The sequence below is a fragment of the Prionailurus viverrinus genome, chromosome B3, assembly GCF_022837055.1.
Source record: "Prionailurus viverrinus isolate Anna chromosome B3, UM_Priviv_1.0, whole genome shotgun sequence".
Lineage (NCBI taxonomy): Eukaryota > Metazoa > Chordata > Mammalia > Carnivora > Felidae > Prionailurus > Prionailurus viverrinus.
In genome coordinates, this window is record NC_062566.1 from 73025053 (window position 1) to 73097141 (window position 72089).

The window sequence follows — 72089 nt, forward strand, 5'->3', positions numbered from 1 at the left end:
GATCCCTATTCACTGCTATCAACTATGTAGTTATATTAATTTCACATTCTGGGATTATATTTACTCAGACTCAACCATATATTTTTTTTGAAAAAAACTTGTGCAAACATTATTTGTTTGTGTGTGTGTTTATTTATATTTTAGAAAGAGATAGCATGAGTGGGGAGAAGGGCTGAGGGAGGGAGGGAGAGAGAGAGAACCATAAGCAGTCTCCATGCTGAGGGTGGAGCCAGACAAGGGGCTCAATCCCATGACCCTGGGATCATGACCTGAGCTGAAATCAAGAGTTGGATGCTCAACCGACTGATCCCCCAGGCACCCCCAAATGTAAAATCATTTAAAAGGTGTTGAGTCACTTAAAAATATCTATGTAAGTCCTTCCTACGTATGAGGAACCATGAAGGAATAGAAAAATAAATATAGGGTATATTCAGTTAAACACAAGACAGAGAGGCCCTTTAGGAATTCTGCCATATTCTTAGTCCACCTCTCCCTACCAGAATGTTTCATCACCTGCAGTATGAAATATGCCTTATTTGAGGCCCTATTAGTAATAAGCAGCAGAAGAGGGGGTTGTGGATGCTGGTTTAAGTCTCAAAACTATTCTTAAAAAAATCATTTTATCTGTTATTTGCTTTGTGGACTTTTCTACTACCTTTTTTTTTTTAATCATTTAAAATCTTCAAGGTTTAAAAATATGTGAACCCATTTTGTGCACTTCAGCATTACTCCCGTTCTGAAGCTTTTAGTCATGTCATGTTGTCCATGAAATATTTGATAGATTTGCTCTTTCCTTGAGCATCATATTTGCTTCTACAAACATTCCTCAAAGTGTGAGGAATCTGTAATTTTCATCATAACTGACAGGACTGGCAGACACACTTCTCTCAATTGACTTGGTGCATATTTTTGATATACATAAATTATGAAAGCAGCATTTATTTGTTTACAATTTGAAGTTCTCAGAGCAGCAAAATGGATTATAACATAGACTTGCTCAAAATTAAATGAAAATGATATTCAAATTATTTTAGGATAAAATACTCTAATTTATTGTAGAACATTGAAGGTATTTGAAACAACAAAAATGACACAGTTAGAAGAATGCAAAACAGGGATTCCTGGGTGGCTCATTCAGTTAAGCGTCCGACTTCGGCTCAGATCATGATCTTGTGGTTCATGAGTTCAAGCCCCACATTGGGCTCTGGGCTGACAGCTCAGAGCCTGGAGCCTGTTTAAGATTCTGTGTCTCCCTCCCCCACTCATGCTCTGTCTTTCAAAAATGAATAAGTGTTAGAAAAAAAATTGTAAATAAAAAAGAAGAAAGCAAAACTGATAAACACTGTCAAACACTTTGGGCTAATGGTGTACATACTGCTTTAAATACACATTGCTAAGCTGCCTTAACATCAAAGAGCATTCTGCTTTGTAAGTTCAAGGTAGTATATTGCTTCATGTTTCAAGTTTCAGCTTGGTGAAAATTGAATCAGCTGAGTTGCAAAATCAAATTTATCATAAAAGTGGTAACTGACCATTAACTACTATGTAATGCTGTAAACATGACCCTATCACGAAACTACAAGACCGCCTCTTCTAGAACATGACAAACAGTTAGGAGGAACAGGAAAAGTCAGTGTATTTGTCACTAAGAACAAGAAAGATAAAAGGAACATGATCTTGTGCTGTTTTATTGTTTTCTTCACAATTTTAAGACACGCACTGTGCTCTTAATGGCAAATGCCTAGAGGAACGGTGCCTTCATTTTAAATTACAGCTATGTATGTTTAAGACATCGTATCGGCATTTTCAAGGAGTTACTTTTCTATACTAGATATTTTGTTTTAAGTGCAGCAAAAGGCCAAGCTCAAATTCATTCCTAATGAGCCATGTGTTAATGTCAAAGTCTCTGCTGTCCACTCAAATGCCAAAGAACACATCTGACTTTATAATGAGCCAAACAGTTGTCTCTTCATAATCTCTGTTAGCCTTCTGCTAGATAGCTGCATCCAAAATTTATAACACAGTGATGGAGGTTGTTGCTGTAATGGCTGAAATCCAATCAAAGATGTAAAACTTCCCATGTTGTGTCAATATTGTTACCAAGTCTTTACTGTTCTATCTCCACATTGAATAAACTGGTGCAACCAAATCCAAATGGAATCTTGCCTGATTTTAGTCTACTCTGTACACTAATGGGGGAGAGATCAAAACCAGATGACAGGCATCAAGGCAATCAGCCAGTGGCAGGGTGGTTGGAATATAGGCAAAAGTCTGAAATGGTACTGCTCCCCCCCCCCCCCCGCCAACCTCCCCCAGAGAATACCCATTTCAACTAACCACCTAATTTCTTATAGTTTTAGGTTCTAAATTTGTTTGGTTCCTGATCTGACATTCACTGTCACTCAAAAAGTTTAACATTTCTCTTCTTTGATTCTCTAGATAATATGTCATATCTGCTTAACATGAAAATGAATGTCTTGACATAGTCATGGATAATGGATGGGATATCTAAAAATATGGGGGTTTGGGGATTTTTTGGGTGAAGTGCCATACATATACATGACATGACAACTGTGAGTTGAGATTAGATGTATAATTCAGGCAAATCTGTAAAATTGAGGGATGTTTCTATTTTTGTTTCCTTTCCTAGTGAATCAGTCTATATTCCTAGATAGATTTTTAAAGTATTTACCCTTAAGTTCAATAGGTAAATTAGCATATTCATACATGAGTTGGAAACATTTTTTACTTTGGTAGTGATAGAACTATGTAGAAATACCTCAGAAGAAAAACAAGAAATAAGTAGAAAATCTCACATTGGAAACAAATGCAGTTAAGTGTTACTGTCTTTGATGGATGAGAATATAAGAATTTACCTACTTGTATTTTGTGAATTGTCTGTAATGAGACTGCAGTTTTTAAGTTTCATTTGAAGTAGATGAATATCCAGCTTCTGCCACCACACAAATCAAGCCTGATACTGGGTTCTACTCAATGAAAGAAGGGGGTCAAGCATAATAAAATGATGTCCCTGCCTGAATACCTTTGCTGCATGCTTCAGGATCTTTTTGTTTTTTTAACAACTTTTTTTTAATAATATTTATTTTTGAGGAAGAGAGAGAGAGAACATGAGCAGGGGAGGGTCAGAGAGAGAGGAAGACACAGAATCTGAAGCAGGCCCCAGGCTCTGAGCTCTCAGCATGGAACCCAATGCAGGATTCGGACTCAGGAACCAGGAGATTATGACCTGGACAGAAGTCGGACACTTGACTGACCGAGGCACCCAGGTGCCCCTAACAAATTTTCTTAAACATGTTTTAGTAAAGGACTATAGCAACTAAAATGATAGTTTATATATACACTCTTTCCATGTATATGTTTATAAAATATGTAATTTTAATATCAAATATAGCAAATACCTAAGAATACTTTTAAAATGTGTAAAACTTGTACAGTAAATTTGTAGAAGGACAAGCTAATTCTAAAATGGGCATGAAATTGCAAAGGAGCAAAATAGCAGAGGTGGTTTTGAAAAGGGCAAAAACTGGAGGGCTTACACTGTCAGATGTCAAACTAATTACCAAACTATTGTGATTATGGCAGTGTTGGCAAAGAAGAGAATGTAATTGTTGAAAAGATCAACGTAATTCAAAGCTAAACGTGGAAATTGGTGTAAGATGCACCTCCAGCTGAGGAATAAGGGAGAAGGAAGAGTGAGAGAGACTGATTCTCAAATTTGTATCTTTGGCTCTGATTTCTCCCTTGAATTACAGGTTCATATATCCAGCTATATACTAGACCATATCGTTTTGTTGTCTCATATTCACCTCAAGTTTAGCATGTTCTAAAGAGAACTGTTGACTTACTCTTTTCATGTCTATATCTCTCTTAGAAAATGTTATAGTCCCACTCAAACAAAAATGTGGTCATGATCCTTATTTCCTTTGTTTTCCTAATTCCATCCAGTTTATATTTCTTTCTTCTCTACCTCTGCTATTTAGTCAAAAGTACATTTGTCGTGGGGCACCTGGGTGGCTTAGACAGTTGAGCATCTGACTTTGCCTCAGGTCAAGATCTCACTGTTTGTGAGTTCTAGAGAGTCCGGGGTTAGATTTTGTGCTGACAATTCAGAGCCTGGAGCCTGCTTCGGATTCTGTCTCTCTCTGTCTCTCTGCCCCTTCCCCATTCACGCTCTGTGCCTCTCTCTCAAAAATAAATAAACATGAGGTCCTGTGGGTAGCTCAGTTGGTTAAGCGTCCAACTTCAGCTCAGGTCATGATCTCACGGTTTGTGAGTTCGAGCCCCGCGTCAGGCTTTGTGCTGACAGCTTGCTCAGAGCCTGGAGCCTGCTCTGGATTCTGTCTCTTTCTCTCTGCCTCTGCCCTGCTCACACTCTGTCTCTGTCTCTCTCAAAAATAAATAACCATTAAAATTTTTTTTAATAAACATTAAAAAATTAAAAGAAAAAATATTTTAAAACCCTACATTTATCTTTTGCATAAAGCAAAGCAATTGTTTCCTACTTGATTTCCTGATTCCCCTCTTGCCCACCTCTTTACAATTTGTTCTCAGCACAACAGACTTACATTTAAAAAACAACAATCGCACTTCTGTACAAAATAAATATAATAATAAATATAATCCTAAGAGAATAATTGGCACCTTTTCAATCTGTGCACACTCTTTCTCTTACCTATACTGTACCACTATACACAGATTCAATGTGATTTTTATTCCTCCTTTTCTAATTTCATGAACATACATAGTTTCCATCTTAAATTCCTTTGAACAAGCTGTACTCTTTACCTGCAAAATCCTTTACTTTGATCCTTATTGGCTGCATCCTTACTGTTGTGACCATAGCTATCATGTTATTTCCTCTACCTGGTCAATTTAAAATAAAATCCTGATACACAGGCTATTTAATATTCAATATAATGTTTACAATAATCTGATATTACTGATTTACACAACACCCAATTTCATGTAAACTTATAAACCAGGACCCTGTTTTTAGCTGTATCCCTGGCACCTAAAATATTGTTTACCATGTGTAAGGGTTTTTTTAAGTGTGAAATGTTGAATGACTGACAGATTGCAATGAAGGGCATACTTTGACAAGACCAATGATTGAATTAGGACTGGAATGCTAGTCCTAAAGAAAGTAGGAAAAAGACTGAAACCAAGATAAAATATTTGAATAGGCACACTGAGAATCTATTTTCTCTCTAAAGGCAGATACCAAAGTGGAAAATTTATTCATAATATTCTTCTTCTCGAAATTTGTCTGAGACTAGAATATAATAATTACAAGTTTTTCACATATTTTGAGTAGCTGTATTGGCATAGAACCTTTACATCTATACTTGCTATTATCATACTAACCCATGTTGCTTGTATTAGATTATTGCATTGTCCTTTTGCCTTTTGTTCAAATCTGAACAGGTGTAATGAGTATTTACTCTTTTTTCTAAGTGGAAGTTAGATAGTTAGGAACTATGATGTGGGTTATCATCCAAATAATTTAATGAAACTCCTTTGCACCTGTAGTAATGAAAAACAGTACATAGCAAACACTACTTACTTTTTTTTTCTTCATTAGGAAAACTACAGCCTATTCAAATAATGTAGCTTTATTTACAGTTTATAATGCCACCATTTAATTTATTCTAAGAATTGCTAATAAACCAATAGTAAAACAATAGAAGAATAAATGTTTTAGGATAAGCAGCATTCTAACTATGATTCAAAATTATAATTCAATGCTCATAAACTGGTTCCCTCCAGGGGAAAAAAAAGGTTTGTGTTGTGTTATGATATTGCAATGTAGATCATATTAAATCTGTGGTTTAGATTTATGGTCTAATGAATAACTTGTGATAGAAGACAATCAAACAATTCAAGAAAATGCTTATCACCAGTTATAAAAGTGTAGTAAATATGAATAATTATCAAATACATCAAATGAATGTGATATTTTATCTAGGACTACCTCTGAATACATGGTAGTGCTATTAATCCTAATGAGAAAGTTGTAAATTACTATGTTTGATTTTCTTTTTTTCTCTTTTTTACTTTTTGCTAGCAGTTGTTTCTGTGTTCCCATTCTCTTCATTCTGCATATGGAGATAATCCAATATGAATTGCCTTTCTCATATGAAGATACAAATATTTAAAATAAGGAACGAGATCTTACCAGCTCTTGTGTCCTCCCTATATAGATATATGCATATGGATTTATTTATTTACCATAAGCATTTATGTGTTTACCACATACCTTAAATCAAGATTCATAGACATTTTCCAAATATCAGTAGATTTAATAAATATTTTCTCTTTAAGAGCATTTAGGATAGCATATTACTATTAAATATACTCTAATGCAATAATCATTTATTAAGATCAGCTGAGCAATATAAATGATATTTAGTAAGTTTTTTTAAATTTTATGCTGTTTAAAATTTTAATACACTGTCCTTTTAATAAATATAGTAAAGCTCCTATTTTAACTTGTAACTACTTGATGGTATAGCTCACACTGTACATTTATAAAGCATTAAAGTTCAGTATAACTACTTTATGGGATGAATCAGTCATTTAAGAACTATGTTACTGATTATCATCCAAATACTCTCCCTCCTTAGAACCAAAGGATCAGCCTTGGCAAAAAGTTCAGTTTTAAATCCTATGCAGCACTTAAAGATATGGTATGTATGTATGGTATGGTATGGTAAATGTGTGATTGCCATATATACTTAAAAGATTCTAGCAGATTGAGTAAAACTCTCAACCCAGATCTCAATTAATGTACCTAGAGTAACAACTGTAGAAGGATAGAAGAATCCATTTACATCTATGCCGTGTTACTGAACTCTTTCTTAGCTAATACCCAATCTATTCCCTGAACTATCCTGGTTGAAAGTTAAAACCCTGAGTTAGACTTTACGGGTTCAAATCTCCAGTCTGCCGCTTAACAACTGTTTGACCTTTGGTAATTTACTTAATTTCTCTGCATTTCAACTTTCCTATTTATAAGGAGGAGATAACAATGGTATCTGGCTGTTATAGTTTGAATGTTTGTGTCTCCCTCAAAATTCTTATATTGAAATATTAACCCCAAAAGATAATGGTCTTAGGAGGTGGAGGCTTTGGAAAGTGCTTAGATTATGAGGACAGACAGGTTCTTCCATTATATTGTTGGAAATTTAATATGATAAAACCTCACAAAGAGAAGATTTCAAAAAGGATGAAATAATGCAGCTGGTGTACCCTGTAATTTTTTCTCCATAGAGAGCTGTTTCTTACATACAGAAAGGGAAGATATCATAGGACTGGGAAATTATCATTTGTAAACTCTTAAGAAAGTTTATACAGTTGAGAGTTAGATCTAGATACATTATTATTCCTATAATATTTCTTGAGCCATATGTCATTCAACTTTTCTAACACTGTCAGCAAAAAAAAAAATCCATCTTTATTTTATTCTTCTGATCATGGTAAGTGTACTCTTTAGTCCCCATCACCTATTTCACCTATCCCTCCGTCCACCTCCCCTTTGGTAACCATCAGTTTGTTCTCTAGAGTTAAGAGTCTGTCTCTTGGCTTGTCCCTTTTTCCCCCTCTCTCTCTTCCTCGCCTTTGCTTGTTTTGTTTCGTAAATTCCATATGAGTGATTGTCTTTCTCTGACTGACTTACTCTGTAGCTCTATCCATGTTGTTGCAAATGGGAAGATTTCATTCATTTTTGTGGAGGAGTTATACTCCATTGTATTTACATGCTACATCTTCTTTTTCCATTCATCATTTGATGGAAACTTGGGCTGCTTCCATAGTTTTGCTAATATAAAGAATGCTGCAATAAACATAGGGAATTACTATTTTTATAATTTTGGGGTAAATACCCAGTAGTGTAATTACCAGATCATAGGATAGTTATTTTTCTCAATTTTTTGAGGAATCTCCATACTATTTTCTGCAGTGGCTGCACCAGTTTGCATTCTCACCAACAATGCACCAGAATTCCTTTTTCTTCACATCCTTGCCAACAATTGTTGCTTCTTGTGTTTTTGATTTTAGCCATTCTGACAGGTATAAAGTGATATCTCATTGCAGTTTTTTTTAAGTTTATTTATTTTGAGAGAGAGAGTGCACATGCACACACAAACAGGGGAGGGGCAGAGTGAGAGGGAGAGAGAGAATCCATGCTCAGTGTGGAGCCCAATGTGAGGCTCTATCTCATGACCATGAGATCATGACCTGAGCTAAAATCAAGACTCAGATGCTCAACTAACTGAGACACTCAGGCACCCTATCTCATTGTAGTTTTGATTTGCATTTCCCTGATGATGAGTTATATTGAGCATCTTTTCATGTGCCTGTTGGCAAGCTGGTCTTCTTTGAAGAAATGTCTATTCATGTCTTCTTCCCATTTTTAATTGGATTGTTTTGGGGGTGTTGAGTTGTATCATTTCTTTATATATTTTGGATACTAACCCTGTATCTGATATGTCATTTGCAAATATCTTCTCCTATCCCATAGGTTGCCTTTCAGTTTTGTTGATTGTTTCCTTTGCTGTGCAGAAGCTTTTTATTTTCATTTAATCCCAATACTTTATTTTTGCTTATTTCCCTTGTCTCAGGAGACATATCTAGAAAAAATATTGCTACTGACAGTGTCAGAGAAATTGGTACCTGTGCTTTCTTCAAGGATTTTAATGTTTCTAGGTCTCACATTTAAGTTTTTAATCCATTTGGAATTTACTTTTGTGTATGGTGAATGAAAGTGGTCCATTTTAATTCCTGTGCATGTTGCTGTCTAATTTTTCCAGCACCACTTGCTGAAGAGACTTTTTCCCCACTGTGTGTCCATTACTCCATTGTCAAAGATTAATTGGCCATAGAATTGTGAATTTATGTTTTTTCTATTCTAGTTCATTGATTTATGTGTCTGTTCTTATGGTAATACCATACTATTTTAATTACTACTGCTTTGTAATATAACTTGAAGTCTAGAACTGTGAATTTTGTTTTTTTTTTTAATTCTGGCTTAGTTTATATTATGCTAGGACCTTAGGATCTACATTTTGGGAGCAGTAAGGCATTAATATTCAAGGCATCAAACTCATTGATTTTTTTTTCTGCTCATTTATTTTTTAGGTATGCATAGCAATTAGGAGATACCAAGCTGCATAGAAAATTACTTACAACACAAAACGACAAAGTTCAAGTTAATAATGTACCTTGTGAGGACACATTCATATAAAGAAGCAATATGGTTATTTACTCACCACACTTATTCATTTATTCAACAATTAGGTTTTGAGCATCAATTATGTCTCAGGCACTATTAAGCACATTGCAGAAACATCTGAAAGCAACAGCAATCAAAACAAGCTCCCTGTATTGGAAGAGAGAGATAAGTGTGTAAGCGGATGCATAAATTAGATTGTTTTAGAGTGTGAGGAGTGGTATGAAAGATTTTGGAGAGGGTGACTGGAAAGAGAGAGAAGGAAAGGAGAGTCATCTTTAGTTAGCTCAGACTTCTTTGAAGAGATGGCATTCAAACTGGAAACTGATTAATGAGCTAAGTCTAGTTGTGTGCAGATCTGGACAAGAGTGCTTCAGGCAAAGGGAACAGTTAGTCATGCTAGTGAAATAAAAATGATCTTATCTCCATAAGGAGCATGAAGAAGCTCTTTGTTTGCTGTAGCTGGAACAAAATGGTGGAAGAAAGTGTTAACAAGAGATGAAATTAGCAGAGTAGGAGGAATGGTATTTTTAAGTCTCCTTTGATAAGGAGACTTAAACTTTAGGAGTTTAGGATAAGAAGTTTAAACTTTAGGAGTCTCTTAAAGTCAGAGACTTTAAGTCTCCTGTGATAAGGCCTTTGGATTTATTTCTAATCATAAGAAGATCTTAATTCTCTGGAACCTCATAGATACATACAGATGATAGATACATGATAGATAGGTAGATAGATAGATATATAATCATGGAACAAAACTCCTTTAAAAAAAACTTTTCACAGCCATTAATCTTGACATTAGCAATGGCCAGTGAACTGTGGCTCCTTCATATCTTTAAAATTTACCATGTATTTTGGCAATTATTTCTCTACCTTGCCAAATTCAGCACCAAATGCTTCACTGTCTTTCTAACATATTAATAAAATAAAACATGTGACAACTTTTTCTCTTAGATTCTTGGCTCTAGTGTTATTCAGTATTGAATAGTATTGACTAAAAAGGATATAACCTGAAAATCTATAGTAGGAGCCAACAATACCCAACACCGTGCTCATAAATGGTTAGTGTATTCAAATACTTTATACTAAAAATCCTGGCTCCCTCCCTGCCCAAATGAAGGTATATGGTTTTCATAACAGTTATTGGTATTACAGTTATTTTTTTTCTTATTCATTAAACATTTATTATAGCCAAACATATCTAATACACTACAACCTTTAGAGCTTTGAAGAAAACAAAAATGATAATTTGCATAAAAAGGTATTACAAATTTAGCTTAAGTAGAAAAGTATGTGACAAATTATATAATGAATATATCTGCAAATTCTTTGGGAACATAGAATAAATATCTCCAGTATTGAAAAAAATTAGAGTCTAACCTCAGGAATCCAGAAAAGTTGGATTTATTTGTTTATATCTCAGTCCCGTTTTCCAATAAGGATGTTGGACCCCGTTTAGAAATACACATACTCTCCTCCCTCCGTCCTCCTCCCTCCCACCCCCACAGTAGGAGCTAAAACAGTAGACTGGGCCACTGGACAAAGAGAACCAAACCTAGTCTTAGTTTGGAATTTGTAAAACTTTAAACAGATCAAACTAGAAAAGTATAGTCATGGTTTTTGTTGATAGTGTGTTTGTTTTTTAAAGCTGTATTTCAGCAGGTAATTCCATAACAAGCAAGGACTAAAACTCAAACATTTACATAATAGTAGTATATATAAAGTGTCTTTCATAGAATGCTTGCTCAGTAAATACTTGAATAAATAAGGAAATATATTCTGGTTGTTGTCCTGCTAACACCTTGCCTGCCTTTTGTAATGCCAAATTATACCATTGGTTGTATTGATCAGTTCTTGTTCATTGTAGTTCTTGCTTAACTGCAGAGTCCTCACCTGCATTTTTGGATGTCTTCTTGACACTGACTTCTATTTGAGATTATTCACATTCACTTTTAATGTGCTGGTTTAACTGGCAATTCAGATTTCGGAGACATGCTCCTATTTCATACCCTTTTTCTAAGGCCTACAGGCAACAAACACAGGTCTAGTGAACAGATTTTATAATGTGTTTCCTATTTGGTTACTCGATGTTTTTGGCTTCATTCTATTTTTGCTAGATTCTTGCCATGCTAAGGTTAATTTACAGTGCCATGCAAATAACCTTAAAGTAAAAAGTGTATGTAGGTCCTTTTACCCAAAATGAACACTTGAAAACCATTGTGATTTTGATGCTGCTGTTAATTACAATATTTCCTTCAAGCCATTGTTAATTAAACTACCTTTAGATTTATTCTTTTCTGTCAAAAATTTTGATGGGCGCCTGGGTGGCGCAGTCGGTTGGGCGTCCGACTTCAGCCAGGTCACGATCTCGCGGTCCGTGAGTTCGAGCCCCGCGTCAGGCTCTGGGCTGATGACTCAGAGCCTGGAGCCTGTTTCCGATTCTGTGTCTCCCTCTCTCTCTGCCCCTCCCCCGTTCATGTTCTGTCTCTCTCTGTCCCCAAAATAAATAAACGTTGAAAAAAAAATTTAAATAAAAAAAAATTTTGTTGAGTTTTGTAGTATTTGTAACTCTAGTAGAAAGTAAAGAGTTTAATTCTATAATTATTATTTCCTCTGCCATTTTAGTGAAAATGTTTCACCTGGGTACTTATATTTATGGCAATCCTAATTATAGCACTTAACCATTATTGTAAGTAGTCTGCTGTATATTAATATTCACTCATAGATTGTGAGCATCTTAATGGTCCTCATCATTTGTCCATTCTAGTTGTGCCAATGCAGAGCATTATGTTTTTCTGGAACATAAAATGTACTAAGTAAATGTTATTGAAGACATGGATGAATGAGAAAACCATATGAAAACTTATACCAACATTAAGAGCAAAGTTACATGGCATTCTGTTTTTTAAAAAGTGAATTTAAAATATAATTATTTTTTTCAGAACTTCAAGGGCAATAACTTTAATCCTTTCTACAGACAAAGTGATATATTGCTTTCTAATCTTTAATAAATACCAATATTTTCAACTTTGTCAAGACAAAGACATTTTTTCTATGACTTTGTCCATGACTTCACATTTTAATTCTCTTAGGATGTTCTGATAAATGCAATCTGGTCCTCTTGATTTACTCTAATTTCTCATCTGGCTTCATAATTTACTCCTTTGAGAGTTTTGACTTTGCCAATTACATATTCAGATTTTTCTTAAAATACACCTTTAGCATAATGATTTCTCTTTGTCATATTACCCTAATATAAAAGGTATGTATGCAATAAATTCATTCTGTACTCTTAATTCTCATCATTTTTCTTTGATGCATTAGGGCATAAATAAAATAACACATTATATTTTTCTTCCAGTATATGGTTATTTTTTTTATGTAATGCTGTTAAAATTCTTTCTGAGCATTTAATTTTCTTTCTTTCTTTCTTTTTTCTTTCTTTCTTTCTTTCTTTCTTCTTTCTTCTTTCTTTCTTTCTTTCTTTCTTTCTTTCTTTCTTTCTTTTTTGTTTTTTTTTGCTTCTTGATATGTATTTTTCTTCGTTTTTTTCCCCAAGCTTTTATTTAAATTCCAGTTAGGAAACATAAAGTGTAATATTAGTTTCAGGTGTATAATTTAGTGATTCAGCACTTCCATATAACACCCTGTGCTTATAACAAGTGTTTTCTTTAATCCCCATCACCTATTTCACCCAGCCCCCAGCCCACCCTCCCTCTGGTAACCATCAGTTCTCTATAGTTAAGAGTCTGTTTCTTGGTTTTCCTTTCGTCATTCCCCTGTGTTCATTTGTGTCCTAAATTTCACAGAGGAGTGAAATCATATGGTATTTTAGCATAACATTCTCTAGTTCTATCCATGTCATTGAAAATGGCAAGATTTCTTTCTTTTTTTTTATGGCTAATATTCCATTGTTTTACACACACACACACACACACACACACACCACATCTTCTTTATCCATTCATCAGTCGATGGACATTTAGGGTCTTTCCATAATTTGCTGTTGTGGATAATGCTGCTATAAATATCGGGGTGCATGTATCCCTCCAAATTAGTATTTTTGTTATCTTTTGGGAAAATACCTATGAGTGCAATTGCCAGACCTAGGGTAGTCCTATTTTTAACTTTTTGAGGAAATTGCATACTGTTTTCCACAGTGGTTGCACCAGTTTGCATTCTCACCAACAGTGCAAGAAGGTTCCCCTTTCTCCTCCTTGCGAGCACCTGTTATTTCTTATATTGTTGATTTTAGCCATTCTGACAGGTGTGAGGTGATATCTCATTGTAGTTTTGATTTGTATTTCCCTGATGATGAGTGATTAGCATTTTTTCATATGTTGGTTGGCCATCTGGATGTCTTCTTTGGAAAAATGTCTATTCATCTCTTCTGTCCATTTTTTACTTGGATTATTTTTTTGAGTGTTGAGTTTGATAAGTTCTTTTGTAGAGTTTGGATACTAACCCTTTATCCAATATGTCATTTGTAAATATCTTCTTCCATTCCATAGGTTGCCTTTTAGTTTTGTTGACTGTTTCCTTTGCTCTGCAAAAGCCTTTTTATTTTGATGAAATCCCAATAGTTTATTTTTGCTTTTGTTTCCTTTGCCTCAGGAGACCTATTTAGTAAGAAGTTACTATAGCCAAAGTCAAAAGATGTTACTGCCTGTGTTCTACTCTAGGATTCTAATGGTTTCAAGTCTCACATTTAGGTCTTTAGTACATTTTGAATGCATTTTTGTGTCTAGTGTAACAAAATGGTCCAGTTTCATTCTTTTGCATGTTCCTGTCCAGATTTCCAAACATCATTTGTTGAAGAGAGTCTTTTTTCCATTGGATATTCTTTCCTGCTTTGTTGAAGATTAATTGACCAAACAGGTGTGGGTTCATTTCTCGGTCTGCTATTCTGTTTTTTCCTTCTATACTTCTATTTTTGTGCCAGTACTATACTGTCTTGATAACTACAACTTTGTAATATATCCTGAAATCTGGAATTGTGATGCCTCCAGCTTTGCTTTTCTTTGTCAAGTTTTCTTTGGCTATTTGGGGTCTTTCGTTTTTCCATACAAATTTTAGGATTGTTTATTCTAGCTCTGCGAAAAATGTTGTTGGTATTTTGATAGGGATTGCATTAAATGTGCAGATTGCTTTGGGTAATGTAGACATTTTAACAATGTTCGTTCTTCCAGTCCATAAGCATGGAATATTTTCCCCTTTTTTGTGTGTCATCTTCAATGTCTTTCAACAGCATTTTATAGTTTTCAGAGTACAGATCTTTTACCTCTTTGGTTAGGATTATTCCTAGACATATTATGATTTTAGGTGCAATTGTAAATGGAACTGATTATTTGATTTCTCTTTCTGCTGCTTCATTTTTGGTGTATAGAAATGCAACAGACTTTTGTACATTGACTTTGTATCCTGAAACTTTACTGAATTTGTGTATCAGTTCTATCAATATTTTTTGGTACAGTTTATTTTGGTTTTCTAAATAGGGTATCACATCATCTGCAGAGTGAATATTTTACTTCTTCCTTGCTAATTTGGATGTCTTCTATTTCTTTTTGTTGTCTGATTGCTGTGGCTGGGACTTCGAGTACTACGTGAAATAACAGTGTGAGAGTGGACATCCCTGTCCTGTTCCTTCCCTAATTAATTTTGAATTTTATTCTATATTTTGTGCTTTTACTCTTTCTGTTTTCTTGATTTCCAAATGTCATAAACATGTATTTGTATGTATATTTGGGTGTTGTAATTCAGTGTGCTTCAGGTTGTTTTTATTACTTTTATATGGGAACAAGATTTACACCTTTGCAGATGATATAATTTTGAACACTTACGTGTCATGCAGTACCTCTCTCTTTCTTACTCGACCCCTCTTGGTTTTCTTTAAAAAAACAAACAAACAAAAAGAGCAAAGAAACAGAAATCCAGAAAACAGGTAGAATTTATCTCCCTCCACTTTGAGTCTCTCAGGAATACCTTAATCCACAGTAACTCATCTTTTGGCCTTGAAATACTTTTAAAGCTAAGAAAGAAGAAAGAGATTTTTGTTATTTCTTTCTCACTATTGCTATTTACTGGCATGACACCTTATGTGTTTATACTATTTTGTTCACCCTTTTCTCTTTCCAATTTGTACATTCAAACTCATATATCCATCAAAGTAATAAACAACATTTTAATATTGACAATTCCAACTCCTGGATTATTTTAGACTTTCCCCACTGAGATAATTGAGTTTCTCTTTCATTATTTGCATCAGTGCAGGAGCAATTTTTTCCTCATTTATAACCATGACCTCCATGCCTGGCTCAGGTCTTATTACATATTAAGTGTTAAATAAAAGTTATTCAGTAATATGTACATCTGGATATTAATAAATCATATGGCAGAATTCTTGTTTCAATTTCAAGCATTTAGTCAGGCTTCTAATTGTCGGTAACCAATCTGTAAGTTGTCTGTAGCCATACCTTCTGTGATTTAACATCAGTAAATATGAAAACAAATTAAAATTACATGATTTTAAATTACTCTTTAGAATCTTTCAGAGATTTAAAGTTCTGTGCTGCTTAGCAAGTCTGTTATGAGTTTAGTGAATACTTTGTCAAGGAAAAATAATAGCAGGGCATTCCCGTACTTACTCTCCAGGAGAGCGGTTCTCTTTATTTGCTTTGGTTTGCAGATTACAAATGTGTTGGCTTTTGTAGTCATTTTGTACTATATGACAGAATGTTTTTTTTACATTATTTCATATAGACTTGTACTAAAGTAACATATACTTAAAAAGATAAAAGGCACTAATGAGACATAGATCAAATATGGTAACGAGTCATAATTCAAACCTAGTGTGTTAAAAATAAAAATAAATAAAACACACATAAGTAAAATTTAGTGTTTACATACTCCCTGAGCCTAATAAAACTTTGAAAATGAGCAGTATGGAAAAATTATGAAGGATGGAAAATCAAGGTTTGTATTGTTAGTGTTTAGAAGTAAAGATTACAAAGAACTTTTAGTCATTTGAAAATCGAAGATAAAATGTCTGTGTCCCCATGTAGAAGCAGTTGAAATTTTAAGTCTACTTAATTAAATGTGACATTTTTTCATAAGCCTGTTCCAAATTTTGCATTCAAAAGGAAGGATAAAATTGAACTGAATGTGGAGAAAATTGTAGAGTCACAAGGCAATTATGTTATAGTAATTATGTATAAAATTATAGAGTATTGTCTCATATTTAAGCAATATGTATCAATAATATAATGTAAAATTATACGGTGTAATCTAGTAACCCATTTAAGGGTAGGTACAGTGATACACCACAGAGTTTTTAAAACAAAGATCTTTGTTATTACCTATAGAGTTTAAAACTAAAAAGGAAACACTTTGCAGATTTCGTATTTTCTGTATCTTCATGTTTACCAAAATACCACCCCTGCCCTAGGAAGATAATGTGTAAATGTAGAAACACATTCCTCTTTTAAAATTCTAAGTCAGAGCTTTTGTTTGAATATTATATCTTTAACTGTGATTTTGCTGAAAACAAACGGACTTTTACAACAATAATAAAAATATGTGGATGGGAATTATGTTTGAAGCACAAAATGCTAAATATTTGACTGCATTTCTTAAACTCTCCTTCGCCCCAATGCTTTAAAATAGCCACATGGAACTCAATTCTATAGCTTTTTAATAAAAATAAATATATGCTCTTTTAGCAAGTCAAAAGACATGGAAGTTTCTGAAAAAAAATCTGTTAACTGTTTTCATCTCACTTTCAACCCACACACTCTCCGTCTCCAACCTGCCTTTCTAATGCTGTTTATGACTGTTTATGTAATTCTGTATATTTCTTTGATTATATGAACATTTATGCACACAATATTTAATTAATGTCATATGCCTATTTTCAAGCAATAATAGGTTATACTCAATTAGAAATAAACACCTATTGCCATGGCAATAGTTATAATGAAAAGTCCGTATTTTCAATTCAAATAACACAATTTCCCAGTTGTATTCCCAGTAGTTCCTCAGAAACAGCCAGTAAGAATACTACAATTTATTACTTCTGCATAAATGACTGCTTCTGTTAGAGAACATAAAAAATAAGATATTGAAATAATAGGTATGCTGGAGCATTGAAGAAAGTTTTAGGCCAAAACTTAAAATCACAAAGGCAGAAAATAGAAAAATTAAAGCTTAGCTACCAAGGTTATCAACGTTGCATGTATTATAAAATGAAGTTCAACCTGAAGATGTTGAATTGCTGACAACTGCATATGCAGCTCTTCCAAATTCAAAATAACTACATAAAGACAAATCAGTGTTTCTTTACAAAGAGGTACATGGTTTTCACTGGAGATTTTTTTAAACAATAAAATGTTTATAAGTTTTTCATAGATATTAACATAAAATTTTTAATGTAGCAAGTGTATGGAAAATTAATATAATTTCCAGCATTTCCTAATATTTCATTTAATATTTTAGAATTTCAAAATAGTCATGCAGAATAGGGGAATCTAGTTAACATTTAAATATCTTGCAATGAATAAACATTGAAAAATTGTTACGGAATACATACATGGAGATTTAAAAAAATTTTTTTTAACGTTTACTGATTTTTGAGACAGGGAGAGACAGAGCATGAACAGGGGAGGGTCAGAGAGAGGGAGACACAGAATCTGAAGCAGGCTCCAGGCTCTGAGCTGTCAGCACAGAGCCTGAGGCAGGGCTAGAACTCACGGACCGGGAAATCATGACCTGAGCCAAAGTCGGCCGCTTAACCGACTGAGCCACCCAGGCTTCCCATTTAAAAAGTAATTATATTGAGAAACTTATCACTCTACTCAAACGAAAATCTTCTCTGGAATAATAAAATTTATTACTAATAAAAATATCTATTTTCCTGGCTCTTTAAGTCTAAATTGACTAAAGGAATAACACTGAGGATTCTTATCCCAAAACAGACTTTAGTTATTTCATTAGTCTTTAGGAAGTTTCCTTATAGCAAAACAAACATATGCATACATAAATAAATACATATATAATTTATTGAAATTATATTTATTGAATAAGTACAATCTGCCTAAAGGATATAAAGGATAAAGTGGGGGACAAGGAAAGAGTCTAAGCTCTAGAATATTAGTGAATATTAGGAGATATGGATGGAAATGAACAAAGTGTTCAAGGGTTTGAAAACTCTGATTCTGATGTAGACCTCAGTCTAATGCAATTTCATTGTTAATATCACATACCACTGGGGGGTGTTATATGCGTTTTTCTTTTTGACCTTTCAGATCTCCATTTTGGCAGTCAGTCATTTGAAGGAAGAGGTCATGTCCCAAGAACGTAATATAATAGTCTCTCATTGCTACAGAAACACTGCTCAGTACCTATATCAATAAAATATATTTGACATAAATTTGCCTTTATTTTGCAATTCTTCATATTCAGCATATTTTCTACCCAATAGGTTGGTACTTGCTCTTTCTAATAAACTCACTTTTGATAAGATGTGACAGATGAAATATGCTACCTATCCCAGGGGCATTTCTATTTTTAAAATAAGGGAAAAAAATAAAATAAGAGAGGCTCTTCAATTTCCTGTTGCCTAAACTTTTACAAGTTTCTATATAATAAACTTTTTTTTTGTAGTCTCCACACCCAACATGGGGCTCAAACACACAACTCTGAGATTAACTGTCACACACTCTACCAATTGAGCCAGCCAGATACCCCTTTCTCAACCCAATTTTGAAGTAACCTGAGTCATTTCTATCAAACAAGCTTCACTAATGCATAAATAAATCACTCAAGGTGGATTTCAAGCTTTTGTGCAGTAACAAACAAATAAGTAAATGTAGAGGAAGGGCTTTTTACAGAATCCTTCAAATCAAGCCTGTGAAAGCCTGGCTACTTTGTGAACTGATAGGGTCAATCTATTTTGTTTCCTTTCTAGTCTAACCAGTGAACCCGAAGTGCCTTATAGAGCCTGACTTGAATTCAAATCTACAAAAAAAAATTGTTAAAGCCAAATGGGAAAAAAATAATGACAGGTCTTCAATATTGAATTTGTTCGTATTGTGTACATTTAACTCCTGGTCTACATAAACTGTGATCATTAGTTTTTTTCAGTTTCTTTTGCATATGGTTCCATTTTTCAATTGTTGAGAATTCCACAGCAGACAGTCCCTGCCCTCAAGGAGTTTCCTGTTGAGGGCAAAGCAATGTACTTAGATAAAGCCAATTTGCCAAATGCAATGAAAGAAGCATAGATTGAAGTTATCACACCTAGTGTGATTTATTTAGTTATTGATTTAGTTTAAGGGAATGTTGGTGCTTGCGTTTTCCAAAAAAAAGCAGTATTTGAACTAAGGTTTGAATGCTTGTGGAATTTAGGTGAGTAGAGAATGGGCAGTATAAGGAAAAATAAGGAGGAAGAAAGACCAGCAAGAAGAGGGCTGTGAAATTTAAGATCTTAGAAATAAGAGAGGGCATGATGTATTCAAAAAATTCTGAGTAGGGGCACCTGGGTGGCTCATTTGGTTAAGCTTTGGACTTCGGCTCAGGTCCTGATCTCACCATTTCTGAGATCAAGCCCCATGGGCTCTGCGCTGACAGCTCAGAGCATGGAGCCTGCTTCAGATTCTGTGTCTCCTTCTCTTTCTGCCCCTCATTCACTCATGCTCTCTCTCTCTCTCTCTCAAAAATAAATAAATATTTTTTAAAAATTCTGAGGCTTAGGAAGTACATGATAAGCTACAATATTATTAAAGGTATAAAGAAGTCCTTGAAAAATGATGGAAGCCTCCCAAAGGGACACTAGAGCAAGATTGAAGGGGCCCCCACTGGCCAAATCAGAGACAATTTTGGCAAAGGAACACATAATGTAGTATGAAGGATTGTAACTATAAGATAATATGTCATGACTCCATTATTGATACATACAAATGAAAAAAGAAGGGAAAACTCTTTCTTGAAGTTTAATTTCAAATAATAAATGAAGAGAGCATGATGGAATTAGAAAAGTCACTATTTAGAAAGTGCCATAGCAATACCTGTTTTAGGCAAGAGTCATCAATGGATGTTACATTTTTAAAAAGTTTATTTATTTATTTGTTTTGAGAGAGAGCACACGTGTGTGAGTGGGGTAGGAGCAGATAGAGAGGGAGGGAGAGAGAGAATCCCAAGTAGGGTCTGCAATAAAAGTGCCTCAATCCCATGAATAGTGAGATCATGACCTGAGCTGAAAAGTCTGGCACTTAATGGGCTGAGCCACCCAAACGTCGTGGATGTTACAGTTAATAAGCAAAAATATCATAATAATATCTTTATATATTATCAAAGTTTATCCCTGTAAGTTGCCTATTAATTCAAAGAGAAAAGTAAAGAAGCCTGACAGCACTTAGTGAAGTGAACAGTGTGTACATTACCTGCAAGGGGACAAATCAGTATTATACTCCTCTTGATATATGTCCCTTGAAGGATACAGTATCACTTCTGTGCTATTTCTGCCCCAAATCCCTAACCTATATCAAATCATGATGACATTTCAGGCAAATGCAAAATGAGGGACATTGTACAAAATGACTTATCTATCTATACTCTTTAAAAAGTATTGAAGTCATGAAGAATACCTAAGGAAATGTTCCAGATTAAAGGAGAATGACAAGACCTGAAAACTGTTTATCATATATGATTCTGGACTGCATTCTGATTAAACCATTAAGTCTTTGTTTTTGCTATAAAATATAGGATATTAAATAATTGTTGCTATTTGAATGAGATTTATATTGCATCATAGTTAATTTCCTGAGTCTGATAATTATATATAGTTGTATAAGAGAATGTCATTACTTTTAGGAAACTCATTTTGAAGTATTTACAGGTAAAGTAAGATTATATAAAGACTAATAACACAAATGTCTCAATGGTTAACATTTGGAGAACCTAGAAAAGTAGTATACAGGAAATCTTAGGGATATTTTTGCTTTGCTTTTTTAGAACTCTAAAATTATTTCAGAATAATGGCTATTATTTTTTTTTTATTTTTTTTTTCTGAAATTTATTGACAAATTGGTTTCCATACAACACCCAGTGCTCATCCCAAAAGGTGCCCTCCTCAATACCCATCACCCACCCTCTCCTCCCTCCCACCCCCCATCAACCCTCAGTTTGTTCTCAGTTTTTAACAGTCTCTTATGCTTTGGCTCTCTCCCATTCTAACCTCTTTTTTTTTTTTCCTTCCCCTCCCCCATGGGTTCCTGTTAAGTTTCTCAGGATCCACATAAGAGTGAAACCATATGGTATCTGTCTTTCTCTGTATGGCTTATTTCACTTAGCATCACACTCTCCAGTTCCATCCACGTTGCTACAAAAGGCCATATTTCATTTTTTCTCATTGCCATGTAATATTCCATTGTGTATATGAAACACAATTTCTTTATCCATTCATCAGTTGATGGACATTTAGGCTCTTTCCATAATTTGGCTATTGTTGAGAGTGCTGCTATGAACATTGGGGTACAAGTGGCCCTATGCATCAGTGCTCCTGTATCCCTTGGATAAATTCCTAGCAGTGCTATTGCTGGGTCATAGGGTAGGTCTATTTTTAATTTTCTGAGGAACCTCCACACTGCTTTCCAGAGCGGCTGCACCAATTTGCATTCCCACCAACAGTGCAAGAGGGTTCCCGTTTCTCCACATCCTCTCCAGCATCTATAGTCTCCTGATTTGTTCATTTTGGCCACTCTGACTGGCGTGAGGTGATACCTGAGTGTGGTTTTGATTTGTATTTCCCTGATAAGGAGCGACGCTGAACATCTTTTCATGTGCCTGTTGGCCATCCGGATGTCTTCTTTAGAGAAGTGTCTATTCATGTTTTCTGCCCATTTCTTCACTGGGTTATTTGTTTTTCGGGTGTGGAGTTTGGTGAGCTCTTTATAGATTTTGGATACTAGCCTTTTGTCCGATATGTCATTTGCGAATATCTTTTCCCATTCCGTTGGTTGCCTTTTAGTTTTGTTGGTTGTTTCCTTGGCTGTGCAGAAGCTTTTTATCTTCATAAGGTCCCAGTAATTCACTTTTGCTTTTAATTCCCTTGCCTTTGGGGATGTGTCGAGTAAGAGATTGCTACTGTTGAGGTCAGAGAGGTCTTTTCCTGCTTTCTCCTCTAAGGTTTTGATGGTTTCCTGTCTCACATTTAGGTCCTTTATCCATTTTGAGTTTATTTTTGTGAATGGTGTGAGAAAGTGGTCTAGTTTCAACCTTCTGCATGTTGCTGTCCAGTTCTCCCAGCACCATTTGTTAAAGAGGCTGTCTTTTTTCCATTGGATGTTCTTTCCTGCTTTGTCAAAGATGAGTTGGCCATACGTTTGTGGGTCTAGTTCTGGGGTTTCTATTCTATTCCATTGGTCTATGTGTCTGTTTTGGTGCCAATACCATGCTGTCTTGATGATGACAGCTTTGTAGTAGAGGCTAAAGTCTGGGATTGTGATGCCTCCTGCTTTGGTCTTCTTCTTCAAAATTCCTTTGGCTATTCGGGGCCTTTTGTGGTTCCATATGAATTTTAGGATTGCTTGTTCTAGTTTCGAGAAGAATGCTGGTGCAATTTTGATTGGGATTGCATTGAATGTGTAGATAGCTTTGGGTAGTATTGACATTTTGACAATATTTATTTTTCCAATCCATGAGCAGGGAATGTCTTTCCATTTCTTTAAATCTTCTTCAATTTCCTTCAGAAGCTTTCTATAGTTTTCAGCATACAGATCCTTTACATCTTTGGTTAGATTTATTCCTAGGTATTTTATGCTTCTTGGTGCAATTGTGAATGGGATCAGTTTCTTTATTTGTCTTTCTGTTGCTTCATTGTTAGTGTATAAGAATGCAACTGATTTCTGTACATTGATTTTGTATCCTGCAACTTTGCTGAATTCCTGTATCAGTTCTAGCAGACTTTTGGTGGAGTCTATCGGATTTTCCATGTATAATATCATGTCATCTGCAAAAAGCGAAAGCTTGACTTCATCTTTGCCAATTTTGATGCCTTTGATTTCCTTTTGTTGTCTGATTGCTGATGCTAGAACTTCCAGCACTATGTTAAACAGCAGCGGTGAGAGTGGGCATCCTTGTCGTCTTCCTGATCTCAGGGAAAAAGCTCTGTTTTTCCCCGTTGAGGATGATGTTAGCTGTGGGCTTTTCATAAATGGCTTTTATGATCTTTAAGTATGTTCCTTCTATCCCGACTTTCTCAAGGGTTTTTATTAAGAAAGGGTGCTGGATTTTGTCGAAGGCCTTTTCTGCATCGATTGACAGGATCATATGGTTCTTCTCTCTTTTTTTGTTAATGTGATGGATCACATTGATTGATTTGCGAATATTGAACCAGCCCTGCATCCCAGGAATGAATCCCACTTGATCATGGTGAATAATTCTTTTTATATGCCATTGAATTCGATTTGCTAGTATCTTATTGAGAATTTTTGCATCCATATTCATCAGGGATATTAGCCTGTAGTTCTCTTTTTTGACTGGGTCTCTGTCTGGTTTAGGAATCAAAGTAATACTGGCTTCATAGAATGAGTCTGGAAGTTTTCCTTCCCTTTCTATTTCTTGGAATAGCTTGAGAAGGATAGGTATTATCTCTGCTTTAAACGTCTGGTAGAACTTCCCTGGGAAGCCATCTGGTCCTGGACTCTTATTTGTTGGGAGATTTTTGATAACCGATTCAATTTCTTCGCTGGTTATGGGTCTGTTCAAGCTTTCTATTTCCTCCTGATTGAGTTTTGGAAGCGTGTGGGTGTTCAGGAATTTGTCCATTTCTTCCAGGTTGTCCAATTTGTTGGCATATAAGTTTTCATAGTATTCCCTGATAATTGTTTGTATCTCTGAGGGATTGGTTGTAATAATTCCACTTTCATTCATGATTTTATCTATTTGGGTCATCTCCCTTTTCTTTTTGAGAAGCCTGGCTAGAGGTTTGTCAATTTTGTTTATTTTTTCAAAAAACCAACTTTTGGTTTCGTTGATCTGCTCTACAGTTTTTTTAGTTTCTATATTGTTTATTTCTGCTCTGATCTTTATTATTTCTCTTCTTCTGCTGGGCTTAGGCTGCCTTTGCTGTTCTGCTTCTAGTTCCTTTAGGTGTGCTGTTAGATTTTGTATTTGGGATTTTTCTTGTTTCTTGAGATAGGCCTGGATTGCAATGTATTTTCCTCTCAGGACTGCCTTTGCTGCGTTCCAAAGCGTTTGGATTGTTGTATTTTCATTTTCGTTTGTTTCCATATATTTTTTAATTTCTTCTCTAATTGTCTGGTTGACCCACTCATTCGTTAGTAGGGTGTTCTTTAACCTCCATGCTTTTGGAGGTTTTCCAGACTTTTTTCTGTGGTTGATTTCAAGCTTCATAGCATTGTGGTCTGAAAGTAAGCATGGTATAATTTCAATTCTTGTAAACTGATGAAGTGCTGTTTTGTGACCCAGTATATGATCTATCTTGGAGAATGTTCCATGTGCACTTGAGAAGAAAGTATATTCTGTTGCTTTGGGATGCAGAGTTCTAAATATATCTGTCAAGTCCATCTGATCCAATGTCTCATTCAGGGCCCTTGTTTCTTTATTGACCGTGTGTCTAGATGATCTATCCATTTCTGTAAGTGGTGTATTAAAGTCCCCTGCAATTACCACATTCTTATCAATAAGGTTGCTTATGTTTATGAGTAATTGTTTTATATATTTGGGGGCTCCGGTATTCGGTGCATAGACATTTATAATTGTTAGCTCTTCCTGATGGATAGACCCTGTAACTATTATATAATGTCCTTCTTCATCTCTTGTTACAGCCTTTAATTTAAAGTCTAGTTTGTCTGATATAAGTATGGCTACTCCAGCTTTCTTTTGGCTTCCAGTCACATGATAAATAGTTCTCCATCCCCTCACTCTCAATCTAAAGGTGTCCTCAGGTCTAAAATGAGTCTCTTGTAGACAGCAAATAGATGGGTCTTGTTTTTTTATCCATTCTGATACCCTATGTCTTTTGGTTGGAGCATTTAATCCATTTACATTCAGTGTTATTATAGAAAGATACGGGTTTAGAGTCATTGTGATGTCTGTATGTTTTATGCTTGTAGTGATGTCTCTGAGACTTTGTCTCACAGGGTCCCCCTTAGGATCTCTTGTAGGGCTGGTTTAGTGGTGACAAATTCCTTCAGTGTTTGTTTGTTTGGGAAGACCTTTATCTCTCCTTCTATTCTAAATGACAGACTTGCTGGATAAAGGATTCTCGGCTGCATATTTTTTCTGTCTAGCACCCTGAAAATCTCGTGCCAATTCTTTCTGGCCTGCCAAGTTTCAAAAGAGAGATCAGTCACGAGTCTTATAGGTCTCCCTTTATATGTGAGGGCACGTTTACCCCTTGCTGCTTTCAGAATTTTCTCTTTATCCTTGTATTTTGCCAGTTTCACTATGATATGTCGTGCAGAAGATCGATTCAAGTTACGTCTGAAGGGAGTTCTCTGTGCCTCTTGGATTTCAATGCCTTTTTCCTTCCCCAGTTCAGGGAAGTTCTCAGCTATGATTTCTTCAAGTACCCCTTCAGCACCTTTCCCTCTCTCTTCCTCCTCTGGGATACCAATTATGCGTATATTATTTCTTTTTAGTGTATCACTTAATTCTCTAATTTTCCCCTCATACTCCTGGATTTTTTTATCTCTCTTTTTCTCAGCTTCCTCTTTTTCCATAACTTTATCTTCTAGTTCACCTATTCTCTCCTCTGCCTCTTCAAGCCGAGCTGTGGTGTTTTCCATTTTGTTATGCATTTCGTTTAAAGCGTTTTTCAGCTCCTCATGACTGTTCCTTAGTCCCTTGATCTCTGTAGCAAGAGATTCTCTGCTGTCCTGTATACTGTTTTCAAGCCCAGCGATTAATTTTATGACTATTATTCTAAATTCACTTTCTGTTATATTATTTAAGTCCTTTTTGATTAGCTCATTAGCTGTTGTTATTTCCTGGAGATTCTTCTGAGGGGAATTCTTCCACTTGGTCATTTTGGATAGTCCCTGGTGTGGTGAGGACCTGCAGGGCACTTCCCCTGTGCTGTGGTGTATACCTGGAGTTGGTGGGCGGGGCCGCAGTCATACCTGATGTCTGCCCCCAGCCCACCGCTGGGGCCACAGTCAGACTGGTGTGTGCCTTCTCTTCCCCTCTCCTAGGGGCGGGATTCACTGTGGGGCGGTGTGGCTCGTCTGGGCTACTTGCACCCTGCCAGGCTTGTGATGCTGGGGATCTGGCATATTAGCTGGGGTGGGTAGGCAAGGTGCTCGGGGGCAGGAGGGGCAGGCTTAGCTAGCTTCTCCTTAGGTGATCCACTTCAGGAGGGGCCCTGTGGCAGCGGGAGGGAGTCAGATCCACTGCCGGAGGTTTGGCTCCGCCTAAGCGCAGAGTTGGGTGTTTGCGTGGAGCAAGCAAGTTCCCTGGCAGGAACCGGTTCCCTTTGGGATTTCGGCTGGGGGATCGGCGGGGGAAATGGCGCTGGCGAGCGCCTTTGTTCCCCACCAAACTGAGCTCTGTTGTCAGGGGGCTCAGCAGCTCTCCCTCCCTTTGTCCTCCAGCCTTCCCGCTTTCCGAGCAGAGCTGTTAATTTATGACCTCCCAGACGCTAAGTTGCGCTTGCTGTCGGAACACAGTCCGCCCGGCCCCTCCGCTTTTGCAAGCCAGACTCGGGGGCTCCTCTTGGCCGGCGAGCCGCCCCTCCGCCCCGGCTCCCTCCCGCCAGTCCGTGGAGCGCGCACCGCCTCGCCGCCCTTCCTACCCTCTTCCGTGGGCCTCTCGTCTGCGTTTGGCTCCGGCGACTCTGTTCTGCTAATCCTCTGGCGGTTTTCTGGGTTATTTAGGCAGGTGTAGATGGAATCTAAGTGATCAGCAGGACGTGCGGTGAGCCCAGCGTCCTCCTAAGCCGCCATCTTGCCGCAACGCCTGGGTTGTCTAATGGCTATTATTAAAAATGAGCATCAAATCTAACTTAAACCAATGCCTTTAAGGTCACTTGTAATGCCAAATTTTTATGTTATTTTCTGTTAAAGGAAAACATATTAAAATCCTGCAATTCCTTATATCCCTTTTGCTATTTTTTATTTTCCTATTTTTAACTAAAATATAGTTGACATAGAATCTTCTCTTAATTTCAGGTATACAACATAGTGATTTAACACTTAACATTTAACATATTATGAAATACTCACTACTAGTTGCCATCTGTCACCATACACACTTATTACAATATTATTAACTATATTCCCTATACTGTACTTTTCATTTCTATGACATGTTTTTTATAATTGGATGTTTGTATTTCTTAATCTCTTTACCTACTTCACCCCCTGGCCCACAACCAGTTTGTGAGTACATTTTCTTTGTTTGTTTGTTTGTTTGTCTTGTATTTTTAGATACTTCTTATAAGTGAAATTGTAGGGTATTTGTCTTTCTCTAACTGACTTATTTTAGCTTAATACTTCCAGGTCCATTGGTGTTGCAGATGGCAAGATTTCATTATTTTTTTATGACTGAGTAATATTTCTGTGTGTGTGTGTGTGTGTGTGTGTGTGTGTGTATTTATACATAGTTGTCTTGATCCATCCCTCCATCAATGGACACTTAGATTTATTCTGTCTTGGATATTATAAACCATGCTGCAAAAAATATTTGGATACAAATTGATTTTCAAATCAGTGTTTTTGTTTTCTTTGGGTAAATATGTGGAAGTGGAATTATTGGGTCATATGATATTTGTATTTTTAATTTTTTTGAGGAATCTCCATTTAGTTTTTCATAATGGCTGTGCCGATTTCCATTCTCACCCACAATGCACAAGTGTTCTCTTGTTCACATCCTTCCTACTACTTGATATTTCTTGTCTTTTTGAGACTAGCTCTGACTAGTGTGAGGTGATATTTTACTGCAGTTTTTATTTGCATTTCCCTGATGATTAGTGATGTTGAGCATCTTTTCATGTTTTGTCCATCTGTATGTCTTCTTTGGGAAAAGGTGTAGTTAGGTCCTCTGCCCATGTTTAAATTAGATTGTTTGTTTGATGTTGGGTTATATGAGTTCTTTATATATTTTAGGTATTAAACCCTTATTGGAGAAATCATTTACAGTACCTTCTCCCATTCGGTAGATCATTTCTTCATTCAAAAGCTTTTTAGTTTGATGTAGTCCCAGTAGTTTATTTTTACTTTTGTTAACTTTGCCTGAGGATACTTTGCCTGAGGATATATTGGATACAGATTATATATACATACATATATATATATATATATATATATATATATACACACACATACATATATATATACATACATATGTATATATATATATATATACAGATATATATATATATATATATATATATATATATATATATATCTTGCTAAGGGATCCCTGGGTGGCTCAGTCAGTTAAGAGTCAGACTTTGGCTCAGGTAATGATCTCACAGTCTGTGAATTCGAGCTGTCTGTGCTGACATCTCAGAGCCTGGAGTCTGCTTCAGATTCTTTGTCTCTCTCTCTCTCTGTCCCTCTCTTGCTTGTGCTGTCTGTCTCTCTCAAAGAATAAACATGAAAAAAATAATAACAAAAACTGTTGCCAAGACTAATGTCCAAGTATTTATTGCCGTTGTTTTCTTCTAGAAGTTTTATGGTTTCTTACATACTTCATATTGAGCTTAATTTTAGGTCTTTAATCCATTTTGAGTTTACTTTTGTGTATGGTATAAGAAAGTGGTCCAGTTTCGTTCTTTTGCATGTTGCTGTCCAGTTTTCCCAATATAATTTATTGAAAAGACTGTCTTCCCCCATTGTATATTCTTGCCTCTTTTGTGGTAGATTAATTAACCATATAAGCATGATATGTATCTGAGCTCTCTATTCTGTTCTATTGATCTATGTGTCTATCTATGTGCCAGTACCAAACTGTTTTGATTACTGTAGCTTTTTAGTGTATTTTGGAAATCGGGGACTATGATGCTACAGCTTTGTTCTTCCTTCTCAAGATTGCCTTGGCTGTGTGCAGTCTTTTGTGGTTCCCTACAAGTTTTAGGATTATTTGTTCTAGCTCTGTGAAAAACAGTAGTGGTATTTCAACAGAGATTGCAGTGAATCTGTAGATTGCTTTGGGTATATGGATACTTTAATAATATTCATTCTTCCAATCCATGAGTATAACATATCTTTCCACTTATTTATGTTGTCTGAAGTTTCTTTCATCAGTCTTACAGTTTTCAGAGTACCGTTTACAGAGTACAGTTTTCACCTCCTTGGTTAAGTTTATTCCTATATATTCTTTTTGATTCAGTTGTAAATGGGATTGTTTTCTTAATTTCTCCTTCTGCTAACTCATTATTAATGCATAGAAACACATCTGATTTCTATATAGTAGTTTTGTATCTTTCTCCATCATTGCTTTATGAATAAAATATAAAATTTTCATGGTGACAATGTAGTGAATTACATATTTCATATATATATATATTCTACATGTTTACACATACATTGAATGCATACATTATGTGTCCAAAATTATCATTGCATACACACATATACACACACACACACACACACAGATTTGTTAGCTAAGGGAGAAGAGAGAAATCTAAAGGATGCCTAACTCAAGTCCATGTATAATGATAACAGGAAAATAATGGATATATAATTATAGTTGATTGATTTTGAAAAGAGAAGAGAAAAAAAGAATCAAGAATGAAAGGCCTTTGTGACTTCCATCATTAATGAACTAAGTTCCATTTTAAAACTAAATAAATTTTAGAGACCCACAGCTTGGTTTTCTGTGACCATTTGAGCAGGGAAATAACCTTTTTTGAAAGTCAATACTCTTACATTACTCTTCCCCTTTAATAAAACAATATTTTTAAAATACGAATGCTAGAACTTGTAGTCAAAATATTAGACTACAACTTATATGTACTAGGCACTAAGTGCAAGTTCAGGAAGATAAGAATGTACCATCTTACAAACTGCTATACACTCTGTAGGAATAGAAGAGTCTGTCAAATATATTTTATCTTGTGTATGTCTAAGGTGCTATTTTTCAAGACCGATTAAATATTATGAGAACTTAAGAAGAATATAACATCAATTAGAAAAAAATTAGGGGTCCCTGGGTGGCTCAGTCTGTTAAGTGTCGGACTTCTGCAGCTCAGGTCATAATCTCGTAGTGTGAGTTGGAACCCCTCATCAGGCTCTGTGCAGACAGCTCAGAGCCTGGAGCCCGCTTTGGATTCTGTGTCTCCTTCTCTCTGCTAGTTCATTACTCCTCTCCATACATGCTGTGTGTGTGCTTTTCCCTCTCAAAAATAAATAAGCATTAATTAAAAAAAAAAGAAAAAAAAGGAAAAGGTGTAGAATTGTTTTTCAGAGACATTGTTTTAAATGTGTACATTTCTCCAAGTTACCACATATAAATTGCTAACTGCTATTTTAACCTCAGTTTGGATTACATATGAAAAGCAACATCTTTTAAAAAATGAACTGAATTAATGTAATTGAGTTTATATATGTGTGCGTGCATACATTTATGTGTACTGAGTATCTTTGTCAGTATGAGATAAAACATAACAGAATTTTTTTGCAACTAAATGTTAATCTTGAACTGCTCTTATTTGGATATAATCTTGAAAAATAATAACTCAGGCTATGTTGAACACAGAGATGAGTAGATAGATAATAGATATATACAGACATTGATGTATTCTTTCACATTAAAGTAATTTATCCAAACTTTAGAGGGTTTTAAAATCATGAAAATATAATATGTTCCATAACATAGTCAAAGAATGTCATCTAAAAATTAAAATAAATTCCATTATGATTAATATATATTAAAATTTAGTTAAGAAACATTATTTCCTGCCCTGCAGGCAAACAATGATCCATATTTTCAATTGTTTCCGTTCTAGTAGAATAAAATATAGCATAGATACATGTACACACACACATACCCCAAGTTGCTTTTAAGTCCTTAAACCCATGTAATAATGCTGAGCAATTACTTTTTATCTCCATTAATACATATCACTTATACACACCACTTAAAACCCATATTCATATCCTGTTAAGTAAGTGGATAGAAGTGATCAGATGAAGGGAATAGTTAAGCCTGGTGAGGGGAGTTGGGAAGGGAGACCTCAGATTTTGTTTGTTTGTTTTTGGATTCTAATCTAAAAACAGTAATTATAGGATTGCAAAAAATAAAAACAGTGTAAGTAGGCATTATATTTAATTAATTAATTGCTAGAACAATAAGTGCAGTATTCATCTGTGATGCATTGGCAAATGGTTTGAATAAGCCCTGAAGAAGCTAAGTGGAAGGCTGAAAGTGGAAACCTGAAAAGAATATAGGAACTCTAAGCCACAAACACCTGTTAACTATTTGAGTATCTTCAGTGCTGATTAATTCATTTCTTTTGGCACCCTTTGAATGTGTGGCATTGAAATTGTCTCCTGTCTAGCGATCTAGTTAAATGAGTGTACTGTGTTTTCCATGCCAGTTAAAAGCCAAGGGATGGTGGCATTTTTATATCCTTATGGAAAACTTCCTTTTTTTAACTTAAATACCTAAAATTGAATCCTGCCTTTCTCTAATCAAAGAAATCTCAAATACTGTATCTTAGGCCAACACCTTTACTTCCTTTTCTCCTTTGACCACCTGCCTGACCTATTTTCTTAGTATTGACTTCTTGTTATTCAGTTAAGGATGATTGTTAGCAGTGAGGCCCAGGAACACTTGGTTCTATTTAAAACAAAAGCCTACTGTTGAATTCAGTGTCAGAGCTGAGGTTTATAGCATTGAAGAATTGCCTTGATAAATGGCCCTGACATTACAGCTTCCACGACTCCACCTTCAATGTCATCACAACACAGCGTAAGTGTTAAAGTATGGCCGTTGCTGCCTCCCCAAAACATATTAACTTGATGCTTACTCTATCTCCGGATCCCATAGGCGCAATAAATGGAGAAAATAACACATTTACAAACTGATAAAACCCAGCAAAGCTAATAAAATCAGACACTTTATAGCTTGGCTAATCGTGTCCTTTGAAGGGCATCAAATAACACATCATGTACTGCTCAGGGGGAAATCAAATTAGGTGCAGCAATGTCCCTTCAGAACGAACACATTTGAATAGACAGAAGCTATTGTGGCTAATCAGCTTGTATTGTGGATGCTTTATCATTAATACAATGTTTATGTTAAGTGAGCGTTATGCAGTTTTTCTATGAAAAGGGAGTAAAGTATTCCTTAAATTGTTGCTCAGTTTGCATTCTGAATCTTTTTGTTTGCTTGTTTTTTTTTTGTTTTGATTTTAGTTTTAATATGTCATAATGTGGTGTGCATCCCTGTTAATCGTGTTTAAAAGTCATTTAGCCTATAAGGAATTGACCAAGTTACTCGGTTCGGAGATACCCTGCCTTTTATTTTCCTCTCTTCTTATCCCCAACTCCAAATGATCACCATATCATTGGCTTAGGAAAACATAAAGAAATATTTATAACAAATAGAGCCAAGTATCTTGCTCCAGAATGTTTAGCTCTGTCTTAATGCAAAGTCTATAAAGAGAAAGTGCCAATACTCTTTCTTCAACAAATTCTTGAATTCAGAATTCACATTCTTAGTTATGTGCCAACTTCTCTTACATATAAAAAATTTAATTTTTAATTACATATAAAAAATTTAAAATATCTCTTTGCAAGGAAGACAATTAAGAATCCCCAAAACTAGAAGTTATTCCTGGAAAGAGGTTATTAGACCATAGAAAGAGGATCTGGGAGTAAAGGTCTTAGAGACATTGAATTAATGTTCTGAGACAGCGGACAGCAATCTATGGCCTCTGACCCAAATCTGCCCCACCTGCTTCTATAAATAAAGTTTTATTGGTTACAACCACAGTTAATTATTTTTAACATGTTGTCTGTGACTGCCTTCACATAGTTATAACAGAAACCGTAAGGCCCAAATTATTTAATAAAGCCAAGAATATTTAATATCTGTTCCCCTACATAAAAAAAAAAATTACTGGCCTAAATTTTAAGAGCATGATTCTATAGACTTTATTAAAGGGGAAAGGATGAAAAGAAAAAAGAGGATTCCTAGTGAGAATAAGGCCTATATATGTAACTGAAATTAAATAAAATCTTTGTCATAGATTAGGAACCAAGGAAGCCATACTAATACAAATAAATTATTTAAGAAATAAAAATGGAGAAAAAAGACAAATCTCCTACGCAGAAGAATTCCAAATGGTTTGTGTAAATATCCTGCCCTTAAGGAGATGGGACATTTACTTCTCATTCCTTAAAAGTAAACTGTACATAGAGACTTCCTTCCAAAGAATACCATATGAAAAGGAGGAAAAGACAGAGTAACTTTACAGTGAGAAACCTAACAAACATGTGGTGAAGATCAGTATCAACATCGTTAAGTCATGTTGATATGATATGAAGAAAGTGACATTTTAGTTCTATGGTCTTCCTCTCACAAAACACTTAAATCCAGTCTAATCATGGGAAAAACATCAGATAACTGCCATCTGTGGAACATTCTATAAAATAACTGCCCAGTACTCATCAAAAGTGTCAACATCATTAAAAACAAGGAAATTCTGAGAAACTCTCACTATTATGAGGAGCCTAAGGAAACATGACAACTAAATATAGTATAGTATCCTGCATGAGATCCTTGAATCAAAAAAAAAAAAGGATGAGCCTAGAAATTAGGATACATGAGTAAAGCAGGGACTTTACTTAGTATTAAAGGTATCAATATTGGCTCTTAATTATAACACCTTCCATACCAAGGTAAAATGTAAGAGGGGAGAGTGTGGCATATATGGGAACTCTGCGTTGTCTTTGTAATTTTTCTATAAATTTTGACATTGCTAAAATTAAAAAAAAATATTTATAAATGTCTAGGAACTATATTATGAAAAGATCTGGTTCTAGATCTTTTCTATGAATTTAAACTCAGTAAAAACTCATTCTTCTCATACATAAGGAAGATTATAAAGTTAGTGCAAGTGAAGGAATTGTACAAAGTCTCGATAACATGAAGCTCCTTCATAAAAATGCTCAATGATTGCAAACTGTAAGTAAAAATTATTGGTATGTAGGTTACTACAAACCTGGACTCCACAATAAATTTTAGTTTCTGTAGTACTGTCCTGATATGTCCACCACACCCAAGTGGCTGCTGACAAGGTTCAATGACTTGGTCAACTCATTACAATTATTTTCTAAGCATCATTCACTCTTTAGGGCCTGTATCTTACTATCAAGGATAGAGAAGGAGTGACTGAATCTCTCTATTCATTTTCTTTCCGTTGTTACTGTCTTTCCTGCACTTACGTCCAACCCCTACCCCTTTTCTTACTAGCACTGGAGACTTGTTACCCCAGTAGATCTAACTGGGGGAGAGATACAGTTATACCTGTATTCTATGGTATAATTTTCTCTTTGGAAAGTCAGTAGAACATTGAAAATTGGTATGCCAAGACTACAGAATTCATTTCTTAAAATATATTATCTAATATACTCATTCTGAGGCTTCAAAAAGTGGGATGAAGTTGATTTTTTTACACTTACATGATACTTAAAATTTATAAAATATATTTGTGTTCATATTTCTGAAAACTTATTCATTAGAAGTTTGCAGCCAATGTAGATCAGACTTCAAACTGTTTATAATCTTTTTCTGACCATATGATCTTTTCATAATGACAATTTATTTCAGTTTTGTCACCTTCATATGGGTATAGAGATGTTAAAGATAGCACTAATGATATTACATCATTATGATATCATGACAGTATTCTTTCTGACAACTAGTAAATAGCCAATAGATGATAGCTGTAATTAATGACAATAAAAATATATTATAGCTATCATCTTCATTCCTTGGATAGCTAGTTGTGATTCAAAATAATTAAATGACTTGTTGATTATTGTCCAGCTAGCAAATGACAGTACTAAGGTGTAGCCATTGCCTTTGAAATATACTTACTCATGCAGTTACTAATATAAGAAATATGTATTTATTATCTATTATCACCATCTATTTAGTTTCTGAAGCTTAGATTCAAATACAAAGGTAAGGAGCAATAAAAAAAGAATGACAAAATACATAGAAAATATATAGTAATTAAAAAAACGGTATGTGTTTAAGAAGGGTAACAGGGGATATGGATGGCAGACCAGAAATATTTTAGCATCTGAGTAAACTGAGCTGGCTCAACAAGAATAAAGACACACAAGACCAATATAAAAAAAAAAACTTTTTTATTAATAAAGGCCTTGTATCTTTCATTTCTAATTCTTTGTATTTAAAACATTTTATTGCTATGCCTACCCCCCCAACTTTAGACAGAAAGCCCTGTCTAGATATTTTTAAATTTCAGAGATGAAGTCACAGCAAATGGGATGGTTATTAGAATGCATCCCTAGGCTAATAGAGACATCGTTGTGTTCTTAATTTTTTTTCTAGAACTTATATAACACGTTTTGTTTCAACTAATAGACAACCTTCTTTGAATAATTTTGTCTTTACGCTCTGAAGCATTTTTTTCTGCCATAACCTTGTCACCTTGCTAGATGATACCATGAAATAATCCTCTAAATTATCCAAAACAAGAGTTGAATATTATTATTTAAAAGGTAGTTGACCATTGGCGGAAAAAGGACGGGAGAAAAATGGCAAGCAGTTCTTTAAATATATTTTTAAAGTATGTGAAAAAAACCCATATGAATTAATTTGCACAAGCTGGTTCCCACTGGTATCAGCAGCTCTGGAAAGCAATCAGATCTAGATCTATTAGCATAAAAATTAAAAACAAATAAAAAATTCAGATGTTGCATTTGTGATCAATCAACCATCATGCATTATTTTACTAAAGACTTTGCTTCTGCTAGCTATACCACTAACCACAAATTTGGAATGTCACTATTTTTAACATGTGTGTAATTAGTGTAAGCAAGAATATTGTCCAGAAAGGGAAATAATTACTTTGGCATCATTTATGAACTGATTTCACACATTTGTATTAATCTCCTTTCCCTGGAAGCATCATCCCCAATTCCTTACAATAAGATACAAGAAAAAAAGCAGACACTTGATTCTGGGGCATAGGAAAATAGATTCCTTTAAGAGGAGATTCTTGAAACTATTACATTTCCCTCAAATAAATAGAATTTTTACTCTTCTACCATAAGGTTCATTATTTTCATGAAAGTCTACTGAGACTCAGAGAGAAAAGTATTCATAAACTCCAAAGGATTACATACACTGCTAAAATGAATTAGGTTTATTTTTCACACAAACATGTAATGGCTCTTCTCCCCTTGTAACTAAGGTTCATTGTCATATCATTTCTCTTAGCAAATCAGTGGACATTACTTGAGGTTAGAATCAAGTCAATTAATCAGGATCTTCAGCTGGTTACAGAAAATGGAAGTTTTCTGCTTGCCAGAACACCTGCGCTGCTCAAATGGTCTTGGCGCTTAATTGTTTCCAGGTGCAGCACATGCTCATTCTGGGCTAACACAGAATTGTGAATTTCTGCTGCCAGAGGACCCACTTTGAAAGTTGGACTTCACTAGTAAGAGAATTAACCCTCAGTTAGAAGAGGTGTCTATCTGTGCTGCTCAATCATTAAGATTGAGATTTGCAGAATATTCTTGATATTCAATTAAGGAACAGACTTTTTTTTTTTTTAAGCTAACTGATCCTACCCTTGCAAGACTTCAAAGATCTGTGTACATGTGTTGGTGATAATTTTGTGAAGTTTACTCTATAAATATTTATTGAGCACCCTCTGTGTTTCAGGACCTTGAAATACAGCAGTAAGCAAAACAAAGATTATTCCTGGAGGTTTTATTCTACTGAGAGACTTTTCTTCCTTCTTTCCTTCCTTTCCTCCCTTCCCTCCTTCCCTTTTTTTTTTAATCTTCTTGCCTACCTTCCTCCTTTCTGTCTTCTCTCTCTCTCTCTCTCTCTCTCTCTCTCTCTCTCTCTCTCTCTCTTATTTCCCTACTTTAAATATCCTGAAGTAGGATAAACCTCTCTTTTTGGAATCTAGTTTCCAGGAAATAATTGCACCTAGTTTTATGCCTGCTTTGGAGTTTGGCTATGAGTGGATAGTCAGTTTGGTCTTGCTGTACAGTCTAACTTATCTCCAGTTTAGAGTACCAGGGAATAAGAAACCCTATTTTGGAATCCGGTCTCTTTCTTATTTTCTTACTTTATAAGAGATAATGTTCATACTCTGTTTTAATAGCCATTTTATATTGATTTCCCAATTGATTAGGACATTGGATCATCATTCACTATAGGCCTCTCCCACTGTATCCAGTTTTTTTTTGGAAAAAAATAGTAGCCAAATTATATTTCAGACAATCAGGATCTATACTCTTCTCCAGTGAAGAATGTGTGGTTTCTACCTCAAAGCAACAGATCACCAACGGAAACTTTGGAGGAATTTTGAGTTCAGTTTCCTTTGTTTCAGTTTTTACCCTGCTGTGTGGTATTACTAAGATCTATTCTCTGAGGAAGGGTAAAACCAGGAAAAGAAAGTATCATAGATTTAGGCAGTCATGGAGTCCACGTGATCAGCATTCATGAGGAGGATTGCTGATGAAAGATTCTAGTTCTTTGCTCATCTGTTTTTCTTTTCCTTCCTTCTTTCTTTCTTTTTTCTTTCTTTCTTTCTTTTTTATTTCTCGTTATGCAAGTGTGTGCCTTCTAGCTTGTTTATAGTTAGAAAAAGATCAGAAACTTGAAAGTAAGTCTTATCTCTGATTAAGCCAGAAACAGACACCATAGGATTACTTCCCTTTTGGCTAAAGATCTTCATTTATACAGTAAGTGTTCTGCTCTTTTAGCTAGCTCTGTTTGAATTAGGAGATGAGAAGGATGATGGTACAGGCAAACTATATCTCATTGTAAGGCTAACAACAAATAAATTACTAACTACTTTGGTATGAATCCATGGTTATCTTAATAACTCTTTTGAATACTTCAAAAAATTGTTGTTTTTGTTATTTTAAATAACATGTCAAAGCTGACTGTTTATGGGTTACTTTCCAAAGACCATGAAGCTGTTTCTCAGGCAGAGTAGTTTGTGTTATTTTGTAATGTGTTTTTCTTCCTAGAGAATCTTGTTTTAAGTGTTCACTGCATTTTCAGTTCCAAATATGTTAATGTTTAACTTAAACTGATTATTCTTTAGGGATTTAACCTAGTCGTTTATATCTCTTCCTCTCCCTCTTTTTATACTACGTCATTTCTCTATATTGGCTTTTTTTTTATTGTGTTTAACAGAAAGCAAGTGTCTTCTGGCATATTAACTGCTATTACTCTAAAAAGAAACTAGTGGTTTACCAGAAATGGTGTCCATTATGGGTTTTCATAGTTTTATGATATTTATTGCCTAATTGGCTAGGTCATTGGAAGGACAGTGGATAACACAAACACTGTTGGTGGTATATTCAATATCCATCCTTCCTTCTGTAACTAACAGAACTCTGGATTTCCTCCAAATGTTCACTCTCATTTCCCAGATGAGTCAAGCTTATTTCAGAGAGGCTTACCCCAGATTAGTTTAATGCAGTTATAGGGGTTCCAGTCTCATTGCTTAATCATCAATGTGTGGTGAAATTCTGGAAGTGATGAATGAGGAGAAATACACTCATGCTTTTCAGACACAGAAAAAAAGATAATCCCTTTGCATTTTGTCATGTCTAAGTATCATTTTTATAATTGTTGAAACTCTCAAACAGGCTTTCAAATTTTATATATTAATATAAGTGATTCTTTCAAGGACGACTGGCTACAAAGGAGTACAGAGAGGTGGGGTGGAAGCTTATAGCAATTGGGATGCTGATGAAAAAGATCCAGTAGAGAGGAAAAATTATGGTATAGAAGAGAATTAGGGAGGATTTCTGAAAGTAATATCCTTGAACAGGTAAGAATGGCTAAGAGACAAGGAACAAATAGAGAGATGGGTCTAGGTAGGAGCACAGTTAATCCATGCATGTTGTCAGTCAAAGGGTATTATGGGTACGCATGAATGTAGGTGAGAACATACGGTTGTGGAATTCTTGAAAGCTTTCATCTAATTGTTTCAATTTCTGAAATATTCTTACATTTGTATAACTTGTTCAGGGTCTCTTCACTGATAAAAGCAAGAAACAGATTCAAACCCAGGGGTCCATTCATATGTTTTTCCTATAAGCATCATAGCATCTGAAAATAGGCTGGTGTTACAGACAATGCTGTCAAGGCAAGATCCCAAAATATCTACTTTCTTAACAAAAACTCAGTTATTTTGTGATGCAAATGTGACCAAATCTAGGCATTTGAGCATAATTGACTGAAAACAGTTAAAACAGTTCTCTTCTTCACTGTCCCAGCATCACTTGGAGATATAGGTGGTCCAATTCCAGACAATAAAGTACAAGTTTGTTGCAAATGCCTCTGGAAATACTGCTTTCTTAATTAAAAGATACCAGTGTGGTTAGTGCTATCCCTGTCTTACATTCTGCCTTTATAAATACATTGAACATTTATGATGGCTGGAGCTACAGCAGCCATCTTGCCATTGTTACAAAAGAGAAGAGAAGAGGAGAGGAGAGGACAGGAGAGGAGAGGAGAGGAGAAATCCTGTACTTAAAGGCTGGTGAATTAGAAAGACGAATAAGTCTAGATTCCTAGTGGCATCATAGGACAGCTGAACTGAATACAGACAAATAAATGACAGTTTCATTAAGTTATTACTATTTAGGTACTTGCTGCCTAATGAAGTTCTTACTGATATGGCTGGAATTCCATCCTTCTTTATCTTTTTGGAAAAAAATAAAAATAAGCTAAAACTGTCAGTTACGATAGAATTCTCAAAACACAGATATTAATTATGAAGCTACTGCTCTCATGATTCTGCTGTGTTCTAAGAAATGCAAAATTAGTTGTAAATTTTTAATCTGGGTAGAAAATAAATCCTACCACTAAATATTTAAGTAATGCTTGCCCCCTGTTCATTTAGCAATGTTATTCATTTCATGTACTGCTGACACAGTCTGTTTTAAAATTCTTAAGCTAAATTAACTTTATATTTGCTAGAATTAGGGGAAATTAGACATTGAATTAAAAGTTTGAAAATTAAGACATGTGTCTAAATTAAAACCATGTTTTTAAATGGAAAATTTCTTTTAATACTACCTTACAAAATTACATAGATCAACTGGCATGCCAGGAACAGTATTTCCATGTATATTTTGATATAAGACTTTATGGTGTGAACTTGAATAATAATTTAAAAATTGATGCTGGCAGAGTGAAAAGAAGAAAGATCTCTGGGGTGTTCCCTAATTGTATTGATCCATTGAATCATCCAATTCAGAAGTTACTTTACTTACGTGTTTTGTTTTTGTTTTTTTGTTATGAGAGATGATAAATGGCAACATTGGTTAAAACACTTTGAATTGAATTTATTATTAATTCTAGCCAGTGTCCTAACTGATGAATAGTCAAACAATTCTGGAAAACACTAGAATTAACAATATTAAAGAGTTTTTTAATTCTTTAATTCTAATGTTTGTTTGGAGGGTTAGTTTTAGTTAGTTTGTTTGTTTTTGTTTGTTTACTGCAGAACTTCACTAAGCCTTTAATATACTTAGGTACATATTGAATTCCCTAAGCCAAGAATAGAGTAGGTAGTGTTTTGTAAATTTATTTGACCATGGAAGTCGTTACCTTACAAGCCGCTCTCCCCACAGACACTCTCTAAAACACATATTAAGTGGATCTAGCACTCACAGAATCAACATTCTAGCCCTGAAAGGGAAAAGAACAAGAAAGGGAAAAAAACAACACATCTAAAAACTCAGACATATGTGGTTTAAAACCAGTCTTCCACTAAATGCCATGTAGCTTTAGTTATGTGGTCTGACTTTTCTGATACTTTGTTTCTTTGTCTGTAAATTGGAGGAAATAATATTCCTGTATAACAGTACTAGTCAGAGAATTCAAATGTTGAAATTTGTTGAATATCTTGAACATACTGAGTACTGAGTCATTGCTGGTAGTATAAAATAACTATTGTGAATATTATTAAAGTGATATTTTAATATTATTGTGTAATTTATCTATGCTAATCCCTGACCCTTAGGGGACCAATAAATGACTCCTGCCATCTTTGATAATTATTTTGCTCATGTTTTATATTATAAATCTGAGATTTATTGAACCTCAGTCAGGATAGAAACAAGGGACACATTTCAAATATGTTTGTTTTATTGTTGTTGTTGTTTTTCTGAATTATCCAAGGGCTTAAGAGTGAAAAATTCCTTGAAACTTTAGATTTAGACAGAATGCACTTAAGTTAGGGGGTTATAGTTGTTTGTTCAGTATTCAGCACAGAAATATTTTTTTTTGTATAATAAATGGACATGAAAAAGAATTTACTATTTGGTAGAAAAACAGGGAAGTTTCAAAGGATTTTACTGGCTTTCTACCACTGTGAGAGCTCTCACCTCACAGGACAAGAATCCATTTGGGGAGTTACTTCAACTCCCAAGTATGCTCATCAAAATTTGCTCTCAGGGTGGGAAAATGGGCACTGGGAAAGTTTGTGGACCCAGAGGATACATTTTAAACCAGACTAGCCAACCAAGGCTTACTACTTGGTCCCCATATTTACCACTAGCTGCTGTGTGTTTCCATAGTGCCCATTCTAACTGGGGGGACATGATGTCACTTCTGGTCTTTGGGCACCTGTATCAACTCAGCTGCTGTACCCAGTAGTCCTCAGAATATCTGAGCACTCCTCTTTTTTCTTTTGTACAGTTACCTGAGTAAATGGCCATAGATAACTTTGGAGTTGAACAGGAACACTTCATAGCTTTTCCTTACCATGCTGTTGCAAGGTCTGCCTCTTCTGTCAATTTGTTCCACATCTAAATGCTGACTCAAATCTGGGAACTGAGCAGTATATTGTCATATTTTATCCACACAATCACACACAGCTTCCTACATTTTCATTCTTGCCTTTTTATTATGGATGTTAAGAAGCACCTTTATTGGCTACCTATTTTTCCCCTGGCATTTTTAATATCTCCATGAGGATTCATTCCTATTGGCTGCCTTTCCATGCTTGCCTTCTGCCCTGCCCTTACAATAACTGTAATCTCGTGGATTCTTGGATTTAATTGTCACCACTTGGCCTGTTATTTCAGTGCCCCAGTGTCCCTGTTCACATGGAGACTAGCTCAGTGATAGCTAAGTTATGCCTGGACTGCAGAGGATATGGCTTTGGGTGGATGATATGTCCTCTGGGCTCTCCTGTGAAACATAATCCTGGGTCTTCTGGCTTTACCATCATGTACGCTTTCCAATATTCTCACTTCTTTAAACCCTATTTCTTTTCCTACCATCTTGCAGGGAAAGAAACAGAAGCAAGTTAGGCATTTATATTTCACTTACCGTGGGTCATTCTTATTCCAGCTTCTAGAGTCATTCTAGCAGCAAGTATGCCCTCTCCCCTGGGGTGCTTGTCACAGGTTATGTCCTATATCTTTGGAAGGACCCCCAAATTAATAAAATTTTAAATATTTAGTCTTACTTCTGGCCCCTTTGATGAAACATCCTAAAAGTTCAATCTTTTTGATATTCCCTAGGCTCCTACCCATTCATTCTAGTTAATACTTGTATCATCTTCAGAGTGTAATCTCTTTCTTCCCTACCAGACCCAGCACATTCCCAACTATGTTGAGCTGCAATCAGCAGGATTTCACATATTTCATTATATTATATTATATTATATTATATTATATTATATTATATTATATTATGAATCTAACGATTCATATTGTTAGATATGAAAATCAAAGAACAAGTGAATCCCTCTTATACATTGTTTTCTGCTTTCTTTGTAAATGTCACCATATAACCACACTTATTCATGTTTCTCTTTCATTGGTTTTATTTTTATACCACAATTTTTGTACCTTTCTAAAAATGTAGCTCACTTTTTTGTTAATATTTGCTATTAACCATCATGATATAAAAACATTCCAGTTTGGATTAATCAAGAAATGCCAGTATTGTTTTACAAACTTTCAATATACCATCTTTTTAAGGGATCATAGTTTATACCCCCCTGTGTTCAACTATGATTGATTAAGAGGGAGCCCGATTCCAATGACTGCAGTATTGGAGCTCTGTAGCCAATGTGGACCTCAATACTGGATTTGTTGCTTATTAGCTCTGTGACTTAGATATACTATAAAAGCTCTAACGTAATTTCCACATCTACATAAAGGGAATATTTATGCTTGCTCTCTCATAGAGCTGATGTGATAATTTATGAAATAACTAGTACATTGAAAGCACTAAGCAAAAGACTTAGCATGGAATAAGTGCTCAACAAACAGTACCTGCTAGAGGATTATAATGAGATGTCAAATCCTTTCTTACTCCCATTTAGGTATATGTCGTATGATCAAATCTCAGCTCAAATTTTTCTATTCATAAAATCAAAATAAAATATAGTTATAGCTAAAATAAGCTTTATTTTGCTGAACTGCAGAGAGGTTTTTCTATACTTTGCTTAGATTGCTTATACACTTATTTTTTTTATATTTTGATATTCATATATCTTATATCCTAAGATATTATAGGTGTTGTTTTTGGGACAGACATTCTGATTGGAATATTATTTTATTCTCTGACCCATTCTCTATAGTGTCTTGTTACAAGTGTTCAAACTTGTGTTCAAATGCTTGTATACAGGTGTTCAAATTATATTTTCTAAAAGAAATAAAGAGAACTAAATCTTAAGTAATATTAATTTTATCAACAATAAAACAGTAATAACCATCTACCCAGTCTTATAATGACAGCAAGATTTAAATTATAAACGTGAAAACTGAATTGGGGAAAAAAGCAAACGTAGAAGTTAAGATAAAATTATATGCATTTGTCTCAAGGTTTCAGATTCTTAGTTTATTAGTGCTTATGTAATGAGTTTCATTACTTTCAAGGGCAAAGATGTAGGGAGATCATACTGTTGAATATTGCTGAAGTCAGCCCTCAAACAAGTGTGTAATCCGTACCAAATCCTTAAGCTTTTGAATGAATCAGGCAAAAGACCATTTTTTTCAGCTTCATCCCTCCATATTTCATCATCTCTTTCTCCTTGCCTTTGTCTTATTTCTAAGCCTAAGTGAATCAAAAGAAAATAAAAATGTGCGTTTGTCCTTACCATATGGGCCCTTTGCTAAAGCCTTTAATTAGCTGCTCCTTACAAAGAGGGAATTTATATCTCTAAAATGTAGGATCCTTTACTTATCTAACTTTAACTGGACAATGGGAACACAACAGTAGCTTCATTACTATTCCTCTTTTCCAGACAGCTTAATAAATGCATATACACATTTAAGTACGAAATGCATATACATTTAATTTATGTATTAAAGGTGCCTCAGAATTATTGTTTTAGACTTTCCTCAGATATTCGTCCTCTTCTAAAAAAAAACTATTTCTTCTCTTTTTTATTTGCAAACTACCACGAAGCAGGAATGAGAAAATATTATTCATCCCACCTCCCACTTGTTTTTGGAGAATCCAAAAAAAAAAAAAAAAAAAGGCAATTTGATTGGTGTCATAGAGCAAGTTATAGCATCCTCACATTGAAAATGAAATCAATCAAGGTTTGCCTGGGTGGCTCAGTCAGTTAAGTGTCTGACTTGGGCTCAGATCATGATCTCACGGTCAGTGAGTTCGAGCCCCGCATTGAGCTGTGTGCTTACAGCTCAGAGCCTAGAGCCTGCTTCAGATTATGTGTCTCCCTTTCTCTCTGCCTCTACCCCTCTCCCGCTCAAGCTCTGTCTCTGTCTCTGTCTCTCTCAAAAATAAACATTAAAAAAATGAAATCAATCAAGTACTATTTCCACTCACATACATACACAGAAAGCATCAACAAAGATTCACTTTCCTATGTATGGCATTTGAATCTATGGTTAGTGGTAACATAGATAAACTATAGTATAGTTTAGAATTGGACATTTTCTTGGTTAGCAGTTAGTATAATCAGTTTATGAAATACATTTTTGTGTTTCTTTCTGTTCCAAAAACATTTTACCAAGTTTATCAATGATTATTTCTAAGTAATTGGAAGTAATACAGGTTTTACCTTATTCTTTATGTGAGAATATACCAAGTTCAAGAAATTTCAAAGAACCAGATAATCAGAGGGTACCGGTATTAAAAATATGTCAATATCTCCCTATTTTAATAGTTTACTTAATATATAGCTCCTGTTTTGCAAGAACAAACATGTAGTATTTTTACTTTCTGTAGAAAGAAAAAATAAAGACTGAAAGAATAAAAAGTTCAACAAAAAAGGTACTTTGACAATCTCATTTATTATCATTGATATATCTGTGATCAATAATAGGAAGCATAACCAGCAGTAAAAGAACAGAATAGAAAAATTGTCATTAAATAACATGGATTCATACTACTGTGTTAGAGGCCATTCCTAGTTGAATTAAAACAATTGTTCTCAGATTATTTTTAAGTTTTCAGTCCATTCCGGACAAGAAACTCAATAGCCTAAGCACACACAGTACTTCCGGCTTACAGAATTAAGACCCCATTATTGCACTTAAAGAGTCCTTATCATGAAACTATTTTAGGACTTTACTACATTAATTATGACACACTTATATTAATGTCAGCATGTACATTAGATCACTGAAAAAGAGCAGAAAGTCCACAAGTATACAAATACACATATGGTCAATGGATTTTTGACATCGCGCCACAGTAGTTCAGTGAGGGAGGAAGGAGTGTGCAGGGTTTTAGAAACCCACACCAGGTGGGCACTGCATGCCCGTATGACTCTCAATAAATGCCCTGCATGCTAAGGCTTGAGTAAGCTTCCCTGGTTGGCAAAATTACACAAGTGTTGTCATACGTCATTGCCAGAAGAATTAACAAATTCACGTGTGATTCCCTTGGGAGGAAATACTTGTAAACTTACACCTGTTTTCTCCTGGACTTTACCCCATATGCTTTTCCCTTTGATGATTTTATTCTGTATTCTTTCACTATGATAAACCATAACCATGAGTGTAACAGCTTTTCTGAGTCCTGTGAGTCCTTCTAGCAAATCTTTGAGCCTGCCGGTAGCCTTAGGGATCTTGGACTCAATAGTTTTTTCACCAAATGGTGTTGGAATTTCTGGTTGTATATGGAGCCAAAACCAAAACCAAAAACTTAACCCTTACCTCACACCATAATTAAAAATCTATTTGGAATTGGTCACGGGTATAAATATTTAAACAAAAACTATAAAACGTCTGAGCAGAAATATTAATAGAAAAATGTTCATTAACTTAGGATAGGCAGTCATTCTTTATATATAATGCAGAAAGAAAAAATCGTGACAGAAAAAAAATTAAATTTTATAATATCCAAATTTAGAAGCTATTTTAACTGCTGTTGACTGAGCTGGTTTACCCAAAATTCATATGTTGAAGCCTTCACTCTCAGTATGGCTGTATTTGGAGGTAGGGCCTAAAGAAGGTAATTGCTAAATGACTTAATAGGATTGAGGCCTTGATCTAATAGAATTAGTACCTTTATCAGAAGAGACACCAAAAAACTCATTCTTTTTCTTTTTCTTTCTTTTCTTTTTTTTTCCCCTCTGCCATAATAAAACGCAGCAAGAAGGCAGCTATCCATAAGCCAGGAAAAGAGCTATCACCAAGAATCCAATCAGCCAGCTCCTTGAACTTGGACTTCCCAGCCCCCATAACTTTGAGAAAAGAAGTTTTTGTAGTTTAAATCATAGACTCTGTAATACTTATTATGACAGCCAAAACTGATTAATATGGATGACAGAGGATTTTATATTCTAGAATAAGAACCCTCACAACTCAGTAAGAAAAGTAGCCCCAACAATGGCAAAAAAAATTGGGCAGGACTTTTATTAAGAAGAAAGAAACACAGGGGTGCCTGGATGGCTCAGTAGGTTAAGTGTCCAACTTTGGCTCAGGTCATGATCTCGCAGTTCATGGGTTCAAGCCCCACATCGGGCTCTTTGCTGACAGCTCTGAGCCTGGAGCCTCCTTCTGATTCTGTGTCTCCCTCTCACTCCCCCCACTCACAGTCTCTCTCTCTCTTCCTCAAAAACAAACACTAAAAAAATTAAAAAAAAAATTAAGAAATAGAAATGTTCAGTTAGCCCATGAAAAGACATTTAGCATCATTAGTTAAGAAATCCAAATTAATGCCTCAATGAGATACCAAGAACTAATCAGTAGAAAGGCTTTAAAAATACTAACAATACCAAGTGATGGAGAAAATGCATAACTTCAGCTTCATTCATTACTTCTATGAATTTAAATGATACAACCACTTTAGAAAATATTTGGCAATTTGTTACAGAATTTATTATATACTTACTACATGGCTAAGCAATTCTACTCCTCGAAATTTATACAAAAGAGATGAAAACATATTTGTACAGAAAACCTTATATGTGAATGCTCATGGCAACTTTATTCTTGGGTCCAAAAATCAGAAATAATGTGTATATGTCTCCATAGGTGAACAGATAAATAAAATATGCCAAATCCATGCAAAATAATATAGTTGATAAAAAGAAATAAATTACCAATGCATAAAAATTACATGGGTAAAAGTCAGAAATATGAAGCAGAAAAAAAATCGGGCACAAGAAGTGTGCCCTTTGATTGCATTCCTGTGAAATTCTAGAAATAATAAAACTATCATGGCAGAAAAAAAGATCAGTTGTTTCCTGGTATGATATGAGGGTGCAGGTACTGATTATGAAAGGGTAAAGATGTACTTTGGCAAAGAAAGAAATATTTTATATCGATTTGCATGGTATTTACCTTCTACATTTGTCATATTTCATTAATCCATATGTTTAGCTGGGTGATTTTTTTGTTTTTAAATGATACCTCCATAAGTTAGTTTTAAAAGGAGAGAGTGTAATATGAAACATGTGTATCTGATTTACATATGCAACTATTATCTCTGTTAACACGTGAGGTACTGCCACATTTTTTTTTAAAAATTTAAGTTTATTTATTTATTTTGAGAGAGAGAGCACAAATGGGGTAGGGACAGAGAGAGCAGAGAAAATAGCAAGCAAGCTCTGCCCTCTCAGCCCAGAGCCGGGATGCTGGGCTCAACTCAGGAGCTGTGAGATCATGACCTGAGTCCAAGGCAGATGCTTGGCCGACTCAGCCACCTCATCCAGGACCCCAGAGACACTTGTCAATATTGGCTGCTCCTGTACAGGGTAAATGTTTCGAGAAGGTTGTTTCATGGTGTACCTTAGTATGCTTTTTGAATTTTGAATTTATAAATGTGTTACCCATTAAAAAATTACATTTTTTCTTTATATTCCAGAACCTAGCAACATTCCAGGAATAAAGTAGGTACCGTAAATGTACATTTAATTAAAACTAAGACTATGAACTGAATCATGACTCACTGTTTACCACATATTGAACACATATTATAACGATAGCTTTCCACATATCTCAGAAGAAAATTATTTACTGGATAGTATTTCAAGAAAGTAATATTTTAGGATAATAATCGAAGAAAATTTTGGCAAATATCATTAGTTCTTACAGTATGCTACAAATTGGCATAAAGGAGCAGTAGCAATGAATCAGTACAATAGAAATCTTTAAAACATTGATGTAGTTTCTAGTTGGACAGAAGCCCTTATAATCAATCAAACAGAACATCTGTTTAAGTCTAGGCACATAACAGATAGTGGTAAAGATATATTTTTGTTCATAGAAATTTATAATAAAAACAATATGTAGAATTAGTTGACACATTTCTTGGGGCTAGTAAATTCCGTTATTCATTTGTTATGATTTTATATTCATTATCTTCTTTGATTCTAGAAACATTTATTAAATACCTGCTGTGTGGGAAACTACTTTTCCATCAATACAAAATTATTTTGCTCCTATAATAACAGTTATAAGTAAGTCAAATGACACTAGAAAGAAATTAAATACAGATATATATATATATACATATTTATATATATACATATATATACACACATACATACATACATATTTCAAAATTGTAATTTGGAAAATATATTTAAATATTAGAAAGTTTAGTTTTATTTATTTATTTATTTTTTAAAATTTTTTTTTCAATATTTTTATTTATTTTTTTGGGACAGAGAGAGACAGAGCATAAACGGGGGAGGGGCAGAGAGAGAGGGAGACACAGAATCTGAAACAGGCTCCAGGCTCCGAGCCATCAGCCCAAAGCCTGACGCGGGGCTGGAACTCATGGACCGCGAGATCGTGACCTGGTTGAAGTCGGACGCTTAACCGACTGCGCCACCCAGGCGCCCCTAGAAAGTTTAGTTTTAAAACATAATTTTGAGAATATGTAGGAAGATCATTTATTCTGTTACTAATTTGCTTCTTTGAATATGTGCTACATCCATAATATTGTGGGTTTTTTTTTCTCCTTATGCATTTTTCAAGGGACACTAACAAATTAGAATGTGTAAAAAAAGCAAGTGGCCTGTATAGTTAGTGGGTAGAAAGCTATGTTGCTGATAATCAACTCTCCTAAAGATCACCAGAAAAAGTTGTGGATAACGTAAAGATGAATTTATTAGACTAACTTTAGGAAGGATGATCCAACCTTGAGACCATCTTAATAGTGTCTCAAAAAAGAAAAATTAGGGGAGGGTATCTATAGTGATTTAAGGCGTGGATTCAGTGATTTTAGAGTGGTGAACAGGGTGGATAGACAAAGTTTATGACAAGTTATCTTTGTATTAGTGGGCAGGGTGTGGTGGTGGTCTTGAAGAGAGCCTTGATCAGCAAAGTTTTCTTTTAATAAGTGAGGTATTTATGTAGGCTCATGGCATTGCTTAGCACAGGAAAGAATAAATCTCTTTTGTCTCAGAACTGTTTAGCACAGGGAAAGAAAGTATATTTGTGTTAGTTCTCTATGTCAGATGAATGGCAGTTTAAAAAACTGGGGCTTTTTAGTATATATTTAACAATAGAATTCCCAGCTTGGAGTACAGAAGAATGATGGTGATCATTAGTTTCTTAAATAAAAATCAATTGTAAAAAATTCTACAAGAGGGATTGAGCAACTGTAATAGTATACCTGACATAGTAGCCCCAGATTAATTTCTTGATGTCCTAAAGATAAGAAAAATTCTAACACTGTAGAAGTATAATAAATGTAAAAATTACTTGGTATCAGCTATATAAATTGTAAAAGAGTGCTGTTCTGTGTTTGTAAGTGTGTGTATTAATATAAAGTCACAAATTTTCAGTCATCTTTATTTTACATTGTACCTAATACAGTATTGGATATTAGTAGCATTCAACATTTAACTGGTTTAAGGATTCAAATATTTTCAAGGAACTTTTGTGCCCTATAGGAAAAATAATCTTGGTATCTTTTCATATTGGAAAGTTTGACATGCTATGAGACGTGTCCTCAGTGAGGATCCAGTCCCCCTTGCTCTGTAAGAAAAACCACTGTGTTGTAGTAAAAACACTTAGATTTCTGATCTCTGCTTTGCCAATTAATTCTAGCTGTGTGAACTGGAACAAGTCATTAATGTTATTGACCTCAATGGTTCACTGCTAAAATCTTTCTAATAATCTGAGAAAGAAATTGCATAGCGTATTTGAAACATTATAACTAGAACACAATTTACAGGAGAGCTAATATCATCTTTTTTTCCATCAAACTTAAAAGAAGTTCACCCTGGAGATGTCTCACTTTGTCATCTCATATCTAGCATTGCTTAGATTTCTGCATCCCATTGTTCAGAGAGTACAAATCTTTGGCTTCCTTATGTTAATGTGTAAATTAATATTTAAATTTGTATTTATAATACAAAATCCTGTGGAATCTGGTTTATAAGAAAAGCATATTTCAATAGTCTGTGTGTTTTTGTTCTTTCCTGTCCCAACGAATGTAAGCCATTGAGTTAAATAACTGTTGTGTTTCCCAATTCCCTAAGGTGGTTCGATTTGTACAAAGTAGGAAATGTTTTCTACCAAGTAAGACAATTTGGATTCAGGGCTTTTTTGGGCTGAATGGGGTACACACTTAATGTTGTAACTATTATTGTTCTTGCTATTTCATTAAAATGAGCTATTATAAAGTCTTTGAATTGTGTCCTAGCTAGATATTCCCTGATAAATATGTATAGAACTTTTTCATCTCTACATTTGTTATCTGAATAATTGTTTTCCATAGTAACTCATAGTAACAAAAAGATTTCTGTGCCTTATTATCCTAGTGTCTTTAAGTTTCAATTTTATTCAAAATTATATATACAGAATTCTTTTTTTTAAGTCTTTGTTTAAATTCAAGTTAGTAAACATACAGTATAACATTAGTTTCAGGTATACAATTTAGTGACTGAAAACTTCCATACAACACCCAAGTTGTCATCACAGCAAGTGTTCTCCTTAATCCCGAAACCCTGTTTTACCCATCCTCCCACCCACCTCCCCTCTGTACCCATCACTTTGTTATCTAGAGTTAAGAATCTCTTTCTTGGTTTGGCTCCCTCTGTCTTTCTGCTTTCCTTTTGTTTTTTGTTTTGTTTCTTAAATTCCACATGAGTGAAATCATATTGTATTGTCTTTCTTTGACTTATTTCGATTGGCATATTACTCTAGCTCTATGTCATTGCAAATGGTAAGATTTCATTCTTTTTATGACTGATTAATATTAATTGTGTGTATATATATATACACACATATGTATATTATATGTGTGTGTACATCTATCACTTCTTTATCCATTCATTAGTCAAAGGACACTTGGGCTGTTTCCATAATTTGGCTATTGTAGATAATGCTGGTATAAACATCTGGGTTAGTATTTGAATTAGTATTTTTGTGTTCTTTTGAGTAAATACCTAGAAGTGCAATTATGGATCATAGGGTAGTTCTATTTTTAACTTTTTGATGAACCTCCATACTGTGGAGTCAACCTCCACATTGACTGTACCAGTTTGCATTCCCACCAACAATGTGAGAGGGTTCTTTCTCCACATCCTCACTAGCACGTATTGTTGCTTGTATTGTTTATTTTAGCCATTATTTGACTTAGTTTTTCTTGATTGTTTCCTCAGTCTTAAGGACTTTCATGTCATGCATGTATAAACTTAATGCACCAAAGACTCAAAGAAACTCTCTTGCATCTCTTCGTATCCCCTTCTCTGTACTGCTCCCCACTCTGCACTGCTTCCCTGAAAAGTCTAGTCACCTCAGTTTCCTTGAACTCTGATCTCTGCCTCCTCAACTCAGCAAAAGAGTGAAAGCATATGAGTTCATCCTCTGCACTGAGTCTTGGAGCACTATCACATAGCAGTAAGATGGCATAATTGTAGAGCTCATCTCATTCATTTCTCTTTTCTCAGGAATGACAGTCCTGTACTGACCTTTGTCCAATTTCTCTCTGGCTTTTTAATTGCTTAAAGCAGGACAGCATTCTTTTGGAAAATATTTCTTCATGAGCCAAAACATATAAGTTTCTGATGAAATTAAACATAAGCTTAATATATGAAACAGCAAAATGCCACTCCTAGGTATTTACCAAAGAGAAATTAAGTCATAGGTCCAGAAACAGCCCATACACAAATATTCATGGCAGCTTTATTTATAAGAGATATAATTTTAAATAATCCCCAAACCTACCAAACTTGAGTGGATTAACACATTTTCCTATATTCATATAATGAACTATTACTGAGAAATATAAGGATGTATCACTGATATACACTTCATTGAGGAATTTCAAAACCATTTTGCTAAAAATAAGGAGCCAGACAAGACAAGAGTGCATTTTCTATGATTCTATTCATGTAAAGTTCTAGAATGCACAAAACCAACCTACAGTGACAGAAATTGGACCGGTTGTTGCGAAGGGGTGCAGTTGGGAAATTGAACACTAAGAGCCATGAGGGATCTTTATAGAGTGGTGGAAAGTTGTCTTGTCTTGATTGATGTAGTGACCACACACACACACACACACTCTGTAAATTAAACATAAATACATTTTTTAATAAAAGATAACTTAGACCAGTGTGGCGGCAATGCAGATGAAATGAAGAATATGAATTTGCAAAATTTTATATATTTAAATAGACAGGATTTAGTGATGGAAATGACAGTAAAAGAATGGATAGAAAGTTTTTTTCAAGAGTAACTCTGGGGTTTCTGGCTTGGGGAGAGGTACATTCACTGAAGCAGGAAACCCTGGACAAGAACTAGACTGGAAAAACCTGAAAGGTAGCAGGTAGAGGGCTGTAGTTCCAACTGAAGTTGGAAGTACCTTTGATATATGCAAGTAAAGATGCCACGCAATCGATGGATTTATAGGATTGAAACTGAGAGGTATGTATTGGAGAATCTGTATACCATTGGCATTTAGGAATAATTAAACTATTAATGTAGATCAAGATATACCTGAAAAAATGAGAAGAGAAGTAGACTTTCAGGAATGGCAACTTTTACTGATATTTTAGGAGGATGCAGATAGAGGATAGATTTATTACTCTTTGGATTTATTCATTGATTCAGTAGATAATTTAGTATGCCTTTTATTTGCCAGATACTATTTATTGCAAGCACTAAGGATACACTATAGATAAGATAGAGTCCTACACTTATGATCACAGATATAGAATGGAACCAGTTTGACCCAGTGTGTAATTTTTCCAACAGTTCATTCATTCTCTGTTGGTACATAATTAACATATTCATTTATTTAAGGTTGATTCATGATTAAGTTTCTATCACCCATATTCTAAACAACAACAAAAGTTAACAGACTGGAAGCATGATTTGAAGACTATGGAATCTGGATAATAGATAAGAAGGTATATAAAAATAAGGAAAGTCTATATTATGATTAATAACAAGATTATTATTTCAGAAAGAAAAAATAGTAAAGGGTAGTGAAGATGTCTTCTCATGTCTTGGACATAGCATGGTTGCTCCTAACTCTGATCCTAACACTACGATGCACTAAACTTTATGTTCCATCCATATTCAAAGGCACTATATGGAGTCCTTTTCATTCCATACAGAAGCCTGGCCACACACACACACACACACACACACACACACACACACACACACACCAGTTGCTCTGCTGACCTTAATGTACCATCCTGCTCTTCCTTTGTATTGTTTTAAATTAATGGATAGGCAAATTACCAAACATTCAAGGAAACTGTCTTTCGACCAAAGAAAAAATACTTTGTAGAAAATAGAAATCAAGATCAGGACAGGCTTATTTTCTTCGAGAAATTCAACAGCTGTCTCAGGGAAAGAATACCTCAAAGGCAAAAAACATAATATGAACATTTAGAATATGTACGCACATCATTTAAACAGATAAATTTATAATCTCTTGTGAAATAATGAACAGTTAACACAGAAACTTTTAAAAAATGATTAAATGTTGCAATTATATTTAAGAAAATAAAATAAATGTTCATTATAGCATTAAATTAAAACTGAGCCTGTTGAAGTGGCAGATACTTTCTGGAAGCAAAATAATAGGAGACGTTCATTAATCATAGAGCCAGAGCACCAGCAAATGGAAAAGACACAGACCTAGACATGCAAACTGTCCTCTTATAGCAGAAAACTGTGTTCCTTTGACAAACATCTCTCGCCAGTTTCTTGACATATTTACAATTCTAGGTTTATTAAAAATACTTGTACAACTGTTCTGAAGAGTCAGTATTGCATTCACTTATTAAGTAGTTCTAATACTTAATGTACTTGCTATAAAATAATTTCTGATATTCAACTAAGAGCTCCCTTAGTTTATATTTGTTCTTCAACTAAAATATATCTCACTATGATTACCATATTTGCGTAATTTGCATCAACATGTCAGTTCATACACAGATCCTCACCCAAACACATATTTTTTTTTATTGTTCCTTTGTTCCTTTCCAAAAATAGCTGTGTTGATCATCATTTGCAACTTATTTTGCTAAGTGGTTGAAAGTAGGATGAGGGTCCTCAGATATAATGGTAAATATCATAGGTCGGAGTCAGTTGCCTGTATTCAGTTCCTAGTTTCATGATCTGGTAAATGTATGATCTTGAGTAATTTTTTTAACTTACTAACCTCAACTTCATTATCTGTAAAATGGAGAGAATACTGATCGTATTACCGAGCCTTTTCCAGGCAAAGGTCTAATGTTAATGTATTAACTCATCAATCCCCTCAATTACTCTTATGAGATTATTATTATCAGTATTTAGTTTAAGATGAGAAATTTGAAAAACCAAGGAAAGAAATAATATGCACTGTGCTATATACTTTGAATCAGGTTATGGTGACTTTATTTAATCATAAACACTGAACAGTGTCAAATCCCACAGCCCCACATGAGATCTACCACTTAGTAGAATGCCTATTCCATAGTATGAGATCCAAAAATATCCGTCTTCCCATTTGTTGTGAGGGATTGGCTGCCTCACATTTTTCAGCTCATGAGGTAGTAAGCATCCTCTTTCTTCTTTGCCTGTGAAGCTTTCCTCTCTCAAGCTTCAGATATAGTCATAATGTCCAAAATATAGAATTACCAAGAGTAAAGTATTAAAGTTCATTTAGCTCCTCCTCCCGGTTCCAATCTAAATATCGCCATTATTAATGATTTAATGTGTTTATATGAAGTTGTTTTTACATTCTCTACTCACACATAGAAGGTCGTATACAAATACCTTACTTGCATTAAGTAATTTGATCATCATACAAATATGAGATTGTACTATATACTCTTTAAAGAAACTTTTTATTCATCATATTTAAACTAAAACAGTCAGTTCATCTGTTCCTCCCATCTTCTACCCCTGCCTTTGTATCACCAATCTGTTTGTTCTCTGTATCTGTAGGCTTGTTTGTTTGTTTATACATTAGAGTCCACATGTAAGAGACATCATAAGGTATTTGTGTTTCTCTGTCTTATTTCACTTAGCATAGTGCCCTTGATGTCTGTTTATATATATACTATTTTTTATCTTATTTAAATCTTATTTTGGTAGGCAGGTGTCCTGTTTAGGTACAGCCTGTAGCTTCTAGAGCCCTTCAGAAGCTGTACGAAACGTCTGGCGGTGGGTAGATAAGGTGCTGCTGTGGGAAGGGATAGGGGAGAAGAGGGATCAGCCTTCAGGGCCTTGCTGGCGATGCTGCCACAGAAAAATGGGCCTCAGCTGCTGTTAGATGAGGATCTTTTTTTTTTTTTAATTTTTTTTCAACGTTTATTTATTTTTGGGACAGAGAGAGACAGAGCATGAACGGGGGAGGGGCAGAGAGAGAGGGAGACACAGAATCGGAAACAGGCTCCAGGCTGTGAGCCATCAGCCCAGAGCCCGACGCGGGCCTGGAACTCACGGACCGCGAGATCGTGACCTGGCTGAAGTCGGATGCTTACCCGACTGCGCCACCTAGGCGCCCCTAGATGAGGATCTTAATGCCAAGTGTCTGCTGCTCAACCCCTTTCCGGATCCCTTGGCCAAAGAAATCAGACTTTTCTTGTTTTCTTTTGTCTTTTCTTTGTTGTTGTTGTTGTTGTTGTCTTTAATGCTCATTTTTTTTGTTTTCTCATTTGTTTTCCCGTCCAGAAAACGGGAGAGGTTGGAGGGTTGCTGACACTCAATTAGATACATATGGGACATGAAAATGAAACCCATATGAAAATGAAACAGCTGTCCCTGTTTAAGTCTTGTGCACCCTCGCCAGTCTACCTTCATCCTTTTACTCTTCAGAGTCCTTTTGTAGTTGTCTTTTGAATTATTTCTGAGGTATTTAGTTGAATTTAGAGCGAAAGAACAGGCGAAATTGGTTCTACACTGTCTTACTCCAGAACTGGAAGCTCATAGCATCTATTTTTAATTGTTTTTTTGTCATGAATGTTGCTCTTAGTTTTATTAAATCCTCTCTTCCACATCTTTTGGGTTTATTCCATTGCTTTTTTAAATTACTGACTTTAATTTCAAGCATGTTCCGTTAAATCTGGTTTTAAAATAAATTTGGCATTGCACGTTTTTATTTTGCATAGAAAACAAACGGGGTCATGTCCCAGAATTTTTATGTGCTGGGCTTTCAAAGTCTTTTGAAAAAGAAAACTCTAGTTCACCAAGTGAAATGCAGGCATTATTTTCCATAGACGGAGTTGACAGTGGAAAGGGACAGCCAGCCAGGAACTGCTTTCACACTCCTTTTTCTTCTAGGAGTGGCCCTGTGACTATTTCTGGCCAGTAGAGTGTGAGCAGAGGCTTTTGTGCCACATCTGCCTAGTCAGTAAAAACCTCTAATACGTGCAAAAAAACAGTGCAGAGCCTATTAGCCCAAATTCTCAAATAACTCTTTGAAAGTTGACTTTCTTTGTTTATACACTCAGTACTTACCTGAAAAATAAATGAACTTCAATTCTATGTATCCCTATGTACTTGTTTAGATCTATAATATATAAAGCTTGTTTGCAGACTGAATGATACCCTCATATGCAAATGAGTTATTTATAAGAGCCCTTCTTTAACTAAAAGACGTAATATTTTGATTAGTACTTCAATATTATTTTCTAATTGCATTTATTCCATTAAAAATGTAACATTAAAAATCTGCTCTTTGGGATGTATTGATAGCATCTTTATGAATCCATACACAATTACTGTTACTAATATTGCATAGGTTTTAGGGAAAAAAGAAGAATCTATGTAACTAGAGTACATTATTCATGATTTATCTCTTAGATCAAGCTTACTAATAGGCAATGTATTTAGTCTGTATCCTTACTGATTTTTTTCCACTTTTGCTATTGATTTCCAAAAGGAGTATGTTAAAATTTCCAAATACAGTTATATATTTGATGATTTCAATTTTGTCTATATATTTCAAAGTAACGGTTAAATACATTAAAATCCACAGATATTATATCATTAATGTGTTTTTATCTTCAGTAACATTTTTCTCATATTCATTTTCTCAAATACTATTTTATTTAATATTAATAAGTTAATACTTGCTGTATTTATGGAATTTTAAAATCATTGTCATAAGAACACTTTAGAGACATCTACCATGTTAACAAATTTTTAAGTGCTTAATACAGTACTGTTAGTTCTAGACACAGTGTTGTAGAGCCGATTTCTAGAACCTCTTCATCTTGTGTAACTGAAACTTTATGCTCACTGAAAAGCAACCACCTCCCTTCACCCCTAGTAGATATCATGCCACTTTTCATGTTTATGAATTTGACTTTTTCCATACCTCATATAGTGGGACCATGTAGCATTTGTCCTTCTGTAACTGGTTTAATTCACTTAGCATAATGTACTCTAGGCTCATTCATGCTGGTGCCTATGGAAGGATTTTCTTTTTTTTTTTAAGTCTGAATAATCATCCATTGTGTATTTGTGTGTGTTTCTCTGTGTGTATGTGTTGTGTAACCACATTCAGTAATTTATTCATTTATCAGTGGACATTTAGGTTATTTCCATATCTTGGCTCTTGTGAATAATACTACAGTGAACAGGGAACGCATATGTTTCTTTAGGATCCTGCTATCAATTATTTGAGGTTTATACCCAGAAGTGGAACCGATTGATCATATGTTCATCTATTTTGAATTTTTTTTAAAGGAAGATCCATTGTGAGTTCTATAGTGACTGCACTATTTTACATTACCATCAACACTATGCAGAGGTCCAATTTATCCACATCCTCTCCAACACTTGTTATTTTGTGTCTTTTTTATAATAACCATCCTAACAATGTGAGATGATAACTCATTTTGGTTTTGATTTGAATTCATTGATAATTAGTGATGTTGAGCATCTTTTCATATATCTGTTGATATACACATGTCTTCTTTGGAGAAATGTCCTTGCAAATCCTTTGCCTTTTTTTTTTTAATTTTTTATTTGAGCTTTTTCTTTTGAGATGTAGGTGTTCTTTATATATTGTGGATTTTAACTCATTATCAGATATATGGCTTGCAAATATTTTATCTCATGAAAGTTGCCTCTTCAGTCCTTTGTTTCCTTTGCTGTACAGTTTTGTTTTTTTTTTTGGTTTTAGTTTTATATAGGCTCACTTGTCAATTTTGCTTCTGTTCCTTTTGCTTATAGTTCATTTCCAAAAATCATTGTTATGAGGCTTTTCCTGTACATTTTCTTCCTGGAGTTTTAGAGTTTCAGACCTCACACTTAAATCTTTAATCCAGTTTGTATTGATTTTTATGAATGGTGTAAGATAGGGGCCCAATTACAATGTTTGCCTGTAGATATCCAGTTTTTCCAATATCATTTGTTGAAAGTGAATGCTTTCCCCATTGTGTATTCTTTTTTTTAATGTTTATTTTTGAGAGAGAGAGAGAGAGAGAGAGAGAACAAGCAGGGGAGGGGCAGAGAGAGACAGAGGGATACACAAAACCCAAAGCAGGCTCCAGTGTCTGAGCTGTCTTGCACAGAGCCCAACATGGGGCTCGAACTCACAAACAATGAGATCCTGACCTGAGCCAAAATTGGAAGCTGAACTACTCATGCACCCGTCCCCATTGTGTATTCTTGACACACTTGTCAATTAACAGTTGCCCTGGTTACCCTAATTCCAAAGTCAGACAAAGATGCTATAAGAAAAGAAAATTAAAAGCCAATATCTGTCATGAATATAGGATGTAAATATATTCAACAAAATACTAGCAAACCAAATTTAACAGCACATTAAAAGGTTCATACATGATAATCAAAGGGGATTTATCCATAGGATGCAAGGATCGTTCAGCATGTGCAGATTGGTAAACATGATACACCACATTAACAGAATGAAGGACGTGGCGCCTGGGTGGCCTAGTCAGTTAAGCATTCAACTTCAGCTCAGGTCACGATCTCTCGGTTCATGGGTTTGAGCCCCGCGTTGGGCCCTCTGCTGACAGCTTATAGCCTGGAGCCTGATTCAGATTCTGTGTCTCCCTCTCTCTCTGTCTCACCCTTGCTCAGGCTAGTGTCTTTTTCTCTTAGAAAATAAGTAAACATTAATTTAAAAAAAAAGAATGAAGGATAGAAATCACATGATCATTTAAAAAGATGCAGAGAAACCATTTGACAAAATTAAACACTGTTTCATGATAAAAACACAGAACATACTAGGTAGAAAAGGGATGTTCTTCAACATAATATAGGTCCTATATTAAAAGTTACACACGTTAACTTTTAGCTATTACCACAGCCAACATGATATTCAATGGTAAAAAAAAAAACATAAAACGTCCCCCCGCCTTTTTTTTGAGAGAGAGAGAGAGAATGTGGGGCTGAAGGAGAAAGAGAATCTTCAGCAGGCTCCATGCTCATCACAGAGCCCAACATGGGGCTTGATCTCATGACCGGAGATCATGACCTGAGCAGATACTGAAAGTAGGAGGTTTAATAGACTGAGCCACCCAAGTGTCCCAAACTTTTCCTTTAATATCAGGAACAAGACAAGGATTCCCCCTCTCACCACTTCTATTCAACATAGTACTGGAAATCCTGGCCAGATGACTTTGGCAAGAAAAAGAAATCAAAGGCGTATGAGTCAAAAAGGAAGAAGTATAATTGCTCTTTGTATATGATATAATCTTATATGTAGAATACCATAAGATGCCTCCAAAAAATTGATAGAGCTAATAAAAGAATTCAGCACAGTTACAGGATGCAAAATCAACACGTATGACATTGCACTTCTTGCTAACAACAGTGAAGTGTCAAAGAAATTAAGAAAATAGTCCCATTTATAATAGCATTAAAAGAATAAAATACTTAGGAATAAATTAACACAGAGAAGTGAAAGATCTGTACACAAAAAAATTAAAACATTGATGAAAGAAATTGAATAATACATTCATAATTTGAAGAATTAATATTGTTAAAATATCCATACTACACAGTGATCGATTCAATGTAATCTCTTATCAAGATTCCAATGTCATTTTTCACAGAAATAGAAGAAAAATAATCCTAAAAGGCATATGGAACTACAAAAGATCCTGAATAGTCAAAAGAAATCTTGGACAAGAACAAAGCTGTAGATATCACCCTTCCTGGCTTTAAAATATATTACAAAGCTACAGTAATCAAAACAGAATGGTACTGGCATAAAAGTAGATATAGAGACCAGTGGAACAGAATAGAGAGTGCAGAAATAAATCTACCCATATATGTCTTCAACTATGTTTCAAAGAACCCACAATAAGGAAAGGGATAGTTTGTTCAATAAATGGTGTTGGGAAATCACAAAATGCACATTTAGAAGAAAGAACTTGGACTGTTATCTTACACCGTATACAAAAACCAACTAAAAATATATTAAAAACTTAAACATAAGACCTCAAACTATAAAACTACTAGAATAAAACATAGGAAAAAACTTGATATTTGTCTGGGCTACAGTTATGGATATGACTCCAGATGCACAGGCAGCAAACTAAAATAGATAAGTGGCATTGCATCAAACTGAAAGCTTCTGCATAGCTAAGGAAATAACACAGTGAAAAGGCAACCTAAAGAATGGTAGAAAGTATTTGTAAATCATACATCTGATAAAAGGTTAATATCCAAAATATATATGGAACACGAATCAATAGCCAAAAAACAAATAAACTGATTAAAAAATTGGCAAAGGACCTGAACAGACATCACTCCAAAGAAGATAAACAAATGGCCAACACCTGTATAAAATGGTGCTCAACATCACTAGTCTTAAGAAAAATGCAAATGAGAAGGGAAGCAAAAATAATATAAAAACAGGGAGGGGGACAAAACATAAGAGACTCAAATATGGAAAACAAACAGAGGGTTACTGGAGGGGCTGTAGGAGGGTGCATGGGCTAAATGGGTAAGGGACATTAAGGAATCTACTCCTGAGATCATTGTTGTACTATATGCTAAGTAATTTGGATGTAAATTAAAAAAATTAAATGAAAATTAAAAAAAAGAAAAATGAAAATGAAAATTCAAATCAAGATGAAAGATTATCTAACAGTTATTATCAAGAAGACAAAAGATTACAAGTATTGACAAGGAGAAAAGGAAACTCAGATACAATGTTGGTGGTAATGTAAATTAGTACAGCCATATGGAAACAGTATGGAGGTAGCTGCCACAGTAATTAGAAATAGAACTACCATATGATCTAACAATCCTACTTCTGGGTATATATTCAAAGGAAATAAAATCACTGTGTACAGATATGCCTGTACTCTCATTGCACATTTACAAGATATGCGATGTTCATCACAGCATTATTCACGACAATCAAGATATTGAAACAACCTAAGGGTCCATCAATGAATGAATGGATAAAGAAATTGTGTGTGTGTGTGTGTGTGTGTGTGTGTGTGTGTGTGTGTATGCATATGTTTGTGTGGGTGTGTGTGCATGTGTGTATATGTGTGTGTGTGTGTTGGAATATTATTCAACCTTAAAAAAGGAACCCTTAACATGTGTAATGACATGGATGAAACTGGGGAACATAATGGTAAGTGAAGTAAACCAGACACAAAAAGAAAAATACTACATGATTTCATTTATAAGTAAAATCTAAAAAAATTGAACTCATGAAAGCAGGGAATACAATGGTGACTATTGTTAAAAATCCTGTATTTTATACTTGAAGTTTTCTGAGCAAGTAGATCTTAAGTATTCTCATCACACGCACACAAAAAGTAGTATGTTAGGAGACGTGAATGTTAATTAGCTTGATTGTGGTAATCATTTTGCAATATATACATGTATTAAGACATCACATTGTATACTTTAAATATATATAATTTTTATTTGTCAATTATATGTTATTAATGTTGAAGCAGAAAACATACCGACAGACAGTGGAATAGAATAGAGAGCCCATCTGATCTTAGACAAAATTGCCAAGAATGCACAGTGAAAAAGGGATAGCCTCTTTATATCATTTGTAGTTAAAATTTCCCTTTTGAAAATTGAAAATGTTTAGCTGTACATAGCTACACATATATTATGATAAAAACATGTAGCTGTGGAAGGAACAGAGCTTAAAGAATGAAGAGTTTTACAAAGTGTAGTTGAATTTCCAGTGAATATATTATTATTGGTTCCCACTGTCTTGTTTTAGTGACAGAAATATCCTGGATTTGTTTTTTATCACTTCCATGATTTCTAAGTACATTCATAAGTTTTAAATACATTCATTTTACACACACACACACACACACACACATATATACACATATATGTGTGTGTGTGTGTGTGTATATATATATAATGGTTTCTAAGAATTTATAGCATTGATGTGAATATTTTCATACTTTTATAAAAGAAATCTACTTCAAAAACTTACCTTTTTGACAAAAATGAAGGTTGTAAATTTATCCATATTGTTACTTTTGCTACTATATATGACTACAATATATGTCCGTGTCTGTTTGTTTAACCATTCTCCTACTGAAAGATATTTAGTTTCCAATTTATTACTATCAGAAAAAAGTCTGCTAATTGATGCTTTGTCCTTCACTATTTTTAATACATGTATTCCTTCTATTAGATGCATACACATGCACAAGCACACATGTACACAAAGGAGTGGGTTTTGAGTTATAGGTTTCATGCAACTTTTACTTAAAATAGTTGTCACAATAGTTTCTGAAGTGTTTGTGTCTACTCACACCCTAGTCAGCTCTGTTTATGACACTGGCATTCCTTTAAATACTTTTAATATTTATTATTTAACTATAGATATAAATGCTGACACAGAAAGAAATATAAATCTGTATATACATATATATGTATATACATTTACACATGTTGATACTAACATATATATTAGGAAGAACTGAATATTTTTAATATTCTCCAGTCAGCATTAAACAACTTGGCAGTGTAGATCAAAAGCATTAACTTCAAAACATTGGCCCATATCCTAGGTTAATTTTTTTAAAAAAATTAGGCTTATTCGCAAAGATTCATTCATAAGATTATTTGTTGTGTTCTGTATTTTTGGCAAAATTTGGAAAAAAATACCTTTCTAAAATTACGTTGTTATAGACATAACAACATATGACAACTTGTGACATAATAACAGCATTCTGATAATTTCCTTAAGTCAAAACTGGAAATTGTAAACATTACCTATGAAATAATTTTTTTTTCATAAAACATCTAGGAGTTCATTGCTAGTTATATCGCTGTTTGTTTCCGGGCCTTGGTATTTGATTTTCTTTCTACCTGAAATAATCTTCCTTGATTTTCTTTAAAATCATTCAAATTTCTATATATATTTTTTCTAGACCTTAGAGCAAGATTAAACTGTAATTTTTGAAGTTATTTTTTCTTGCATGATTACTTATGTCTTCAGAATATTTCCAATAAAACGTAATTGAAGGTGTTGAATTAAGCCAGATCCTCATTAAATATTTTTTCAGCCATTTATACCAGAGACATATTTATCCATTAAACCTTGGATGGTTTACTGATATTGTTGATAATGTTAATATAGTTATCCTACAACTGGGCCTCTGTCCATAGTCAAATAATTTAACAGCATCAAAGGAATTAGGTAACCATAATTGCTCAGAACATTAATTAAATGTCTGGCAGAATTTAAAATCTGAAATGGTATTTAAAAATCTATTCAGTTTTGGTTGTGTTACAAATATATTTTGTTTCTCTGCATTGCAAATGTTGTTGTCGAATTCATCTGTACTTAACACAAGCCAATATCAATCAAATATTAAAGCAATTTCAGCTAGTAGCTTCAGAATTTGTTGTTTTGATAAGAATAATATTATATGAACAATTAACAATATAACTTCTGAGAGAATTATCATAGTTTTTTTAACCTCATAATAGTATTTAATCCAACATGATCAATAATTACTGATAAACTGAGATAATCCCTCTCCATTCAAGCATATGTATTCAGCACATAAATGTATGATGAAATAAACAAAAAAGTATCATTGTTTTTATTTTAGTAATTTGTTTGAATTTTCTAACTTAAAATATTTTATGACCTATGGTCTTCAATTGCAATGCACATTAACTGAATAGAAATTTTAGATGTGACATAAAATGCTATTTGTTTTCTATTTCATAGATTAGATTCTATAATGTTCCTTTGAGATCTGTTTTATTGGCTTTTTATTCTTATGCAAAGTCATATGAATGGATCATAAACCACAACAAAATTATCATCAGTGTTTATCTTTAAAACAATCTACATTTCTAAAAGGCCGGAGGTACACAACCTTGGTATGCAATAGATCTTACTCCTACTATTGATATTTGAAACATCCTGGTAGCCCAGGAACCAAAGTATTAAAATATAATTTACATGGTTTAATATTTTGTTTCTTATATTAATTTTTAAGCAAGTGTTATATGGAGACAGTGAGATACAGCATTCTCCCTGTTCCTGTACTTTGCTCTTTCCTCCCCTGATAAAAATACTACTTACAGTTCAAGCACTTGTTTAATTTCCCAAAACAAAACCCTTGAGGCATAGTAACAATTTCTAAAAACCATTCAGGAAGAGATAAATATATTTTTAAAAATTCACCGTCAAATACAGAAAAGTGATCAAAACTTCTACTATCTTTAAATTCTCCTGGATATGAAAATACTTTCATAGTTAATTATGAATTTTTCAAAGAGGTTAGTTATGCAACAATAAAATTATAGTTTCTCTGAGCAGAGCAAAGATATTTCCAGAAAATTACTGCATGCCTGAAGAAGAAGGAAGGAAGGATGGAAACGAGGAAGAAACAAAGTTAACACATTTGACTTAGAAACTGTTCATGAATTGGAAAAAAGGAACAAAATTGGATGGCTTCAGAACAAAACTTCTTAGGCATGTACGCATAATAACATTTACAATTAGTTTCCATTTTGTTAGATTCTGGCATCACCACTTAATCGAGGTTTCTGAAGAAATGTTCAGCCAGCCCTTAAATGATAAAGATTTTGCTTGAAAATATGTATCCAGAGGTCTGCTATATGTGATTTAGGATGATAAATACATATTTTATTATTCTAATATATTTGTGATATTTTAACACTTTATAATTTAAGGTAGTATTTAAAGTCCATCAAAGTTGAGCAACTTACTGAAAAAAAAACTTTTATCAATGGAATTATATCGCATATGTATCCTATATTTAGGAGGAATAAATGGGCACTTTTTTTTATTTATTTAGAGAGAGAGAGACTCAAAATAAACTTTCTCATTCACTGTAGTACTTTATAACTCAATTTTAAAATCATGGTTTAGTTGCCTGTTGTAAAAAGGTCCCATTCCAGATATGACAGTGCATGCCACATTTAAAGGTGTGCTCAAATCACCAGCTATGTAAAATCAAATAATGAAAACAAAAATAACTACATTCATATATAATTAAATAGTGTTTAATTTAAAGTATAGAAAAATGCCATATTTCAAATATATTTTAAAAGGGAAACTTTCTAAAAAGACTTTTTTTTCTGAGCAGTTCTAGGTTGACAGAAAAATTGAGCAGACGTACAGAGATTTCCCATGTATTCCCTGTCTCCACGCTCAGACTTCTCTATCAACATCTCCTAGAATGGTACATTTGTTACAACTGATGAACCTACACTCATAAATTAAATATGTTTAAATGTACCAGATAATAATAAACCATTATTGAAGTGCATTTATTTATGTATTTTCCTACCTATGTATATGATTCCTGTTTCTCCCCTACTTGTTTGTTATTGTCAGTCTTTTTATTTATTGGTAGTCTCCTTTGTGTAAAAGGAGTGTTTCATTGTAGTTTTAGTGTGCTTTCCATGATTAATATTTAGGTTGATATTTGTTGATCATTTTGTGGAACAAAATACTTGGAAAAAATTTTATGTGTAAAACAGTGTTGTAGGAATTGGGGGAAAATGTGATAATATAGATAAGAATTCCTGCCCCAGGAAGCTGATATTCAATACAAATACCTGCTTGCCCATTTTTATTGAGGTTTAGACATTACTAGTATATACTGAATTTTATCAGCAGATATTTTCTCTCCAATTGTTACTTTTATTTTTACTTACTTTTTGTCCTTAACTTGTATCTTTTGATACATAGAACTTCTTCATATTTTCAGTTTTATCTACATTTTCCTTGAGGATTTGACCTTTTGGTGTTTTTTTTTAAATTTTTTTTATGACATTTATTTATTTTTGAGAGACAGAGTGAGATAAGGTGAGAGTGGGGGAGGGGCAGAGAGGGAGACAGGTTCTAGTCTCTGAGCTGTCAGCACAGAGCCCAATGCAGGGCTCGAAGCCACAAACTGTGAGAGTATGACCTGAACTGAAGTTGGATGCCTAACTGACTGAGCCACCCAGGCACCCCAACTTTTGGTGTTTTTTAAAAAGAAGTCTTTCTTATCTAACAGTATATTTTCTCTAAGGTTAATCTTTTGTCCAAGTACCACTGACTGTTTACCCATTTTGTGCCAGAGATTGAGTATATAAACTTGGGTCTATTTCTGCTATCGAGTTTTTATTCCCTTTTATTTGTTGTCTTCCTGTGCCAATAGTATGCTCTCCAATTATCAAAAAGTGAGCATATCTTGTAGGGTAAGGTACCATTACTTGTTTTTCATCATTTGTCTCATTGTGGCATTGTGGCTTTTTAAAGACCATCATTAGCCTATTAAATAAAGCTGTAAGTTCTCTCAAAAAAAAAAAAAACCCTATTGTCATTGTTTTTGAAATTGCACCAAATCTATAGATAAAATATGGAGAGTTGAATCCTAGAAACAGACTTATATAATGACAGTGTTTTATTATTCCAAATGCATATATATCATTAATTTTAATACCCAATTTTGTGTTTGTGTTTTTACTCTCTTTGGAAAAAAACTTTTTTAATGTTTTTTATTTATTTTTGAGAGAGAGACAGAGTGTGAGCAGGGGAGGGGCAGAGAGAGAGGGAGACACAGAATCCAGAATCCAAATCTGTGCTATCAGCACAGAGCCCCATATGGGGCTGGCTGAACTCACCAACATGAGATCGTGACGTGAGCTGAAGTCAGATGCTTAACGTACTGAGCCACCCATGCACCCTTGTGTTTTTACTCTTTTAATGTGGTATTATTTAATCAGAAGTTACTCTTTTTTTTCCAATATATGAAATTTATTGTCAAATTGGTTTCCATACAACACCCAGTGCTCATCCCAAAAGTATTGAGAAGTTACTTTTAATGTTCATGTAATACAACTATCACGTTTTCCTATATGTCTAATTTTTTTTTAATTTAAGAAATCTTTGTATACCATCATATTGGGAATATATTCCTCTATGCCTTTCTTTTTGTTTGTTTTTATTGTTTTGCTGTGGGCATTTACATCTCAGACTGTTTAGAACTAATTTTTGTGTATGGTGAGAAATAGGGATCAAGTTCTGATTTTTTTCTCATAGATATCCTAATAACCCATCCAGTTTCCATAAAGAATCCTTTTTTTTTTTCTACACTGTCATCACTATTTTTAAAAATCTGTGTCTGGACTTTCAGTTTAACCAGTCTGTCCTGTACCGATATCACATTTTGTAATTAATACAGCTTTATAATAATCTTAATCTGATAGTACAAGTACTCTAGCTTTGTTGTTCTTCATCAAGATTGCGATTGCAGGGGTGCCTGGGTGGCTTAGTCAGTTAAGCGTGGGACTTGGGCTCACGTCAGGATCTCATGGTTTTGGGGGTTCGAGCTCCGCATCGGGCTCTGTGCCGACAGTTCAGAGCCTGTAGTCTGCTTCGGATTCTGTGTTTCCCTCTCTCTCTGTCCCTTCGCTGCTCATGCTCTGTCCTAATGTCTCTCAAAAATAAATAATAAAAAAAAAAGTTAAGAAAAGATTGCGATTGCTACTTTTACCTCTGGTATTTCTAATTTTCTAACTAACTTGTAAATTTCTACAAAAATATCATGCAATAATTTTTGTTGGAGTCAAAAATATTTTGTATACCTTCACAACCTTTAAATTTTGTCCTGTCAACCATGGACATCATTTTTCCTTTTGTTTTTGTATATCTTATTAAATATCTCCTCATGATATGTGGAGATTTTATTGTAAGAGCTTTACATTACATTGATTATTTTATGTTCTTTACTGCTATTATTTTTTATTTTTTTTTAATTTTAATGTTTATTTATTATTGACAGTCAGAGACAGAGCATGAGCAGGGAAGGGGCAGAGAGAGGGGTAGACACAGAATCCCAAGCAGGCTCCAGGCTATGGGCTGTCAGTATAGATCCCAAAGCGGGGCTTGAACTCACAAACTGCAAGATCATGGCCTGAGCCAAAATCAGACGCTTAACTGACTGAGCCACCCAGGCACCCCTTTTTAATTTTGTTTAATGTTTATTTAGTTTTGAGAAAGAAAGACAGAGTGCGATCGGGGGAGGAGCAGAGAGAGAGAGAGGGAGACACAGAATCTGAAGCAGGCTCCAGGCTCTGAGCTGTCAGCCCGGTACGGACACAGAGCTCGAGCTCACCAGCTGTGAGCTGAAGTCAGACACTTAATGGACTGAGCCACCCAGGTGCCCCCGTTATTTATTTATTTATTTTTAATTTCAATCTATTTGTTGTAGGTACTTCAATGTACATTTAAATATTGAATATCAATCTGGTTTTCATAGCCTTAATATAATTTTGACTTGATACAGTCATAAAAAGCATCTTTGTCTATTTTTCAATCATACGAACACATATAATTTAATCATTAGCTAAGATAATTGAAGGTTTTAAAAAAGCTTTCTGTAAAGATATTGTCTTTTGTTTCTAGTTTGCTGTAACTTTTTATTGAATCATGAATAGATCCTGAGTTTCTTCAAATGATTTTTCTGTTCCTCTTGGGATGATTATACATCTTTTCTCCCTTTATTCTTTGAAATAATTCTAATTATTTATCCAAATATTCATTATCAGTCTTTATTATGATTATTAATTCTTAGCATCCTTACTAACATGGCTTCAATCATACATCTCTGGTCAGCTGCTGGTAAGATAAGTGGCTCTACTGATTTGACTGTTTTTTGCATAGTTTGAGACCTTGTTGAAATGGTTCAATTTTTCTCAATTCATTCTAAGATCCAGCAAGGAAGCTGAAGCTTGTCCTTTTGGGGGAAGACAAGGGCTAGAGAGAGAAAGACAGAGACAGAGAGAGACAGAAACAAAGAGAAAGAGCCTGTAAAGCTTTCTGAGACTTGGGCTTGGAACTGGAACTCACTTTGATCACATTATGTTCTTCAAAGCAAGTAACAGAGCCAGTCTAGTTTCAGAATTGGGGGTAGGAGATTCTACTTCTCACTGGAAGAATAGCAGTCTCCATTGCTCAGATTATGGATAAAGTGATTAGTAAAAAATTGGGGACATTTTTGTGCTCAGGTTACCACATATATATAAACACTGTCACTACTAACAGCTTTTATTTTATAATTGAAGTGTTCAAGATATTGTGCTAAGTAGTCTATGCATAATCTGTTTGCATTTGTAACTATAGGGGGTTGTCTTAGCTCAGGCTGCTGTAACAAAATACTGTAGACTGGGTGGTTTAAACAACAGACATTTATTTCTCACAGTTCTGAAGGCTGAGAAGTCTTAGATCCATGTGATAGCCACTTCACTTTGCCTTGATGGCTTTCTGCCTAGCGTTCTGATAACCACCTTTCTCACTGTGGCCTTACATGGTAGAAAGAGAGAGAGCTCTTGTCTTTCTCATTATCACATGGACACTAATAAAGACATCCCATCATGGTGGCTCTATCCACATGACCTCAACTAAATCAAATTAACTTTCAAAGTCCCCAACCCCATATACCATCTCATTGGGTGTTGAGGCTTACTTAAGTATATGAATTTGGGGACAGCATAAACATTTAGTCCATATAGAAGTGAATGAAAATTTTATCTTTATTTGGCATATGGTGTATTTTAAATTAAAATTTTATTATTAATAACTTTACTGTGGGTCTTTCAAGAAAAGTGGCATGGGAAAATTTGTATGTTGGTTATATAATGATTATAATAGGAAATACATATTGATAAATATTCCCTGGACATATGAAAAAAGTATATTCTTCATAGGAAAAAAATGAATTACAATTAATCCAAATAATTAATTTTTTACTACCTGCATGATCAAAATTTAGTTTAGCTTCTTTTTTCTTTTTTAATTTTTTTTTTCAACGTTTATTTATTTTTGGGACAGAGAGAGACAGAGCATGAACGGGGGAGGGGCAGAGAGAGAGGGAGACACAGAATCAGAAACAGGCTCCAGGCTCTGAGCCATCAGCCCAGAGCCTGATGCAGGGCTCGAACTCATGGACCGCGAGATCGTGACCTGGCTGAAGTCGGACGCTTAACCGACTGCGCCACCCAGGCGCCCCTAGTTTAGCTTCTATATAATACTTCAGTTTTGTTTGTCTTCTCCTAAATGTTTATCCTAAAATGAGGGCAAAGAAAAGCAAGTTCTCAGAACAACAGAAAACTGAATTTGCCTCATCACATGCACTATAATAAATAATAAAAGGAATTTGAACAGGCTAATGATAAACTACCCCAGTGGAAGATAAGGGTAAGAAGGAATGGAGAGTATCAGAAAAGAAAATAGTTCGGTATATGTAAAAGACTATCAACAGTTTGAAAAGACAATAATTGCAATATTTATA